We start from the raw sequence: 71709 nt of genomic DNA on the forward strand, positions 1-71709 counted from the left end.
AGCAGAACAATGGTGGAGAACACAACCCATGTGGAATAAGAGCAGACCTTTGCTCAAACTAACGAAGTGATGCAGTTTTTTATTTGAAAAACAAACAAAACAGTCAAGCTATTACAATCATATATGTAATGAAAACCTGGAGATTTAGGGGCAGCTATGAAAGCAAACGGATCGCAGTCTGCCATGTTGCTTCTAACAAATGAGCTCAGTGACAGGGCCTCAGCCTTTTGCCGTCACATGGGGAAAAAAAAATAAAAATTGTATTGCATAATGACATCAAACCCTCGCTGACAGCTGAATTGCCCTATCTGTCTCACTTAAGTAACCCAGCTGGAGTAGTGAATGATCAGCTGAGGAATCGTTCCTCAAAGGCGAAATAATTTTGCTTCTTGAGAACATATCAGTCTCTTTCTTGTGAGAACGCCACTGGACTGCTGATCAGCGTTACGGCCACTGATACAGTGAAACGTCCTTCACACTCGGCTGAACGTTTCTTTGGGGCTTCACGTTTCTACCCGGAGAGCTGAAAGAGCAAAGCTGGTGCAGCCGCCTGCGAATCACATGGACAAAATCCTAGAGTACCTGTAGGAACAGGAAGAGTGTTGAACTGCTGCCACCTACTGGCCAAATATGGAATAAGTGTAGTCTGAGGTTTTGCTAGAAGGCATGGTGGGTTAACTGGTAAAGAATCACTATTTCATTTATTTACATGCAGATATTTTATGCACTTGCTTTTAACTTTCAATAATTTTTTTATGCTTGTTTGTATTTCTTATACCTTTTTGCTTCTGTTGCTTACCTGTCTACATTATTTTAAGCAACCCTCTGGATTAAATTAATCTTTTGAAAAGGAAATTTTAATACATTATACTAACATGATCAACAGGTGATTGAATGGTACACTTTGTTTTTAAAAAATTTGACATTTTTCTCAATTTTCACACTGCAGATTAAAGTTAATATGAAGATAATTGTACAGGGCTGAGTGATTTGGAACAAAGGTTTTGATTAATTTCCTAGTTTTGATTCAAACTCCTATATATAGATGCAGACTGGAACAATGTGTGGTTTTATTAATCAGTTTTTATAAATTATGGGAGACAAGAATAATGAAACCAAAGAAACAGGACAGAGAGTCAAAGCAGGGCTTCTGTTTTTGTGGAAAAACAATAAGGATATTATTATTTCATGAAAAGTGTTTAGCTGAATATACCTCCTGCTGTGTATCATCAGGAATCTGCTGTTTGAGTCCATAACACATGATTTCAAAACATTTTGCATAATTTCTGTGGAAACCGTTACAAATTCTGAAGTGAAGATCTGGTTGTTTTTTTTAAGCCCTTTCCAATTTAAATTGTGATTAATTGGTCATTTAACTAAAGTACTTCCTTTTCTCCCTTTGTATTTTTGGAAATTAATATACACACACAATTAGAGAAATTGGAATATTATTTAAAAGGCATTTCTTTCAGTAACTCTATCACCGTTGAATAGATTAATTACACAGAGGCTGATGTGTTAACACCTTTATTTCTCTCAGTAATGATGATTTTCCAACAGTTAGTGGAAACATGACATTTAAAATTTAAATATTACATCAGACCAATTTTTAAAAAATATGTATTTTTAAAAAACAGGAATACGAGTTTAGTGAAAAGCTTGTTTAATACCTACTGAAAGATAGTTATTTTCAAAAGCTACTTTTAATCTGGCAAACTAGACTCATTCTAATTTATGGAATATGACCGTTTACATCCACTAGACATAACGTTATGTCTGCTGACAGCTGCGGTTAGTGACTGTTGTTGGGCGGAGAATATACGGCTGCATAGCTGTAATGTCAGAAGGTGGTATAGCATTGCATTTCAGCAAGACTGACACGTGCCGAGGGTTCGAATAGCACAAGTACAAGGTGCTATTGTCCAGGTTTCAATCCGTCTGAGCATTTTTGGAAGGTGCCGAACATGTCCAAATGACAGAGGGCCCACCTCGTAACTTCCACGACTCCCAGCATCTGCTGCTAACATCTTGTTCCCAGATACCACAGCACAACTTCAGAGGTCTATCTGCATCCAGACCTCATCCATTCAGGGCTGGTTTGGCACCAAAAGGTTGACCTTCTGAGACAGTTGGTCACATAGCTAGGAATATGTCCATGTTCTCCATCTCTCAAGGCCTTTATGAATATATTAGGGGTGAACAATATATTCAAAGTGTTCTGAACTTAACATTTTACATACCAGTGTAATTTTTAGCCTGTTGGACGGCGTCTCACAACAACAAAGTCTCATTCCAGACACAGTGGCGTTGCCCAAAATGCTAAAGGCTACAGAGGGATGGAAGCACAGATGAGAAACATGGTTGATTGTCTAGTGATGGGTCATGCTAAAAAAAACAGACTCCCATGAAGTGAGAGTTGGCTTCAATTTTTTTTTCCTCGTTTGCTGCTCAGCTCTCACTCTCAGTAGCTCCGCCCTGCTCAGAACGGTTTGATTGGGAGCATGATGGCTTGTCTTTTTTTTATTTTTTAAAAACATTCTTTGGTTCTGTTTTTGTTTAGTAGATTTTCTAGCAATATTTTTGTTCATTTGTTTTTTGTTCTTGTTTTTTTTTTCTGAAAATTAAAAGTTTGATTAGAATACCCCACAAATTATTTTGTTTTAAATTCCTGCTGTTGTAACAGAACAAATACATCAAATTAGGAAAGTATAAGGCTTCTCATAAAAAAAAGCAAATGCAAAAGTATTTTATTAACATAGAAAACATTCATAGCTCGTGAGGTGAAATACAAGGCTATCGATGGTGGGGAATTAACAGCCGTTTGGGAGACGAGCCAAAAGAGCCGGCTCTCGGAAAAGACCCGCAATTCCCATCCTTAATAACGTGATCAGAATTTCTTTTAAACCAACATCGCCATCAAAGATTTTCTAACATCGTGCTGCTCTGTAGCTCTTAAAGTTTAAAGTTTGCTTGACGCAGAATTTGACATCTTTATGGCATCTATTTATTATACAATATTATATGTGCAGCATTATGGATGCTCAAAAAACTGACTGCTTATACAGATGCACACACTACAGCTGGAGGTTTTAATTTCACATGGTGTAAAACACGTGTGTCAAACTCGAGGCCCGGGGGCCAAATTTGGCCCGTCGTAGCTTTTTATGCGGCCCTCTAGACTCCAAATCACATCGATTGGTCCCTCCAGTTTTTCACAAATCTGCAAAAGTCATACAAAACCAACAGATCCCCACATTTCTTTTCTGATTTTTTAGTGCAATTTTCTTCTTACAATTGGCCAAAATACTTTGGGTTTAAGTGACTCCTGCCTCAGACTTACTTGACGTCAAGCTATGACCGATCTGGTGAATAATAAAAAGTTACATTTGGCATCGTACATTAGCGCAAATATCATTAAAAAATCCTTACAAGTATTTTTAAAGTAGCACCACAAAAATATGTGATTTTGATTGCAAAAAAACAAAACAAAACAAACAAACAAAAAAAACATATGGCCCAAAAATATTCACATAATCCTGGATGGACTGACCAGTGTGAAAAGATGTCCAATAGTATCTCATTTAAAGAGAAGCTTTTTGAATGGTGAAACAAACAGGTATTTATTGATATTTTTACAGTTCAGTGGGCTTCATCAATACATGCTACCGGCCCTTTAAGAACATTCCGATTTTTTTTATATTTGATATATTTCTGATCAAATGAGTTCGACACCCCTGGTATAAAACTGAAACGGACATGTATCTGTGTTTTGACGTCCCAAACTTTAAATACATCTTCTAAACACAACCCAGATTTTATGTCTCTTCATTTAAACAACACGAACCCCAAAATGCGTCCTTACTTGTTTTATGAGCCCACAAACATCTCAATCCTTTACTTTCTAACATTTCTAAACATAGAAGTGAAAAATGAATCGATGGCAAAAATGTGGTGACTGAATTGGTCCAGCTCACCCACATCCTGTATCGTTTTCTCACTTTCAGAAACTGAAATGACTTATTTAATAGCTGCGTTTACTAACAAAAAAATGTTTTATTTTTTTTGAAAATTACTAAAAATGTTCTCTCCCCCCCCCCCCCCCCCCCCCCCCCCCCCCATCAACATGCAAGCTCGCGTGGTGAGAGCAGAGCGTTTGCATAGATATTACGCAGCTGCGGGAGAGATATGCGATAAAAGCGCATAATATGCGGAACAACAGCGTGTTGGAACATCCTCGGCTCTTCACTTCCTAGTGTGGCGTCGGACTCTCTCCGTTCAACACATGCAGTCCGGGCCCGGAGGTAGAAAGATCCAATCTGTCCGCTGCTCTCACTGCGGGATTACAGGAGAGGTGGCGCGATTTGGGGAACTGAAAAGTTTGGATTATGTTAAGTTTTTCACCGCGTCACTGGACGGAGAGGCTTTGATTAGGTTTTTCCTTCACCTGGAAGCATAAAGTCTGCGCTGCGGCCGCACACCGGGCCTACCTGTGCGGTCTTGTCCGCACCTCAAGGAGGGGAGGGCGCGACGCCAGTAGGCATACCTTTTGCCTTATAAGTTTCTCTCTCTCTCTCTTTTTCTTCCTTCCTTTCTTTTTACTCTGCTGCACCCCATTTCTCTCTCTCTCTCTCTCCCTCCTCGCTCTTCACAAGCCGGCGGATAAGGGATCTAAACGCCGAAATGTCGACAAACGAAAGGGCAACCCGAGCTCTTAAAGAGATTCTGCAAAAGCCGGGAAATGACGTCTGCGCAGACTGCGGCGCGCTGGGTAGGTGGAAGGAAATCAGCGTTGCCTGTTCCAGTTAAGTGTTTGATGAATGCCAAGGCATTTAGGGCGCATAGGAAGGTCGCAGCCTGCCAACTAGTTTAGTTTGAAATCTTGCACATTGGTGTCTGATTTGAAAATGTGTGACAAAGAATGCTAGGATTTCAGGAGAATGGGACTTTAACTAGACCTCAGGTGAAGTTGCAGTGGCCTCCTTCTGCTTGGTGTGTGCAACGTGGAGCATCCAGGAAAAAAAGAAAGAAAAAGCCATGAGAGTTGAACAAGACTTCACATGCTTGAGTGTAGGGCAGTGTAGGACTTGCACAGAACACACCCTTTTTTTTTCAGCCAAGACCAAAAAAAAAGTACGATCTGCCTTTTATTTATTTATTTTTCTCCCATGCAGCAAAGAAAATCTGGACATTTAATGCTAAAATCCACTGGAGAAATATAAGTTCACTAATCACACAGGTCAACAGACAAAAACTATTGTCTGTGGTTTTTCCACCTGTTTCAGGGTCATTTTGATGAGCTGAATCCAAAAATCACTTTGGTTTTGCTCAATCAGGTCAACTTTCAGAACTATGGAGCAACATGAGCATCAAAATACATGACTTGTTCTCGCATCTGGATCGGTTTCCTGAGAATCTGGGATCAACAGGTGATGAGCGGGGACAGAACGGCGACACACGGACAGAAAAGAGACGGAGAATTTTACACAATGTTCGATTCACGTATCCTTACTCTTATCAGTGTTTGTTATTCAACTTACAGAATTCCAAGTTTGTAACATTTAGTTAATGCGCTCTGTTAAAAAAACATATTTTCTTCTCCTACAACCTCTTTTGGATGAGAAATATTAGTGAACTGATGATGTCACAACGATGTCATCAATTAAATTTCTCTGAATCAAATTGGAACAAAATCCAGGCCTGATTGAGAACACTGGATGTCATTTTCGTATTCAACACTGTAAAAATAATCCTAATTCAGTTGAAAAAACATAGACAACTTAAAAAATAATATTTTTATGTAACCCAGTGTAATCATTGGCTGGAACACCAACAGTCCATTGAACTAGGCCTGTCACGATAATAAATTTTGCTGAACGATTAATTGTCTCAAAAATTATCGCGATAAACGATAATATTGTTTGAAGACCTTTTTACACTGATTTAATGGAAATGATGTAATAATGCATGCGATTTCTTGCCAAAGATAGATACACATTATTTTCTAAAGAACACTTTTGAAAATAAGTGGAATTTATTTTGCTTATCAGTTTAAACTGATAAAAATAAACAAAACAACCAAAAACAAAAATAAAATGGATTCTCAGTCTCCATTAACAAAAAATGAACTTGAATAAAAACTAAACAACATAAAGCTAGAGTGGAAATAAATACTGCATTCAACCAAGAGTGCAGATTATGAAGTCTGTATATCATGTTGCCCTTCAGTAATAATTAGATTTAAATAGAGAAAATGGGCACATCGACTACATGATGCAATAGTTTACTCTACACGGTTTTTTTGCCCCGATTTTCCCCTTACGACAATCGTACAACGGACAATCGTCCTTTGTAAGATGTAACTGGTCATCCTGCAGTGTGTGGTGTGTTACGGTAGATCGTTGTTGCCGCTCCGATCCAAATCAGGGGTTTTCCCCGACTGGGAGCGCAGCCTGTTGAATGTGACAGGTAACCAATCTCTGATTGCGGACATTGGAGTCCAGCGGACATTGGAGATGATATGTGGAAACAACATTAATGTTTATTCAACATGCAAAGAATATAGACATGACAAGGAGAGCAGTTGGAGCGAAATTGCTACCGTAGTTGATAAACCCGGTAACTTTTCAGCTGTTCTTCATTAATGTGACGTAAACACTGTAGGTTCTAATGATTTTCATTCAGTCAGGACTTTACGCTGACACTAGCCACATGCATTGCAGGTAGATTGTAGTAAAGCATTGATTAATGCCTGGTTTTAAAATTAGTTAACTGAACTTGTAGCCATTATTTTGTGCCCATTGTTGGACACCACATGGCAGGAACGAACCCGATCGAACCGTTATACCTAGGATTTCTGTCGGCTAATGTTTGGCCTGTCAGGTTTGAAAATGGGCCGACAATCGGCCGACAGCTCTAAGATCCTGTCGTCTGCGCTGGGCATTTCACTAAGGAAATGAGGAAGGGAGGAGTCAGTGGAGAGCACTGGAGTTAAGCCTTTTTTTTCATTCAGTGTCATTAACAGAAAGAGGAAAAGGCCGGAAGAGACGATAATGCCGATAATTAAAATGAGGTCGATAGTTTTAATTCATAGTACGATTAATTGATTTATTGTTTATCGCGACAGGCCTAATTTGAAGTAAGTTATAGATCCATTAAATACAGAGAAATCTGATGGAACATGATCACTAAAAATATTCCTAATTCAGCAAGAAAGTACCTTACTGTAATAAATGCACTCAGTACTTGGTTGGGGCTCCTGTTGCATGAATTTTTGCATCAGTGCATCCGTAGCGTCGAGGCATCCTCATCCTGCTAATGTGCTAGAGAAGATTATCTGCATAGCATCCTTCTGCAGTTATTCCCTGTTATTCTACAAAGCATTTTCCTTCCACTCAACTTTCCATAAATTTGTTTGGATGGTAGGTCGGGTGATCGGCCATCTTGTTTTGCAAAGCGGTAACCGGGTGACAGTAAAATGTGACATTTCTCTATTTAAAAATTCTTGATTTTTTTTTTTCTTTTTTCTCGAGAACCTGGACTTGTCAGCCGTCGTTGAGTGTAATCAATAATCGTCAGTTTCTTCAAGGTTCTGTTTATTTGTCATGGTTCAGGCGTACGCGGACATTTTTACCACACTAGCTTAAAAACAGCTTTAAGAAGGAGATCTAAAATAACTAACATCACACGTACGAACACATACTGCTCTGTCAAACACGGCCAATATTTTAAGGTGCCAACATAGGGATAACTGTAGACATAAAATATAAAAACATCTCACTCTCAGCATGCAGCGCCAACGTGTTGTAAACAAAGATAAACATAAACTGGAGAAATATCTCTTTCGAATCACTGTTGGATCAAAACGTGGGGAAATGAGTTGTGCTTTTTGAATTGGAATAATGAAATGAAATAGTTGGTGCTTTATTGATCCAAGTTGAAGTTTTATTGACCTTAAAGGTGTACACTTCTCTTCTAGCAACAAAGCCAAAATTAAAACGAGCTCAACAGTCATGTTCAGTTTTTTTTTTTTTAGTTCTATACTAGCTTCTCAACAATAAGCACACCAATTAGCAAAGCAAAAAGTTAGTAAAGCCGTGCCGTGGTGAGGATTTATATCTCTGCCAGATTGTCATTTCATCTCAGTCTGTGTCTTTGAACAATCTTAAGGAAGTGTAAAGGTGTTGGCTGGTCTGATCTTAACGGCCTCCCGGTTATGCTTCGGCTCACGCCCTTCCTTCTTCTTTGTCCTTGAGTAACTAAAGATGGTCACTCTGTGTGCTTTTTGGGAGCATCCAGGAACTTTGATTTGGGAGGCAGTCGGGGATCGGTATATACCAACCGGCCACATCCAAACTCCAATCTGCTTGTGACTTATTTGGAAAATTGAAAGAATGTTCTTCCGGCTCAGACATCAATCATTTCTCCTGATAAGGTCAGGGCGGTCTTTCACACACAAAGAGTCGTGTTTACCGGCAAGCTGTCAAGATGGGGGTTTCTCGGGGAGGAAGACAAAGCAATGAAAAGATAACTCTAAATCTTTTAGCTTAGAGGAACAGAAAAGACAAATGAACCTGGAAGATTTCCTGCTTTGTGTGGCATTGTTCCAGGTGAGCCTTACGGTAAGAGTTAAAGGGTTTATTGAGTTTAAGTATTTTATCCTCACCTAGCAGCCACTTTGATTTGCTGTCTGGCCAGGCACGTCATTCCAAAATGCTTTTTTGAAGCGATAACACGGGTGATCAGGATTGAAGTTCTACTAACACAACTTTTAGAAATGGTGGAGTACTTATTTTATTCTTGTTGTCCAGCAGCCCGGAACAGGAACATTTAGTTTACGCTTCACTCAACTCAGAACAGGAATAAAACCTATAAGTTAGAACAAAAAGGCCCAGAGAAACTCTTATTAGGTTAAAATTGTGAATTACTCTTGTTGTTGTTTTGATTTTATTTTGCTTTTCTTCCGTTATTTATTTTGCTTTGTTTTGTTTGTATTCCCTCTAATTCATGTAAAGCACTTTGAAATGCCTTGTTGCTGAAACTGTGCTATATAAAATTACCTTACCGAAATAGATTTTTTTTCCCTCCTTTTCCTAGTAAATTAATTCATATTGAGTTCATGTGATCCTTCATGTTTTAACATTAAATGTGGTGCATTGCGTCTAGATTTTCTTTCATTGAATTGAAACATATCTAAAACATCAAACGCTGATTTTCTGGAAAAATACACATAAGCAATAGGACTGGAAGTACAGTGCATCCGGAAAGTATTCAAAACGCCTCAGTTTTCCCACATTTTATGTTCCAACCTCATTCCAAATTATGTTAGTCTAATTCTACGCACAAATACTCCATTATGAAAATGTGGGGGGGAAAAAAAGTTTTTGAGTGTTTTGCAATTTCATTAAGAAGAGGGTAGTGAGTAGCGCGTACGTAAATATGATTGGCAGCGCTAAGACCCACCTCCTGGCTCTGATTGGTTGTTTCTGGTTAGCACTGGCAGAAGGCGGAGGAGCTCAATTGTGTTCACAGATTATCTGTTTCACACCAAACTGTCACAACATGGTGACAGTTTTAATATGTTTATAAAAGTTACATACTGCAGCTTTAAGTCCGATTGAATGAAAATGTCTGACGGGCGCCAACCTGATGGAGGCTGAGAAGTACCGCAAAGAAGAATGAACCAAATTGTCTAAATGAAACTGTGACATCATTTTCAAAAAGGCTGTAATTATTGCCAAAGGTGGCTCAACAAGGTAGTAAGCAAAGGTTGTAAACATTTACCCAAATGTGATTTTTTATTTGTTTATTTATTTTTGGTTTTCTCTTTTTAACCAGTTTGCAAACTGCTCTAGATTTTTTTTTCTTACATTGTCATGGGGTATTAGTGTGTCGAATGTTGAGAAAATAGATTAACTTAACAGTATTTGAAGTGAGGCTATAGCATTACAAAACTGAGGAACATTGAGTACTTTTCAGAGATACTGTATCTCTTTACCATATCATTTAGCGATGGTAACACTTACATCTTACACTCGAGCTTTAAATTTGAATATCTAGAATCTCCTTTTGTACGTATAGCACAGGGACTCTATTCTGGTCTTTCAGTTTTGATCTTTTTTTTTTTTTGACTTTCTAACCTGCGGCAGATCCGGGTTGGGGCTCCTGCTCCCTTGGTGTGTTCATCTGTCTGGACTGCTCTGGAATCCATCGCAACATCCCCGAAATCTCCAAAGTCAAGTCCCTGAGACTGTCCCACTGGGAGGACCAGGAGGTTCAGGTGAGAGGTCAAAACCATCAACTCCCAGGATCTCATCTGTTACAATGTAGTTTTTTTAAAAAGAGGAAATAAAGCAAGTGGGAAAGTAAATAAGGAGGCAAATTTATAGAGGAAGAACAAAACATGTATATATTTATGCTAAAAAAAAAATCTGCAGTTTTTCAATTTTGTAATGTGCCGTTTATTTTGACTGGCCCAACAAAGTATTAGCTCTGCTGCTCCATTTAAAAAAAATATATTTCCAGTAAATGCTACAACGTTCTAATCATGACTGCTTCCAGTATAAATATGTTCACAAAACTGCACTTAGGGCCTAATTTGATATTCTCCAAATTTCCCAGCTGAGTCTGGATTTTCTTGTTTTTTTTATGAAGGCTTGCAGTTTCCTGTGTGGGGAGCCATTTTTACAGATTTACAAAAAAATGTAACTGGTTATCAGTAGTTGTACTTTTATCTGCTGTACAAAGATGTGATAACACAGTGAGTTAACAGAAAGGGGAGAAAGCTACTCAGCTGAGATGGAAGGCTAAAAGCTAGCTTGACAGTCGTGCTAGCTAATTTGAACAGCTTAAAGATCAAAGGGAAAAACAGCATAACTATATACAATGTTATATTAGCAGATAATGGAGATTAAGCTTATCAACGTTGCCTTAGCTGAACGATGTACAGGTTGCTGTACCAAAGTTATTCTGCCTTTTAATAATCTATTATATTCAACGGATGCTAGCATTTTAAATGTCTAAAATTAGCTAAAACTTGGGTCTGTCTGGCTAGTTGTTAGCTTTGCTCTTCCCTCAGGATTTTTCACTTTTGTTTGCTGGTTTTATTACTTATTTATCAGGGACAGTGTGTAAACACATTATTCTTCACAGAATTTTGTCAATTGGAGAATTACACCAGATTAAGCTAAAAGCTACTTTTCATCAGTAGGTTGTATGGCGGGTCATAACAACAATAAAATGCATTCATCATGTGTTTATTCCATCTATAGCTATTCACACCAAGCATTTTTATCAATTTATAACCATTTAGACAATTCTTCAATCTACAATTTAAATTAATTTGATCAATTTACATTGCAAATAGTCAAGGTTTAATGTTGAGTATGCTAATTTCCTAGTATTTGCGTTCTGACCTTTTGGGAGAAATCAGGCCGATAGAGGCATAATTTTAGAATATCTACTTCATTGCATTAGGAACTTAACTTCACTCATACAAATCCAACAGATAATTTTAATCACTTCAGCTTCCTTGTAAGGATGCATATGGTGAGAGGGAAAGAAAGTTGCTGGTTACTTCTTGTGTGATTTTGCTTTTTAGTTCTTTTCAATCTGGTTGTTTCAAGTTCACACTCGGGTAGCGTTGTGTAGTCAATGTACAGGCATATTTTACTTACATGTTGCAATTTTTCAGGTTCCCACTTGTCAGATTTTCTATTAGAACTGCCCAGCAGGAAGAGAGAAGGCGTTTTGGAACTAGTTTTACACAAAAAGACAAAAATATGTAGCAGTTAAGATTTTGGCAAAGGGACAGCATGCCATGCAACTTAGATATTAAAGCTTTGTGTTGACTAATCAAAACATACAGCTTCTGAATGTTCACACTAAAGTAAATGAAGTAAAAAAGATAAATTAAATCCTACTTTTTTGCACTCTTATGGTAATTTTATGGTTATTTGTTATGTCAAACAAAAAACAACCCTTTTGGTATGGTAAATAAAAAAAACTTTAATGGACTAACAAAACCCACAGGACAATTATTATTTTCAGATTAAACCAGGACATCAGAAACATGTTAACTGTGGCAGTATTATTGTAAAAGGATTTTTTAAAGCTTTACATAATGTTATAATGTTATTCCCTCATCAAAAACATACTTGGAGTTTTGCCTTAATTTTTCCATGCGTGTCTGACAATCTCTTTAGTCTCCCATGGCAACCATTCAGCTGTGCAAAACCCCTGGTTAGACCTAGCCCCACCTTCAAGATGAAGCTCCGCCTTCAAAGCTTCCGCATTACGGAGCAGCCCTGCCCTGGGACTTTCCCACTTGGCTCCTTCAGACTAGCCAGCTGCAATTAGCAAACAGCTTTTGGAACAGCACATCCGCTGAGTTCATTATAGGAGCTATTTCTCAGAGCAATGCTGGTAAAGATTTTGTTAAACGGGTTAACAAAGGAGCCATGTTGTGATGACTTCCTGGAGGCAGAGTTTCAGAAAGAACATGAGTTTTTAAAGAGACAGAGGTTCAATTTCAAGATGTTAAATATCAAATTCAACTTTCTTTTTTTGGCCACAGTGGCCTTCATTTGACAGTAAATTGACAGGAAAGAGGGTAATGAGAGAGGGGGGGAAACATGCGGCAAAGGTCGCCAGGCTGGGAATCAAACCTGCGACCTCCGCGTCGAGGACTAAGGCCTCCATATGTGGGTTGTGCTTAACCACAGCACCCCCAAGTCAACTTTCTTTTCAGTCATGTTTGATGCATATAGCATTTTTTAAACTAAAGGTAACTGATTGTGATATAAAATGGCAACATTTGGTCAGAAAACGCATAATACCGCCCTTTTAAAATCAGTTTCTAAGAAAATATATGTGGAAATTTTAAAAGGATGATTTCTATGCTTGTAGAAATGTGCTTTAAGATGGAATATATTCCAAAACATCTGAATTTATTTTTGCCTAATGTGTCCTAATGTTATTGTTCTGTTCATTCATGTTCTGGGGCGTCATTCGTACTTTAATAGTGTCTTTTTTTTTTTTTTATATGTGTTGTGTGTGTGTGAGATAGTTCATGGCTGAAAATGGAAATGAGCTAATGAAGGCAAAATATGAGGCGGATGTTCCTGTCTACTACTACAAACCAACCCACAAGGACTGTCAGTGAGTAACCACAGCTCCACATGCCAACGATCAGTAACGTTATACAAAATGGAGGTGATCTTTGAATGTGTGGCTTATCACATGGATGGTCTTGTTTCTCCACAGTGCCTTACAAAAGTTTTGGTTTAAAAAAAAAATGTACCAAAAAAAAAAAATCGCTCGCACATGTCTTCACTCCTCTTTAAAAACATAAAGTTTCATTTCATTTCTTTTAATTTGACAACTCTAACTAAAATGCAGAGGAAATGTTATCAATAAACGTGTCTGTGCTTTGGTGTACGACTGCGCTCATATTTGTGAGTTTTATTGAGAGGTCAACTTGACCTCTAAAAGACCTTTAAGGTTAATATGACAAGGAAAGTATTACATAACCTCAGCCCATTTGCCGTTTGATCAGTTAGCTTTCTGAAGTGTGTGTCTTTCCGTTTTGTTCGTGTTTGCTCAGGGTGCTGAGAGAGCAGTGGATCAGAGCGAAGTACGAGAGGAAAGAGTTCTCGAAACCTGGGAAGAGCTTGACGTACGAATCAGGTGAGCGCGCACAAACCCTCACACGAACTGTACAAAAACAAAAAAGCCCTGGCCCTCGAATAATCACGTTTTGCTTGCATCCTGCAGAAACGAGAGAGGGCACGTTGATGAAAAGGGGGCGGGACAACGGGCAGTTTCTGAACAGGCGATTCGTCCTTTCTGAACGAGAGGGCAATCTGAAGTACTACACCAAATATGACGTAAGCAGCAGCTCATGAGAATCCAGTTCGGTATAATGACGGAAAAACCTTAAAGCACATTCTGCTCTAGTCTACACCCACTACACAAATACCCCTAAATATAAAAGATTTTAAAGATAAGAAGTGTATTCGCAAATGATTTCGGTATGATTTAGGGTTTGGTCTCTCATATTCACATATTCAGTTCAACTGAATTCCAGGTTAACTGAACTGAACTGACGGCAAAGACAGCAAAATGAGTATTTACCTTCTCCATTGTGTTTGTGCAAGTTCAGACAAGTTTGAAATGTTCACCATCCAAAATAATTATTCTCAGAAGCTGGAAACAAATACTGTGTATAAAGGTCACAAAAACAACAAAAAAAACCAGCTAATGTTTCCATAACAATAAGGACTTTGTGTGTTCCAGCGTATCATATATAGTTATCTGATGTCTATTATTACAAACAGCCTTTTATGATCTGAATGTTTGACAAACTGATATCACTGCAGTAATGGCTATAATCAATCAACTGTCATAGATTGAAAAACCGTGATGCTCTGCACACATAAGTGTTTAATTGTTAAGCACATCCATGTAGCCAATTTCTGCGTTTTGCACAGCCAGTTTATAAAAACATAAAAAGTAGAACAACGGTGGCCTCTGATTTTCTAAACCAGTGGTTGTAAAACTTGGTTATAAGGAACTGGGTTATTGGTTGAAGGATACAGTTTAATTGTGTTCCTTCTTACTTACGTAGAATAGCTTGAATGGACAAATATTAGAGATGCATTTTGTTTAACTTGTCTTTTTAATAGCATTGAATCTTGTCACTGAGTAGATCAGTAAGGAAATCTCACTGGTTTTCAAAATAGGATTTGAAACAGAGCAGCCTAAATAATCACCAGCAGTTGTTTCTGTTTCATTAGCCGCATCTCCACCGACCATAAAAGCGCTAGGATGCTTTTCGGCTTTCCGGCTGTATTGAAACCGCCGTGTTTCGCAAAACTGAAATGAAAACACTTTTTTTCCGCATCACACGAGTCGCGTGATCAACAACCGGATGTTACTACTGCTGGAAAAGACAAAGAGGTCAACAAGAAGTGGCAGGAGGAGGATGACGCCGCATGATTTAAAAAAAAAAAAAAACTTATCATTTGAACAAACGTATTTATGTTTGATTTTAATTGAGTTTCTTTGTTAAAGGAAGCACCACAACTGCAAAATTGTATTTTTAAATTTTTTTTACACTAGTATAATGTAAAAGTACACGCAAATTTGTTTGGGAAGTTCTAAAAGTTTTGTCTGAAAAAGCAGCAATGCTTTAAAACGTTTTTTTTTTTTTTTTTGCTTGTTACTAAACAGTTCAGCTCCAGAGTTGACTGATCTATATTTAGCTTGAGCTGGGCCTGGTCAGGGTGCCACAGTTGGGCGCCATGGCAGTAGACAAGAGGGATTTGAGTAATTATATGATGGTCAGTTTGCAGCGACATTCGTCTGCCATTTGCAACCAGCTGAGTACGCCTCGACTGAACCTCCACTTTCACTGCCTTCTGCCTCTCGCTTAGTCGCACTTAAATAAAGCAACACTCAGCAAACTATACTTAGAGTTTTAATAACCCTCTGCTGATTCGTTTAGGCTAAGGAGCCCAAAGCAGTGATTAAGGTGGACACCATCAATGCGACATTCCAGCCAGAAAAGATCGGAAATCCCAACGGCCTGCAGATCACCTACCTTAAAGACTACAGCACCCGGAATATCTTTGTGTATCATGACAGTGGCAAGGTGAGAATCACACACACTTAGTGTATTTCTGTTTAGTAATGACTGGAAAACAGAAGCCTGACTTGAACAAATCTTTCAGTGTCTCGCAGTTCGATTCAGAAACAATTTTTAACTCGGAAACCAGTTTTTTCTATTCAGATGGTCTAGAGATTCTGTTTAAATCGTGTGACTGACGAGAGGAAAAGACGATGTAAAAAAAAAAAAAATTATATATATAACATTTATTTTATTAAGGAATTTTACACTGGTCCATACTGTTTCAAAATCTTATTTTTCTTTATATTTTGGGGAAAATAGGTTTGTGTGTAAAATTCTGTAGCTTAAATTATCAGCAGTAAGTTAGCTTTGCTGCCCAGCTTCTTCTTAAACAAACAAAATCAAATTAAAGAGATTTATACAAAATGTCATTTTACAAAAGAAAAAAAACAACCATAAAACTTTTGAGCATTTTGAATCGATTCAGAAATGCCAGGACTAGGAATTGTGGTTCTCTGTGGAATCACATTTTTCTCTCCACCTCTATTAAACAACGTAAAGTATAATTTAAATTATTTGTCGTCTGTCTAGATAGATATGATGAATATGCTTTCTAACTATCTCGCCGGTACTGTTGAGGAAGAGCCGATCATTTGTGCCAGTCTTTGCTTCCCGGTGGAATCCATTATCGGATGACATTCAAGCATCACATGCATCATTCTCTGTCATCCAGAAACACAGTGGAATATATTGAGCAGCCCCGTGTTTCTGTGTAATTTATTTGCTGCCGTCTGTCACCCGGGACTGAGGAGTTTGCAGTAAAATCAGATCAGTGTCATTGCATTAGCGGCGATCTGCAGAGTTGCTTAGCTGATTTTCTACTTCAGGGAGTGTTATAGTGGAATAAAGTGGCATACCAAGCTTTCCGTCAACCCTTTGCCCCCCTTTTTTAATCTGTGAGGTAGTGAGTTTGTGACGGCTTCAATTGTAACTGCAGTTTCAAATATCAAAACCACTTAAGCTTGCCGGAAACGTTTACATATATATATGTATATTAGTTCTAATTAATTTTAATCAACTTGCACTGATTGTGTTAATCAGACTTTTTTGTGCTTGTTGTCTTTGTTAATAAACAGTTAGGAGTGTCACCATAAATTTTGCTCTACGATAAATTGCCCCATAAGTTATCAGGATAAACGACAATATTGTTGTTTTGAGACCATTTTCAAGTAATATAATAGTGATGGCAAAGTAATGCAGGGACACATTCTTAAATATAAATAAGCATTAAGTTCTAATGAACGTTTGACAATGGAACTGGGAGATGTTTGAAATCTGCAAAATAAATAAACAAAACAGAAACGACAAAGACATTGAATTATGAAGTCTCTGTAAACAAAATTGTCTTTCATAAAAAAGGACTAGTGGAGACCAAAGCAGCAGACTGAAGACGGGTTTTGGTAGGAAGAGAAGGAGAGAGAAAACAGAAGAATGATCAATTATGTAATTTATTGTCTCTTAAATAAGTGATATATCAGTGATATAAGAGACAATCTACTAAGAAATAAAATAAAAAAATTGCTCATTGTTGGCAAATTCAGCCTAAGTACCCTGAATTTTATGCAAATTCTCCATAAAAAAACTGCCAAAATGTTGAGGTGAGTTAAAATTAGCGGCGCATCATTAAATCTCCAGTGAATAAATCGCCCAATTTCCTTAATTGCATGAAAACCCCAATCTTCACCTCCACAAAGGCATGGTGCCACAAAATTTCCACAAAATATTCTCACGTTTTGCTACAATTACAATAATAAAATGTATTCCATTGGAATTTAAGTCATACACCAATATAAAGTAGTGCATAACTGTAAAGTGAAGGGGGGGGGGAAATAATTTTTAGTTTTTCAAACTTCCCTTTTTAATTTGACACCTTTTAGTTTAAAACCTGGTGTAGTTGTGTTTACAGGTGGCTTAATTATTTAACAGAGTCTATATGTGTGTAACTTTGCCTAGGAGTCAATCTTAAGAAATCAGATGTTTGGTAAAGAAAATGATTGAACAATCGGCATCATGAAAACCAAGGAACACAGGGGGAAAAAAGTCGTGGAGAAACTTGGCCGTGTCGAGTTATTGAACAAAATTCCTGGCTTTAAACATTTCACAGAGACGCTTTTCAATCCGTTTTCTGAAAATCACAAGAGTGTGGCACAACTGGAAATATACAGAGATATTCAGGGGTTGGACAATGAAACTGACCGGCAAACCAAGACGAACTTTAATCATATATCTGGTTTTTGGCCCAAATGTTAAATACTATGTGTAAATGAATGCCTTAAAATTTTGATTCTTGGCTTACTGTTAATGTTTTCACTTCTCTGTTTGTTTGTTTCTTTTTTCAGGAAATTGTTGACTGGTTTAATTCAATCCGTGCCGTTCAGCTTCAGTATCTAAGAGTGGCCTTTCCCGGCGCAACTGATGCTGAGGTAGACGCGTTAACCTTTCCTAAAAATAATTGCTCACGGTTGACCATACTGAGAAACTTTGTGATTCTTTTTCAGCTCGTACCCAAACTTACTCGAAACTTTGTCAAAGAAGGATACATGGAAAAAACCGGCCCCAGGGTAAGTAAATCTGCTGCTGCTTGCCTGTACATGTGCACAGCTGTAACTCCTCCACCACGACTTATTTATTTTACTTTTCTGATTTACCCAGCACAACAAAAGCCTCTCACTATTCCCCCCCAAAAAATAGAAATCGATTTTTCTCATTTAATTTTCTCAAATTAGATTTTTCTTTAAAAAAATTGTTCTCTAAATTTTTTGATTTTTTCCATGATTTTTTTGTTAATTATAGAAAGCAACCTGTACTATACTCCACAAGCAATCAGCATTCGTTTTTATTCTTACTTGTGGTCTATTTCTTATCTCTGTTACTGCAAGTAAACTGGAGAGTTCAGTTAAATTGTGTCCAATTGGTTATGCAGCCTTAGTGTGTCCGACTGATCCCGTCTTCCTTTAGGATCAGTGTTTAACAAGATAAACACATGTCTATGTCCCACTTTTATTCCAGCTCGTGGTCTCCTGTCCCTAATTGGGGGAAAAAAATAAAAAAAGAATAAACATGGCTAAAAGGTTAACTCGGCTGTCAATGCGACTGATTTTTACCTGTCTGACTGGATGGTAGACGGCTGAGCAGACCTGCCGTATTAACTTTCCTCTGTCTGAGGAAATGAAAGGCTCCCTTGTGAGAACTCTCTTAAATCTCATCTCTCAAGTACAAACGCGGAAGGCAGATACGCACCGTGCAAATAAACAAAGAGTCGTCTGTAAGGATTTGTGTAAACATGCAGACATGTACCAGTACCGGCACATGTCTGCGTTGGTTAAATCGGCCCAGACGTCTCGTGTTTTAGTTTAGTCAGAATTAGCAAAATTATTTCCAGGAATGCCACAGTGATACGTCAGAGATTTATTTGTTAATATCTACAAAATCAGAAGTTTGCATCCATTTCCTCGGTATTTGGCGACACTGACTTGTCAAACCTTTAGGGTTAGGGTCAGTCAGGTTTGTAGGCTCTCTCAAATATACCCACAAATTCTCTATAGGATTTTGAACATTGACTTTGTTGTCCTTAAACTCCTTTGTAACCACTTTGGTTGCAAGCTTGGGGTCATTGTCCATTAGCCTGTGTCCAAGCTTCTACTTACTGGCTGATGTCTCCAGATGTTGCTCCAATATTTCTACATCATGTTCTTTCCTCATCATCATGGCATCTATTTTCTGAAGCGCACCAGACCCTCCTCCAGCAAAACAATCCTAAAACCTGATACTGCCAACCTCCTTACTTCACAGTTAAGACGATGCAAGCATCCCGTTTTTTCCTCCAAACGTAACGATCGTCATTATGCCCAAACAGTTCCGCTTTAGTTTCATCAGACCACCGGACCAAAAATGAAGATATTTGTCACTGTGTTCATCTGTAAACTGCTTTCTGGATTTATTTATTTATTTTTAAATAAAGGCTTCTTCCTTTCGGCCCATTTCGATGCAGAACACATTTCAATGCAAATTATGTTTTACCAGCTTCAGTATCTTTACAAGGCCTTTGGCTTTGGTTCAATTTGTACATTTCGGGCCAAAACTCATTCAGAATGACGGCCGGACATTTCCCATCGCGTCTACACTTGTATATAATTGTTCAAACAAAGGAACGCAGCAACTTCTAGAAATTGTTCCGAAGGATGAATCAGACTTTTGCACCTCTACAATTCTCTTCCTGATGTCTCGACTTTCCCATCATGTCAAAGAAAAAGAAAATAAAAAAGAGCGCAGTGTGTTTTTTAGGTGTGGCCTTAAAATACAACCACAGGTGTGACTCTAATTAGCTCAAATGACTCAGTTAACCTATCAGAAGTTTCCAAAGTCATTTCCCCCCCATTGTTTAAATACATTGTGTATATGAACTTTTGCACTTTCAGACATTAATAAATGAACATCTGAAATACTTTCTCTTTTTATTGTAGCAAATAGAAATCATTTTGGTAACTCTAACTGGTAGAAAACAAGAGAAGTTTGGTCTGATTTAACTCCTGACAATCAGGAAAAATAAATATCTTTTTATTCTGTGTATGTATGTGGTGTAGGCAGATGAAATGACTCACTAACCTGCTGCTTTTTGAGTCGATTTAGTTGCATTTGAATGAATTCATGAGTTAGATGCATTTTGGCACAAGCCCACAGGAAAAATGCGAGAAAAACAATCAATCTCTCGATATTTAGAGATGTTTTCCGAAAGAACTCCAGTGGAAAGCCTTTACCGATATCACCAATCGTCGATTGACGGTTTGACAGAAAGAATTTAGAGTTCTAAATTCTTCTTTTCTCTTTTCTAAACCAGCCAGCACATTCTGGAAACGGACCGGAGCACGGCATGCTTCGGTTTAAAATGCACAGACAGTGCTATCGATGTGAGCACGATGCCTTACTGATTCTATTTCTGGTTTTGTTCCCCGTTCGCCTGCGTAGCAAACCGAAGGCTTCAAGAAGCGCTGGTTCACTCTGGATCAGAGACGGCTGATGTACTTCAAAGATCCACTGGTATGAGAGTCTGTTCACACACACGCCGGTTCATCTGCAGCCACACAGAGTCGTAAAAAGTGAATGGTTTCAATCTTTGACCTTTTTTTCATCTCGCAAAAGTAATCTCGGACGATTCTTTTATGTTTTATAACAGGACTTTAAGAACAACATTCAAAATTTTTAATATACTGAGTAGCGGTGAAGTCATGTTGCAGTGGCTAGAAAACAAGATTTGATGGTACTTTTCCATGATTTGAACCTGTTCAGTAACCAGGTTTCTGTAGTTTTCACAAGACTGAGTCAAAATCCCCCCCAAAAATATATATATATATTTTAATTCGGTTTTTGGAAAAATGTTCAGGAACCTGTAGTCAAAACTACGAGTGGGCAATAGGGATTAAGATTTTATCACTACATTTTGCTGAGCTATTGTGATAATAATAAAAGTGAAAATAAGAACTGTTTCATACATCTTTTTTTAGGTAACTGCGACTGTATGTCACAGCAAGCATAGACCCACAAACACAATAAATGCTCTTGAAAAACGTTCCCATTTGAAACATGCTTCTTTAGGACATCAGTCACGTAAAAAAGTGGGATTTTTGTCACCAACCTGAACACGCTAACTTTATTTAAGAACATTTTTGGGAGGGTTTAAAACCTCGTTAATTGGAATTTCTCTTGACAACAATAAATCAAAATTCTTTTCTGAAGAAATGTATCACGATAAGTGGTAAGCGATACGATAAATGCCCACACCTAGTCATAACAAGGTGTGGGCACAATTTTAAAGACGATACCAGTTAACATCAGTTAGTTTGTCTTATTTAAAGTGCACTAAAATATTTACACTAGAAACTAGACAAGGTTTGAAGTTTTGCAGCATATTTTTGCTTTAATCATAATGAAGGTGTGGTTATAAAATAAAACTGAAAATACTTTTCTACTATATTCACTCTCATTGTGTGAATATCCAACCAGGTATATAAAAATAAAATTGATTCATTAATAAAATAAGAAAAATAAACAGTAGTATGCTAAAAAATAGCATACTGGAGGTGACTAAAACAAAATGTTTTTTATGTTTGCCCCTTTCTTCTATTTTGCCTGTGTTTGAAGGATGCCTTCGCTAAAGGTGAGGTATTCCTGGGGAACAATGACAACCATTACAGTGCTTCTGCCGGCTTACCGCCTGGGACCCACTGCAACGGCGCTTGGCAATATGGCATCACTATAGAAACACCTGACCGCTCCTTCCTGTTTACGTGCGAGACGGAGAGTGACCAACTGGATTGGCTGAAGCACTTCAAGAATGTCATGAACACTCAGATGTCCCCTCAAGATTACACAAGTAAGGATTCAGACTTGTCTAATGCTTTTTTGAAAATGATTTTATTAGCTGCAAGGAGGTTTACATTGACTTTGGATTTTTGTTTGTGTTCAAAGTGGAGGCCCTGTTAAAGCACCGACACTGACAGACCAGAGGCCGTTTCTCCCCTCAACACCCACCATCAGTCTGACGGGCCCAACACTGACCCTGCTACTCACAAGCTGGCGCACGTCACATTATCCCAAATATGTGGACTTCTGGAGTAAAAGTGAGAACAAATGTACCAAAGCATTGTCTGATAGGGTTAACTGTGCTTTAATTTTGATACCACTTTTTTTTTTTTGACCCTTGTATCATGAAAGCTTTTTACCGTAGAACAAAGTTAGTTACGTGTCCCGAGTCAGTCACAAAGACATGTTTTCTATCTTTATTACTCGTGGCTTATAGCTAATGGTGTATAATAATAATAATAATAATAACATGCAACAATAAACTGTTGTGTGAAATGTTGACACTAGTAATTAATTGAATCCATATATGTATATTCTATCTAGCTATATCTCTCTCTATCCATCTGTCTATCTAGCTACAAAGCAAGCTAGTTATTTTTGTATCTAACTAGATACAAAACTAGCTATTCTTTTAGCTAGCTAGCTGACTATTTTTGTAGCTAGCTAGCTATTTTTCTGGCTAAATAGATATTTTTCTAACTAGCTAGCTTAAATTATGTAATGGTAAAAGATGCTTTTTTCCTATTGTGTTGGCTATTTCTCCCTAAGTGTTTATGTTTTGAATTTGTAATTTCTTTTTTACTGCTAGTAAAGTTTTAGGTATATGCATGGTTATGGGAAACACTATGGTCAAAGCTTTATGGATACCCAAATGTTGGAGCTTTTTTTTTAGCTGTTGTGGTTACAAGGCTTGGTATTCTGTACAGTAAATTACAAAAAAAAATTTATTTTTTGCAATGTTCCTATGGGTCAAAATGTTGTCATTTATTAGAGAAGAAAAAGAATCCTATTATTGACTTAGCAGAATTTTAATTTTCTAGTTGTAACATATACCTATATTTTTTGATTACTTCTCCCAAAAGATCAGATCGTCTGTTACTTTTTTTTATTCAAAAAGACATATGCATGCTTTTTATAGTATTCTTACAAAAAAAGTACATATGGAAGCCAATTTAAAAATCTATTTTGAGCAAGGTGCTGAAAACAACTCCAGCAGTTGTATGACTTAGCAGCACCTCCATGTGGTGCAACACTTTATCAAAACTAAAACATTTTTACAAATTTATTTATCCAACACCTGCGGTCGTGCTAAAAGGAAACCCTACCCTCTATTTATTTTATAGAGGGTAGGGTTGATCATAAAATTTAATTTTAGGATTTTATTTTACGATCGATCTGTTTTTTAAAGTTCAAAAACATTTAAAGCCTAATCTCAAGTTTACAAAATATATACAACTCTAGAAATTGATGAGGATATTTTTGCCATGGCTGTTACTGTTGCCTTTTCATTTTGTGATTTCTCTGTAATTTCAAAATGTACTCGTCTCAGTTTAATTTCCATTAGAAGTACTTTCTTGACTCACAATTGCTGACTTGCAAAAAATATTGACTAATAAAAACCTGATTTCTCAAAAAAAAAAAAAATCTGTGTATAAATCTGTGCTTTTAAATTCACCAAAAAACAGTTCAAGATTTAAAAAGTAACTGAACCACAAATTAACTTTTTTGCAAATAAACTGAATAAATTGGGCCGTACGTAACTTTTCTACAGAATGGTTTTTACATTTTTGTTTTTTACGTATTTGTCTGGCCTTGATGGTTCTTTATTGTTCTTGAACATTCTAACCAATTTCCTTTCAACTGATGATGACAATTTGGGTTAGCTGGCTGAAACTTTAACACAAATGTGTGTCCTAACATGACAAAGACACCAAACAACCCTGACTTTAAACCTACTGAAATAGTTTGAGCTATATTAATCCACACAAGTTGAGCCCACGCAAAGAAATCAACCAATTTAAATAACCTCTTCTTTATCTGTCAAGAACATTGGTCAAATGTTTATTTGAAATTATGCTTGAAACTTGTGAATGACTTCAGAAATGTCATGCTTTTCTCTGCAACTTGCTAAAAGACCTCAAATTTGACCAAACTTTAATATGTGCAGATGTGCATATCTGAACTTGTGTCGATTAGAGAGAAGTGAATACTGAATTCAAACTTCATCGCTTCATTAAAAGCCCCCCAAAATGACACCTTTGCAATTTAACAGACACTTCGATGGGAGTATATAAACTCTGGCATTATAAAGTAGTTGCTGACAGTTGCCCCTGCCAGCAGTTTGTGGTGTCTAAATCCACACCTCGGTGCTTTTGTGACATTAGGCTGAGGCCAGGGAGGAATGCCACATAAATCAATCGGCCTGTGCCAGTTTTTCACCCTGGTGAGAAAGAGGGAGGACGGATTTGAAAAGGGAGATAAGAGAACTGCAACCAAGAAAACTTCTAAGGGGAAGCTGGATTTTCGGAGCCGAGGAGAAACGGATGGTTCGTCTTCCACCACGGGAAACCAAGTAGATAAACGAGACCGGCAGGAAATCATCATGGCTTATATGGAAATGAAGGATTTTTACCACGATGTCTTGAATGGCAACATCAGTGAAGAAGCCTAGAGGGACAGAAGATAAGTTTTGATTCTGAATGGATGCAAGACAATTGCTCGCATAACCTAACTTGGTGCCTTCAAGACAAGTGAAACGAGTGGGAGCTATTAGAATTACAAATTATGTAAAAGTGGAGAAGGGATATTTTTTCTCCTCTGTTGTAGAAACTGCTCCCGAGATATTAGCAACTGGAGTCCTCTCAAAAACGGCTCAGTACTCGCCATCAAAGGCTGTAAGCACAGTTTGTCCATTGACGGGCTGAGACTTTCCTACTGCTCACAAAAATCTCATGTTGGTTCTACTTTAACCCAGACCCAGCGGGAGAGAACCCTGCTGTCTGGAAGTGAGAACATTGCTTTTTATTTTGAGGTGTCTTTGAAATCCCACGATTATGAGCATAAATAAATTGGAAGAAATTGGGCAACAAACACTGGAAGGAGCCAGAAATTTTCAGACTCAGGTCGTGTGAGTATTGAATTTAAATCTGCCCTGTACAGTACTGTCTTTTTACCATAAAACTTATTGTCATTATTTTCTGTTTCCTTGTTGGTCAGGTTTAACTAGTCTAGAAAACACCCTAAATTGTCAAGAGTATTTGAATTGCACTTGGATTGATTAGAAGATGTTCTCATAAAGTCAGACAGAGAGCCTGTCTGCTTTAATTCCTGATCTATACATCTGCAATGAACCGCACCCTCAATGCCACCATCACTTCTGAGCCTGGACCTGGTCTGACCCCAGGGGCTGAAGATGGAACCTCTCTGTTTGGCGGTAGTGCTGCTGGAGCCAGTGGAGGTCTGTGGGTGACGTCCCTGCTCGGTGCCATGCTTTTGGTCATGTGCGCCGTAGGACTGGCGGGCAACATTTACACGCTCGTCGTAACGCGCTCCGCCGCTTTGTGCCAGATGGGTTCCATGTACGTCTACATCGTCAACTTGGCCCTGGCCGACCTGCTCTACCTCTCCACCATCCCCTTTGTTGTCTGCACCTACTTTGTCCAGGACTGGCTGTTCGGCGAGGCTGGCTGCCGCATCCTCCTGAGTCTCGATCTCCTCACCATGCATGCCAGCGTCTTCATTTTGGTTGCAATGAGCTTAGAACGTTACCGTGCCGTTGCCAAGCCCTTCAGTGCCCACAGATCCTCGTCTCGGAACCGACGACTCACTGCAGGAGTTATTTGGGGGTTGGCATTCACTCTAATGCTTCCCATGATGGTGATGATACAGCTCAGGGAGGCCAAGGGCCTTGTGAAGAGAATCTGCTACCCTACCTGGACGCCTGAAGCTTTCAAGGCTTATCTTACAGTACTGTTTTTCACAAGTGTCTTAGTCCCTGGACTGATAATCGTTGGACTGTATGCTGGGCTAGCAAGGCGCTACTGGACAGTGCAGGCTAGCTTAGGGGGTAGCAGCCGCTCAGCCCAGAGGAAAGGACTCAAACAAAAAGTGCTAGCGATGATATTAAGTATCGTAGTAGCCTATTGGGTGTGCTTCCTACCGTTTTGGGGATGGCAAATAGCTAAACTTTTCTCCCCAGATTCCCTCAAACCTTTGTCTGCAGCTGCTCACAAATACGTCAATTTCTTTGTCACATGTCTTACCTATGGGAACAGCTGCATCAATCCATTTCTTTACACTCTCCTGACCCGAAACTACAAAGATTATTTGGCTCAGAAAGGTCCGTCTGGGGGATCTAGCAAGGCTGATCTTGGAACGGCTGTGACAACACCTCTTCAGGAACTCTAATGGATCACCGCACATTCAGGCAATGGAACGTCCTCGACTCATCGGCCATGATCCGACAATATGAAGCTGGACAAAGAGACATTGTTCAACTGCACATAGACACTTTGAAGGTGTGTTTACTCGCCATTGCTCCAGTTGGAGTTACCCAAGTAGTTTTGGTCACCAACTCAGTTTTCACAATTGTTCAAGACAAAAAAACTGGTGTAAAGTATGTAAAGAGGTCTGACTCTTACGGAGCCCCCTTAAAGATATGGGGGATTTTTTTGTGGCTTCCCATCCCTTCTAAGACATAAACAGAAACTTTCAGTATGAAGAAAAAAAGGGGAGAGGGGAGGATATATCCAAACTATTTGGACTATTTTTGAGTTATTTTCACAGGGTAATAACCTGATAATAATCTGAGAATTTTAATTGGTTTTTTTTGTTGTTGTTGGTAGTCTAAATGTCTAATAACGGGTCATTTTCATGTGCAGTCCTATCTCAACCTTACACAAGCAGAAAATGAACACGGTGTAATAAATCATTTTTCAAATAGTTTTTTGCACCAAAGAGTTAAGAATATATAAACATGTTTCCATTGAGGCTCCTTAAATGTGCATGTGCAATTTTAAATTGACATTTGTTACTGTATATAAAATGTACCAGGATGTATTAGCTAATTTATTGCGAGGGAACACAATATTTATTGCAAGGAAATGCAATACTTTTATGTGGTAATTTCCCATGTCCCTTAGGGGGCACCATAGACTCTCAAAAAGGTTACTGTGATTATTATCCTCCTTCTTTGAACAAAATATTTTGTGTGCATCTGGAGAAAACCTGCCATCAAGTTAAGCTACATTTGTAAATAATTTTGTCCTAAGATGCCTGTGATGGAAAATGCTGGTACATTTTTATATAGCCCAGCAGAAATGGATGTTTGGTGGCATAATGTCAAACTGTTGTTGCTCTGAAGGAAAAGAGCATTACAAATCCCACCATTGAATTTGTTTGATGCAGATATTTTAGTCCTGTTTTGATTCCAATCAGAGGGTTACAACTTTTTCCTTTTCATGTCTCTAAATTGGTTAAAGCTGTGTTAAGCAAAGTTCTTAACTTGTAAATGAGGTTTCCTGTCCTCACAGTGAATGTGGTTCAATCGTGTTACATTCCTCAGCGTCTCTACAGCGCTTCTTTAGAGTCCTGCTGCAAATTGTTTCTGACAGAGTGCTTCATCTAACACTTGTCCCTTCGTTCACATTACCAGGTTTCACACTTCCCCGTGAATATTCTCCCCAAATTATGTTTTTTTCTATAGAGGACCCAAAATGAAATGGAGCTCGATTGTCGATTTTCTGCCTTTTTTTTTTACTATTTTTTTTTATGTCGACAACTAATGTTGGTAGTTCTCTAATCAATATCAGCAGAGATTATACTACTGAGCAGGGTTTTTATTATGCATATCTTTCAGGGTTGTCAGCAAATTTATCTGCCTATACCTTGTAAATATGTCAGATATCCCTTGAACTTTGTGTACAATTGTGATTAGATGACCTGTAATAATCTTTTTAAAAATTATGAGTGTATATTTAAATTTTAGTGAATTATGAGTGTATACTTAAATTTTAGTATACAAAAGGAGAGTCAAACTTGTCCTTTTTCAGCTTTTATTGAAGAGACCAGGCGATTTATTGTAAGGGCAAAAGCGGTGACATAAGATATGATCTGGCGCCATCTGCAGACCTTTTCTCGTCATTGCAACACAGTTGTGTCTCTGCAAGCAATCAGAACACCGGCCGGGTTCAGTGACTCTGAAACGGACCGTTTCTCCCACCAGCAGATCAGAAGATGTCGAGAGGAGTTCATCCTCTACTTGATCTTCATGCCCACGATCCTTGCGTCGCCAGTGACGTCGAAGAACTTGTACTTGACGTCTCCCAGACGGTTGGGGAAGTTCATCATGCTGCCGTCGGGAAGTTTGATGTAAAACTGGTCCATGTTGAAGTTGATGTAAAACTGCCAAACGCAAGAAAAGAAGGGAAGCACATGCATTAGTTCTCAGTTGAAAATCTGACTTGTACAGCAGAAACACTAAAGAAGAAGAACATGTGTTACAGAATGACTAAAGCAGCATTTTCAATAGAATTATGGTCCAATAATAATGGAGATTGTGAGTTTTATGGCCCCATATTCTCCTTTATGATTACCTACAGAGCAGTGCTCCAAACTAGACCTTACACCCACTTGTAGAAATGTGCAATAAGAATTATAATGATTGGAAAAGATTTTTTCAATTATTTAATAATTGGGTAAACTGAGACGCAGGAATAGTTTTGGGTCATTACACCAACAACAAAAAAAGAAATGATGAAAGAAAAGTTCAGCTTCATCGTTTTACCTTTTCTTAATAAGCTTTATCATGGAGAAAAGAGTCTGGAAATACTGAATGTTTCTGTAATCATGTCTAAGGACTAATTTGTTTTGGTTCAAACTTTTTTATGTGTCATTTGTCTTATTCAGTCATCTGTTATCCTATAAGTTATTATATTAAGGTCTATTGTAGCTGATGAGGCTGAGACTTCATAAATTTTGTTCCATATAGAAGCAACAACTAGAAATCTGTTTTTGGATATGCACTGGAATTACAATTTACACAAATCAGTTCACTAAGTATTCAATAATATAGAATAAACAATGAATGGCCTTTATGTTCCGTTTAAATGTAGAAGTTTATTTTCTTCAACTTCATCTGAATTAACATGTGATCTTTGAGTTCTGTTGATGACTAGAAATTTTGCCTATTTGCTCTAGAAACTAGATCAAAAATACTTGGCAAGATTTTGCGTTTGTGCAGTTTGTGTGCGTCTCAGTCTAATGGCTCGCTTTGGACAGGAAAACTTGTATTGCCGTATCTTTTGCAAAAATTACTCCACAAACAGACCTTGCATTCCTCCCCACGCACAAAGGGGAAGTTCATGTCTCGTTCCTCTTGACCCCACTCCCCACCAGACTTGGAGTTGCAGATAATGGTGTTCTGGTCGAAGCGGGGGTTGAAGTGCATCGCGATGTTCTCGGGATCGTGACCGATGTTGAGTGCAAAGCTGCGGAACAGCAGGAACATGTAAGAAGAGGACAAAGAAACGGGAGGAAGCACGACGCCATGAACTTGTATTCCACCACGCTACTTACTCTTGATGAAAGTGTAACTGAAATCTGCATTTTAAAGGAGATAAAGTTATTGTTGTGCTTAAAAAATAGAATCATGTGCGTACCTAGAGCTGTCATCGTTGGGTCTGACTCGGACTTTAAACTCCTGCCCTTCCTTGAATGCCATGTCCTTGACTTTCTGTTAAAAGAGTTACAGTTGTGTGAATGTAGTTTACCAGGGCAAACACTGAATTCATACTTAACACAGATTCTAAAAAAGGTCATTAAAAAAAATTATATTTAGGGAAAAATTTTATTCTTCACACAAAAAAAAAGTTGCTTTGCAAGAGAAGTAGATGCATTCATAAGCAGTTTCATGTCACTACCAGTTAAATGATGAAATGATAATTTATATAGCATTTTTTGTGTGTGTGTGAGAGAGAAAGTCACGTTGTTAAATTCAGAATCAGTAATGAGAAGCTTTTCTTATCTTGGCAGTTGATGATCAACCAGAATTAAAACAATGCATGGTTGTAAAAGAGAGTCAAAAGAGGAAGGTGCTCTATTTATTCAAAGACGTGTGGACATCATGTTGACATAGCAAAATCATAAAATAACCCACCCCCGCTTCACACTCACACACCTAACACCAAAATGCTACAATCTGCAGCCTATATTACAGATATATAAATTCATATATTCTACCTCTGTGTATTTGTGTACAAAGACAAAAAATGGAAATGTTTCTTTCTTTTTTTCTTTAAAGCAAATGAGCCGTTTCTTATTCCAGGCTTGTACTTGAGAAAGTCACCCTGACTTTCCAGGGATTTTCCTTCAGTTCTGCGAAGTTGTTTATCTTGTCAATAAAGCTATAAATCCCATTCACATGTGTGCTTCCTATCTATGTGCTGAGCGCATAGTTTAAACATGAACTTCAACATTCTGCCCCCCTTATATCTATATCGCCACAGTTGTCTCACTTTTATACAACCCCCAAACTCCCAGGCAGATAAGTTTGGTTTATCATTGACTTGACACAGGCGGTGCTGGATAAATAGTTAGTGGACTGGATTTTATTGATCCCTGTGAGGAAGTTAATTATTTAGATCTCCTACAAGATTATATGTCTTTGCCTCCCCGGACACATTTTAAGTTATAACTTGTAAAAGTTGCAATGTGCTGCACTTTGCCAACGATATAATCGAGTAGCCATATTATCGTCATCAAGAACTAGCAGCTGATGCTGGCTGAGAAGCAATTGGTCGGTCCTCGTTAAATTTAATACATGATAAAAAATGACAATTGAGTCTTCCTATGTATTTTAGACAGGTCAATCATCTGAAAATGACTTCATGTTCCTCTTTCAGAATTTCACCTATACATATTAAAAAAATGCTTAAATCGTTCACCGCTAATTAAAGACTAAATGAATGTAAATCAACCTTTTAATATATCATAAAAACAAAGTTGAGTATTCAAAGTCAGTCATGTGGGAAAATGTTTATGCTATGGTCAATACTGTCCTTCGTCATTTTGACAGATTACACACACCTGACCACACAGAGAACATGTGGTCAGGTATATATATATATACAGTATATACTGTATATATATATATATATATATATATATATATATATATATATATATATATATATATATATATATATATATATATATATATATATGCAGTATATACTGTGTGTATATATATACTGTGTATTTATTCAAAGACGTGTGGACATCATGCTGTGTATATATACAGTATATATACACAGTATATATATATATATATATATATATATATATATATATATGCAGTATATACTGTGTGTATATATATACTGTGTATATATATATATATGTGTGTATATATATATATATTTCTTTCTTTCTTTTTTGCCGACCTCTGAAAAATTTCAAAACTCAAGAGAAAAAGTTAAATTTACTCGGTTTTACGATAACACAAATTTTAATTATCGAATATGTCGATATATTTAATATTAAATATTAATTAAACTAAATGAAACGCATATAAATATAATTACTTTAAGAATTGGTGGGTAAAAATAGATTCTGACAGATTTTCTTTCGACCAAGTTAGTCAAAAGTGACGGACAATGAAAAGGCCTCGAGTCACTTCTGGCCATGAATGAAGCTGTTCACGCTACTCACCATCTTGGCGGTCTTCAGAGGTTTGTCCCTCGAGTGAAAACGTCCCGCTCGCTGCCTAACGCTTTATGTTGTCCTCGTGACGTTGCGGGGGAAGGAAGGAGCCAATCGGATGTGGAGCAGTGGTTACATTTACTATTACCGTGGAAGTTCAAAGAGTATGAATGTTTGAGGCACGTGCCAGGTTTTATGGGATGCATTCTCCCAGGGTTACCAACTCTCAGTCCTCTGAAGTTAGATTTTTTTATTTGTTTATGAATATTTCATAATTTATTATTCTCACCATAAATTATAAATTATTAAACTAATAAAATAGTAAATTATGACATTATAAATTAATAAAAAATAAATTAATAAAATACTGGTGATACTGGTTAATTATACCACGACGGATACATCTCCTATGAAGCTAAAAAATAAAAAAAGATAAAAACAGTACTAAACAATACCTGTAAGGTGAAGTATATCTTGATAAGTAATCTATAGAAAAAATAAAATGTGATTAGCCGATCATTTAGCTAACTTGTCAAGCTGTCAACTTAAAATCAATTTCTTATCATGTTGGTTTTGTTCATATTTCAGGGACCTATAATAAAAAATATGTGAGCGCAATAACCCTGATGACACACAACGCTTTTATGACTTGCACCATCTGGACCCCGGTCTCACTCCAAGCTTCACTCGGAAGTGGACAACCGTGACTGGCCTTAGAACAATTTCTGCAGCAGTAAAAGATAATAAAATGTAATATTTTATTGTCAGCGCGAAGCATTTGAATTGCACTGAGACCGAATCGTCCTTTAAAACCGGACAACAACCACAATAATTTACATGATTTAATTTATTTAGTTCTTGTTTATTGTCAGTATGGTACATCATCGTACAATATTGTACCATGTAGTGCTGTCTACGTGTCATGGACGTGAGTTTTAGGGATATATAATTTTAGTTTCGAGGTGACGTCCACTCAAGTGGGTGCGGTTTGTGTCTCATGATGCATTCATGGCCTTCATTTGCAATGACAGATTTCACACAGTATTTTCTAGATACTGAATGATTAATGTTCCCAAAACGAAACATTTTTTAAGACATTTCCTCGCCTAGTTCTTTGTATTTCTAAAGGAGTTGTTGTGACATTTTTAACGTAAAGCATGCTAACTCTATTTGAAGAATCTTCCATTTTGAATTAAGTTGGAAGTTGCGTTCTTTGATAGTTATTTCAATATCAATACCATACATTTAGTCTTTAATTGATTTGAAAATAATTAAAGTAATATCTTCAAGTGACAATTAAATTGGGATTCATGTCACAAGGCGTTTATTCGTAGATATAAGCACATATTCATACGTTTAACTTTTTATCAAAGAAGTGTAGGAGAAAATTTCTTCTTTCCGTGTTCCTCGAATGCAACATAGCCTACTTGTTTCATGACGTAACGTTATGTAGCCAATCCCTTGCCTTTGCTTTCGTTGTGGGCGGGACAAACATTGTGAGCCCAGAAATCGAAGCCAAATAGAGTAAACAACAAAGTTAGCTGATCTGCTAGCTTTTATTTACTGGTATGTTTTGAACTCATCGCCACATTAACGACCCATTTCTGCAAATGCAAAATTAAAAGTATAAGAGCACTGACACGTGAAGGTTTATGTTCGTCTGTTTTAATCAAGTATAGAGTTGTTTTCTCACTTCCAAGTTCGGCTTTTGGTTAGCGTTAGCTAGGTCTATATGGTACTCAGCCTAACTTTTGTGTTTACTATTTGCTAACTTTTACTATTCATATCCAGTCAGGAACAGTTAAGGAACAGTGTAAGATTATTTAATTCTGATTATTTTTTCTTAACGCTGTTTGCTTTTAGATATGGCATCAGCGGCGACATGTCCAGGCTCAACACCTCCAGAGTCCATAGTGCCAGCTTGTATGTTCGCACCGGACCGGGGATGTGCTGATGATCCGTCGTGTGGAGAAGACTTTGAGGACGGCGAAGGGACAAATGGGCAGGCTGTGGATTACCTAGACTTGAGCAAAAAGGTGAGCCCCGTTATAATATTCGGGGAAAAAAAATAATTGAAGAAGCTGATGGCTTAAAAACAAATTGCAGAGCAGTGATATTAAATCTTCACAGTGTAGATGTTCCAAAAAACATGAGTCGAAAGTGCAGACTTTCAAGACATCTGTTCAAACATTAACTGTTGATATTGAATGAAATCATTAGGGAACAAGATGACCTTTGAACCTAAAGACTAAAATGTTTCATGTGGTTTGCTGATGAGATGTTTCTGTCGCTCTCTCTCATTTTTCAGCTGGTTCTTGTGAGCCCAACAGGAGAACAGTACGATTCATTACTGCGGCAGCTAAGAGAGCGGATAGAAGAGGGATGTGGCGAGACCATCTATGTGGTCGGGATGGGCTCAGGTAGTACGGATGATTTTATGAAGTTTGGGTTTAAGCAAATAAGAACCACAGTTTCCTAACAAATATTAGTATCTGTTAGAGCAAACATACAGCTGGTATCAGTCAATAAAAACAAAAACATTATGCAGATTCTTCTGCTGGTTATTGTAATTTTTTTTGTTCCTTTTCTTTCTACATTTTCTCTGTGGACTTTGGTTGCATTTTAACCTATTTAAAATCCAGCTAATTTTTAGCTAACTCTAGGTGGTGTATTTAAACATTTGACCAAATCCTTCTTTGAAAAGAGTTTAAAATGTGATTTGAACAACTCTCCATTAAGAAATTACAAGAAAAGGTGAACACATGCAATGATTCGGGACCCGGAGTCGAACCCAGGACAACCCAGTTAACCTACGCACATGGTGTGTGTTCTCTACCAACTGAGGCGCCCAGCGCCCCATTTTTATCAAATTAAAAAAAATTAACTCTAGTTAAAACTGTAGGTTTGATCATTTATGGACTAAAAGTGGTATTAGATGTGTAGACTTAGACTGACTTTATTGTCATTTTGCATGTACAGGGTGTATACAGAACGAAATTTTGTTGCATACGGCTCAGGACAATGTTTTGAGCTTTCAATGTTGTGAGGTTACACAGGTTACGTATTAGATGTGTAGGTTGAAAAAAGAAAAAAAAAATCTCATATTTTGGTATCTGACCTCTGGTATCTGACTTCAGAGTCCATGAATGTAAAATTCTCTAATACCCGGTGACTGTAAGTGGGGCATCTCTACTACTTTTCTCAAATGTGAGCGTAAAATGCAGAACATGTTGTCGGGGATTTACATAAATCCGCAAGTAAAAGTTATCTATCTGCAAACATGGCAAAAGTAACCCTACATGTTAAATCCTATCTGTTTGTTGTTTGGCTTTCGTTCTAAAACTGCCTCTGTTCCACACACACACACACCCACCCCCACACACACACACACAAACACGAGAGCCTTTTGTTGGCAGCCAGACTTCTTTTTGCCCGTTGCAGCAGCATGCCTGACCTATGTGGCATTCTGGACGGAGTGAAGAGCGGGGCCTGCAGTGTGTATGTAAAAGGGTGTCGTTTGTCAGAGCTTTGCAGAGCGACTACCACACATTTCGGTGTTTATTCTGCCCAGGTTACCAGCTGACCTGAGGAAATGTCTTCATTTCTCAGGGTAACGCAGCTTTTCTTGTCTGTAAGTGGACAGCAGTACGTCGCAGCTGCATAAAGCACGATGGAAGTTGATCCGACTCGTTCTTGGAAAAATATTCTACTGAAGTGAATGCACCTCTTTAGTATTTATACGTTCAGAAACACACAATTTCACTAAGTGTTTTTAGTCGAGTTTATTGTGCAAGTAAAGTAGTACACTTGAAATAAGACAAAACTAACTTACAAGTAGCTTCACAGTTAGATTTAGGAGTTTGGTTTAAGCAAACAATTTCTTGATATTGATAAAAATGTACTAGTTGCTCTGAAAGATAATTTCACTTATTACAGGACTTTTTCCCCTTGTATTTTTCCACAAATATTAAGGAATTCTTGACTTACAACAAGTTCTGTCATAGTGAAGAATTACTTGTAAGTTATTTTTGACTTGTTAAAGTCTACTGAGATATTTTCACAAGAAAGTAGACTAAAATACTTGGTAATACTTTGTTTTTGCAGTGTTTAAAAAAATACTGTATGGTTTTCTTTGTTTGTTTGAAGGTAATACGCTATAATTAAGTCGTTTCAGGGAGTTGTTTAGGGTCACGGTAATTGAAGTTTTTCAAATTTCTATACTGACATCCCCATAAATCTTTTGTTCCACTATTTTATACGTTTTACGTCTTTCAGTTGGGCTTTGCCCTCTCTCACAGGACTGCCGCTGCTTCAGTCCCGCTGTCCAGTAAGCGCCGTCTCGTCGTTTTTCTGTGCAGATGGAGGCGATTACGGTCTGGATGAGAAGGACATGGAGGCGTCGGTGGCCACGGTGCGGTCGCTGTGTGAGCAGGTCGAGGCTGACCTGATCCTGCTGAGGGAGAGGACGGAAAGCGGCGGGAAGATTCGAGACTACCTCATCCGCCGGCGAGTCGGGGAGCAGGATTTCCTGGAAGTGAGGTATGAATTATTCTGGGTTCTAGGAACGGGCCTAGTAATGTAAACCGGCGATGAAGTCGAGGAGGATTTGTCCAGACATTGTACAGTTTGTTCTGAATGTGTTACTTTTTTTCATCTGCTACTGCAGATGAAAAGCTTTTGTGAAATATTCATGACTTTGACACAGTTTCCTCCTCGGCCGGAGCATTTTTGTGCTCAGTTTGGATGTTCTTTGTGTGCTTTTGAGAGTTTTTGATGGGTTTCAGTGCATCTGTGGCAGGCCAGAGCCATGTAAACCATGTGAAGGAGGGTGCTGGGGCATCTGTGTGGAGCAGTGGCAGTCTCTCAGTGGAAGTTAACCTCTTACCTCTATGATAGTTGGGATGGGTGGAGTCATTTCTTCTCAAAAGCAAAACGTTGTTCAACTCAAACTAATGAACTGGTTTGACGACCTTCATTCAACCGAATATGAGGCGGTTAGGTTGTTACTGCTTTATTTTTTCAAGCCACATAAAAGAAAATAATACATATTATACCACTTGGTAGGTAAAAAAAATTAATAAAGAAAATATGCACCCACTTATACACAAATAAATACAGTAATATATTTTATTTAAGCATAAAGAAGAATGTATTTAGTTTGAAAAGGAGTGGGAAGAAGACAAACTTATTCACTCCTATGTTGACATTAGGGTTGAAAAACTCACCGCGACATAAATGTCGGCTCATAATCACATCAATCTTTACCAATAGTTATTGATTAGTTATTTTTGTTTTTTAAATATCTAAAATGTCACCAAAACTGGTTATGTGACTTGTCCTGTTTTTTCCACAGCTTCCTCTCAACCTGTTGTACTCCTTTACCTTCCTTCGTTCTACGCCGTTGTTTTTGTTTTGAAGCAGCAAAACCTGAAACCGCTGCTGCGCGATTTACCTGATAGGTTGTTGCTAGGTAACCAACCTGTCGGGTTGCCACCAGCCTTGCTTAATTCAAGGTTGTGCACCTATGCAGTCTTTCCTCTGCCTACATCCCCCAGAATTCTGTGCGGTTCTGAATCAGAATTCAGTGAATTGATTGTACATTCTATCAGATGTACTATCTATTGATATTGATCATGTCTTTATTGTGATATATATTGTTATTGAGTTATTGTCCAGCCTTAATTCACATTATTATGTTTGTAATAATAGGAATATTATGTCATTTTGCACTGACTACTGCTGTCACTCACTTAATGGAATACTCTACTAGATTTATTTTCAGATCTGTTTCGTCTCTTTCCTAAATGCCCACATTCAGCTAATAACTCTTCCCTTAGATTGGGTGATATTTGAACATTGAAAAGTATAATAACTTTTTTTTTTTTTTTTAACTTTTCATCTGATTATAGTGTGAGCACATTTCCACTGCAGTTGTACCAGCACATAAAACCTCTAACGGTAAATACGGCGGCACTAACAGATGAGGTTATTACAGCACAAAGCCTGTTAGTAATGTATGTGAGCCTGGTGTACCTGGCTGTCGGCTGGTTGTTCTTGTTTCATTTTGATTTTCATTTCTTTCTTCTTTTGTTTCCATTCTTGTGCCTGAAAGAGAAACTATATTGTTATTCAAGAAATTCATTGAATTTAGCCCTTAGATGCTGTGTTAAAGGAGATGGTGATGTGTGTTCATTCTCATCCACTCACTGTTACAATGTCTTTGGAAAAAAAAAGAATAAAGTCAGGCAAGGCCTTTTTGGAAGTCGGCTCAAGTTTATTTGTACAGCACATTTCAGCAACAGCACAGTTCAAAGTGCCTCACACTGTAAAAATATAATAATCATCAATTATGAAATCAGCAGTTAACATTACATTCTGTCAAATGCCATCATCAAAATCTTTAAGCTAATGTACATCAAATATGTCGATCAAATTTCCATTTATTACAAAAAATCAAAAGTTGTTTTTTTCTCTTTTTATCTTCTTTTAGGCAAACATTGGAAGACACTGTTGCAGTAATCAATTCGACTAAAGATGTATGAGTTTCTCTATATTTTACTGAGACAGTAATTTTCCTCTAATCCTGGAAATGTTCCTCAGATGATTGAAGGCCGACTTTGTAACTGTCTTTGTGTGTCTCTTAAGGTTCATCACTCCCCTCAGATTTTGGGTTTGATCACTAGATTCTATTTGTTCAGAGTCACCTGTTGACATTGTAATGTAGAGCTGTATATCATCTGTGAGTTCTGGCAACTAATCTTATTTCCTATTGTTATAACCTGAGCTAATGGGAGCTTGCAGATATTAAATTAGGAGGGGCCCCAGGATTGAACCTTGTGGTACACCACATGTGATTAATCCCCGTTCCTGTGAAAAGTTACCTGTGGGCACTAAAAGCTCCGTTCTTTAGGTAAGCTTGGAACCAATTGAGTACTGGACCAATAAATAAGTTAAGACTTCACATTTAGAGAGTTTTTAAATGATCAAATATGAATACAATATCCCAGTAGACATTATCCAGAACAGAAATTTTAATTACCTACCCTTGACGTTCTGTCGTCTTGTCTCTAGAGTTGCAGTTGTTGGCAATGTGGATGCTGGGAAGAGCACCCTGCTCGGTGTGTTGACCCATGGCGAGCTGGACAACGGCCGAGGCTTCGCCCGCCAGAAGCTCTTCAGGCACAAGCACGAAATGGAGAGCGGCAGGACCAGCAGCGTGGGCAACGACATCCTGGGCTTCGACCAGGAGGGTCAGGTGAGCCGTGGGAGTATGACAGTCCTGATGTTTGGGTCATTGGCATACTTTGGTTTTCAGCAAAAACATTAAGGAGAATGGTACAAAATCCATCTATTGTTCTGTTCGTCTACTGTGAGGCTCGTCTGCTATATTGGAATGTGGGCATACTACAAAAAGATTTACATTTGTACAGATTTGATGAAAAGACGAATTTGAAACTCCTCAGAGCGGTTGGCAATTGGTCGACATCAAGACTGAATGAACTGGTGGGAATTTCCTGAATTTACCGGTTGTGTTCTGCATGTGAGAAAAACCTTTTCTTTTTTCATTTGTTTGGGTGAAAGAAACAAATTGGAATTGGACAAATTGGAGTTGGAAACAAACAACTCCAATGGAGTTGGAAGACAGACTTCCATTCGTCCAAAAAAAATATCCATACCTAAGGGTGGCTGATATGTTCTAAATGTTTTATCTCCGTATTAGAATGGCGCATAAGAGATGTTCCCAAATGTACAAAAATATTGTCACGCCAATATTGGTTATGATGTGGTCTCCTACCAAAGTAAACTGAAGGCTGAAATTTAATCAAACGATTATTTAGCTATATATATATATATAAAGAGCACCTTTGTTCCAACATATTCAGTGTAAAGAAATAGATAAAAAAAAAAAAGTCAATGTCTGTATCTTCTGTGTCCCTCTGTTACTTTAGGTGGTCAACAAGCCAGACAGCCACGGCGGAGGCTTGGACTGGACCAAGATCTGCGAGAAATCCTCAAAGGTCATCACCTTTATTGACCTGGCTGGCCATGAGAAGTACTTGAAAACCACCGTGTTTGGGATGACGGGCCACCTGCCAGACTTCTGCATGCTTATGGTGACTCTTGTGTTTCTGTTTTTTAATCCTTTTTTAGCTTACAGTATGTTATTGTTTGAAAGAAAGTGGCAATGCATCTTACCTCTTTTTTTTTAATTGTTGTGGTTTCACATCTTTTCACAGGTGGGCAGTAACGCCGGCATAGTTGGCATGACGAAGGAGCATCTTGGCCTGGCGTTGGCCCTGAATGTGCCGGTGTTTGTAGTTGTTACAAAGATAGATATGTGTCCAGCTAACATCTTGCAAGGTAAGGAGATGGCGCAGGATGCATACATGATAAAGCTGGAGATGCAAGTTCCATTTTATGCACTTTTTGGTTAGATTCAGTGTTAAGAAAATGTCATTTTTATTGGTAAACGTGGTTGGCTTTTGTTGGAACCATCAACAAATAAACAAAAACACTAAACCTTGGGAAAAAGAGGACAAATACATTTTCTGCTGTAGGATGTTGATATTTGTGGGAAATTTATATTTTTAAAAAAGCACACTTACAAGCCAATGACAAAAAAAATAGATAAAATATATGTTAATGATACTTTTGGTGTAAATGTTGTGGAATTTCAAGTAAGTTATTTCATTAAAAATGGCTATATACATTTGCTATAGTTAAAGCTGTATTTAAAAACATTAGCTTGAGCCATTGTGGAAGTTGCGAAGAGCCACTTGCGGCCCCGGAGCCGCAGGTTGCAGATCCCTGATCTATACCTACGTTTTAAATTCTTCTCGGCTTTTAAATGATTTCATAGTTTCATAATTAATGGTAATCAGCAGGTCCAAAAATTACTCTGGAAGTAAACCAGTAAAACCAGCAAAACCAGGGGAGGTTTCAACGTAACACCAAAGAAGGTTGTGTGAGAAAAATTACGGAATAGAAGTGCCAGGATTCCTGACCTGAAATGTCACAATGGATAACATGTTAACATGCATCATTAAACCGCTTCCTTCTTCCTGGTCATGAAGTCTGTTATTTTCAGTCTGTGATGTTTACGCACTTTGTAAAAACACTTGTTTTTATTTTCTTTTTTTGTTGCGACAGAGACACTAAAATTACTACAAAGATTATTAAAGTCCCCAGGCTGCAGGAAAATACCGGTTCTGGTCCAGAACAAGGATGACGTCGTTGTCACCGCCTCCAACTTTAGTTCAGAGAGGTAAGCTTCCAGAGGAGTAATGATAATTACCCCTCATTATTTGTTGTGTTTGTTTATTTGTTTTGGATTTTTAAAATGTCTTCCAGTTCAAATGTCAAATGTTTGTTAGAAATTAAGCTTTATTGAACATTGAGAGGCTGCACTTGCATTATTATTGTATTACCATTATGTTACTTAAAAGTGGTCCCAAACCAACAATGTCATTGTTTATTGTAATAATAACTTCTGGGATGATTTATTGTACAGCAAAACGTACAAAACGTACGGTGACTGATCTACGTGCGCGGTTGACGATACTCACCCCACTGTTGCTAACTGAGCGACTTTGTCATTATGCTGGGTGACTTTGCAGACAAAAAAAAAATCGGTATCGGCCAAAATCGGAATCAGTAGGTCAGACTTTTCAAATATTGGTGACCGGCTTGAAAACTGCAGTCGGTGCGCCTCTAAAAACAATGTAAACAAGAGCGGCGGTTGGCTCGACTTTAGTTTTCAAACCTTAACTCTCTGTAGTTTTTGAGACCAGAATGTTTTCTTAAATGTTAAGAGTTAAAAGTTGTTTTTTTTTGTAAAAGAGACAGAATCAAACTTTTCATTCAGCCAGCCGACTAGCAGTACACAGGAGCACGAGTGCTATGCTGCCATCTACGCTAGCAGGAGAAAACGCCTTGAACTGGGTAACCAGAACATGCCGTTTGCTAACTGATGTTGGTTGTTTAGCTTCCATTGGAAAGCAATCTCTTGCCCGTCTTCTTCAACATTATAATAAATTCAGAAATTTTACTTGTCATTCTTTGAAACTGAAATGAAACGAGAATGCTTCATGATCCACGACCAATTCAAATCGGGGAGTTCTTGAAGGGGGGGCGGCCATTTACACAAATCCATTTAGATGTAGCCAACTCTTCTAGAAACTCACTTGAGTTCCTCAGCTATGTAATTTAAAGGGTCGGTATTACACAAAATATTGAGTTTTTTGAGTTTTACATCATGTTATAATGTTGCTCCCTCATCAAAAAGTTATCTGGAGTGCTGCTTTGATTCTTTCATGCATGTTTGAGGAATTCTTTAATCTCCCGTGGCAACCACTCAGCTGTGCAAAACGACTGTGTGACCTTAGTCACTCCTTATGGCTCCAATTTCCAAGCTTCTGCCTCACAGAAGTGTGATTCCCCCCACTCAGCTCCTTCAGACTAGCCAGCTGCAATTAGCAAACACCTGATGGAACTGAACATCTGCTGAGCTACGTATAGGAGCTACGTCTTAGAGCAACGCTGGCAAAAATGTTGTTAATAGAGGAGCCATGTTATGAAGGCGGAGTTTCAGAAAGAGACAGAAGCCCAATTTCTAGACGTTAAATTACCTAGAAACGTTTCGGGCGAGAGGCGGGGTACACAGAGACAGACAGGACAAACAACCATGCACACACACTCACACACAAATTCGGGAGAATTTAGAGAGACCAATTAACCTAAAAGTCATGTCTTTGGACTGTGGGAGGAAGCCCACAGGGAGAACATGCAAACTCTGTGCAGAAAGATCCCGGCCGGGAATCGAACCCAGGACCTTCTTGCTGCAAGGCAACAGCTCTACCCGCTGCGCCACTTTTATAACAACTTAAGCTAACATAGCTGTATGATTATGCTATAAAATATGTGCCTGGCAAACAACTCCTTAAGTATTTTTCAATATCAACAGTGCTGCCAAATTAAATATATAGATTTTTTGCCCCCGTGCTCACCACTGAGCTTCTCTCATGTTTTTAAGGATGTGTCCCATTTTCCAAATCTCCAACGTGACGGGGGAGAACATGGACCTGCTGAAGATGTTCCTGAACCTGCTCTCCCCGAGGACCACTTTCAACAACGACGAGCCCGCAGAGTTCCAAATTGACGACACGTACTCTGTGCCGGTAAGGAATTGGTTGCACACTCGGCTGCCCGCTCTGAGAGGTTTTTAAAAGTTCAAAAAGTGATTTACAGCGAGGGGCCAGCGAGAGGTTCAAACATTAAAGTTGAACCAATTTAGAAACTCTGTTTTGACACTCCGTTGCCACAGGTGATTGCCAATGTCAGTTCTGATGTATGCCACCCACAGTGTCATGTAGAAAACAAATAAAACTGAATTGCATGAATGCACTCTCTGTGTGTGTGGGTGTGTGTGTGTGCGCAGGGTATCTTGTCTCTTTTTTTTTTTACCATCTAAGCAGAATTTTAAAGAAAGAACATTCTGCTTGGGTGGACACTCATAGCTAAAATAAAGATTATAGCGTTACATGCTTCTAGAGAAAAAAAATCTATGTGAAGAAAGTGAAGCATCCTCACTAGTAGAATCAATGATTTCCAATAAGTATGAAACAATGAAAAAAAAGTACTTCATTTCCACATTCCAAAGCAAGTTAAAATATAAGATGAGATTCATAGTTTTGGTGAAAGAAAGACGCCACCATTTTTTTTTTTTTATTAAGGCATCGACGAATCAACAACAAGTATCCAAGTTTTGCTCTTATACATACTGTGCTTATTATATCTGTCTATTTTTAAGTTGTTTCCAGTGGCAACCGCGACTTGAAGATGCTGCGTTGTCGTGTTTTCACCTACAGATGAAGCAAGAAGTTTACATACACTAAATAAAAAAACTCGCGCACCTTTTCTCTTGGGTGTCTGAAGTGGGATCAGATGAAATCTTGTTTTAGGTCAGCAAGAATTACCAAAATTATTTATATTTTCCTAATATCTAAATAATGAGAGAAAATGTCAGAGATCTAAGAGAAAAGGAGATCGGGCTTTCTCTGTTGCTGCTCCTACTTTCTGGAATACTCTACCTTTTCAGATTAGATCTGCCCACAGCCCGGATCATTCAAAATCGCTTCTTAAAACTCATTTCTATTCTTTAGCATTCAATTGAGACCTGATACTGTAGCTCTTCTGTCTTTTTTTAATACTTATTATTACTTATATTATTTTAACAATATATATGGATTGTTTTTTCCCTTTCTTATAATATTTATCTTTTCTTTTCATCAAAATATTTTATTATCGTTTTGTGCAGCACTTTGGTGCAGTTTTGAACCTGTTTTTAAAGTGCTATATAAATAAATTCGACATTTATTACTTAATGTCTACAAAATTGGAAACTTTCACTTCCTCAGTATTTGGTAGCATTGTCTTTGATTGGTACGTCAAAAAGTATCATGTCTTAATTATTGTATGTAAACATCTATTTTCAACTGTATAAAGTAAAAGTTTCATGAAATCTTTAGCTATTTGAGCAAATCTCTGTTCAGTGCAGAATTATCCATATCAGGTTTGATGGCCCTAGATTTTGGGGTTTATGGATGAAAAATTGCTGAGACTTTATTAAAAAAAGTGCTAAATACTCCTTTAGTTCAGCACCAACGAAGCTCTGAAGCAGTTAGCCAATCACAGTAGTGATGAGGTCTAGCTCTGCTCCTGGTCTCATGTCGATCTTCTTTGGCAGGGTGTGGGTACGGTGGTTTCTGGTACTACGCTGCGCGGATTGATACGACTCAATGACACGTTACTCTTAGGCCCAGACCCGCTCGGTATCTTCATCCCCATCACGGTGAAGTCCATCCACCGCAAAAGGATGCCCGTCAGGGAGGTCCACGGTGGACAGACTGCATCCTTCGCTCTGAAGAAGGTCAGTAGGGAAACATTTAGACCTTTATCGAGGGGTGTGTATGAAATTTCACCTCTGAAAAAGTCATTTTGTAACAATTCTTAAACTAGGTTTTAGAGTTTTTGCAGTTGTTCTGCACCAAAAATCATCTTTTCATTTTATCTTTAGTGATGTTTTGTTTCCACCCTCCATTCATGTCTTCAGATTAAAAGGTCGTCAATCAGGAAAGGAATGGTGATGGTCTCTCCAAAGATAATGCCTCAGGCTACATGGGAGTTTGAGGCTGAGATCTTGGTGCTTCACCATCCAACCACAATATCTCCAAGGTACCAGGCCATGGGTGAGTTGAACTATTATGGACACAAGCCTTTTCTCTTGTATAAAACCTACTTGTCCAAGTAAACGTGTTGTTGACTTTCCATCTCGTAGTCCACTGTGGCAGCATCAGACAGACCGCCACTATCCTGACCATGAATAAAGACTGCCTCAGGACAGGGGACAAGGCTTCAGTCCATTTTCGCTTCATTAAGACACCCGAGTATCTGCACTGTGATCAGAAGCTCGTGTTCAGGGAAGGTCGCACCAAAGCCGTTGGCACCATCACCAAGGTAAAGGGCCTCATGGCTGTTTGTTTCAGTTTACACCAGTAAACAAAGTAGTCCCTGCTCGTTAATATTAGCTATGTGTTTAGCAAATAGGACTAACTAACCAGCCATGTTATCAGCTCCTCCAGTCGGTGAGCACACAAGCTGCCAAAGCCCAGCAGGCCAAGTCTCAGGTCAGTAGGAAGTCTTCTAGAGAGGGAACGACAGGGAGCGAAGACACAGGGTCAACAGCACGACCGCTTAGTCCAACTATGGCATCGGTAAGTCATCAGTCCCCGGCTTCAGCTGGGTGTTTTTGTAGAAGGCTTTAACCAGAATACGGGCCAGACGGTCTCAAACTATTTTACTTGCAAACGTTTCTCAATAAGAAAGTTAGCAAAGTATGTTTTTTGTTTTTGTTTTGTCTTAAAGGAAAACCTTCATATTAAAAGTAGGACTGATCGCAACAGATTTTTCTGGTGGATTTTCCGAAATTCTTTGAAACGCATTGTCGAAGAATTTCCAGAAATCAAAAACACTTGGTTTCTTCTAACCTCAAGCCATGATTGTGGTACTTAAATTTAGACCAACAAGAAATTATAAATAATTTCAAGTTGCCTGCTAAACTGATTTTCAAAACAAAAACTGATGCTTTTATGAACAAGTAGGCCTGTCGTAATAAATCAATTATTCGCTCAATAGATTAAAATAAGCTCAATAAATTCCATTTGAATGATTTGTCGTTTTTTTGTCGTTCGGTATTCATTTGGGGTCATTGACCACAGGGGCCCAAAAATAGCTAACATCCTCAAATACTCGAGAGCCCCTCTAAAAATCCTTTTACCGGTCTACTTTAATGTTTCAAACACCAAATTTACCCCAACGTGTGCTGTGGAAATTGGGGAAGCTGACATTCGTCCTCCTGTCTGTTCTTGAGGGTACAACCAATCAGACCCCAGGAAAATAAATGCTGCTCCTGGATTGGTAATTGGATTTTCCAATTGCCAGCCAAAATCATGACAAGTATCATTGCGCTTATTTTAGCTTCCCAATCTACATTTTCTTTTGAATATTTCAGACTGCTGTGAAATAAATCTGAAAATACACAGATTTCCAACAAGTCATTTGGAGTTATGTTCCACCGAAAAATACCCGAATGTGTGAATCTGTGATTACTGAACCTCCAAAAGATGGGGGTCCACTGAATCCTGAAAACAGTCGTCCTTTTTTCTCAGTGACCACTTCCACTCGGAAGAATATTGCTGCTGCTGTTAGTTTATTTGCCTTGAACTTTGTCTTTCAAGAAACATAAATTGACTGTTGCTAGCTTTTCAAAATTGCACTTGAAGCTTTTTTTTGTGTGTTTTGACCTTTTCAAATCTTTCCTGCTAATTTGTTGTGCTTTCCTCTTTCTTCTACACTCCCTTCCCTCCCTCCCTTCTTGGTTGGCATACATGTTTTGTTTTGACCTTCATTGGCCATCATTGTACTCTACATCTGTCTTCACATACCCTCCCTTATCATTACTGTGATTTAATTTCATTTTTTCCCTCCCCTCATTTCTGCCACTCATTTTCTGTGCTTTAACTGCATCGTTGTCCTGTTCCTCTCACCCTCGCTGTCTTAACATGCTGCGTTAGACAGTGGCAGAGGAAGATGCTCTATGTAAAGATGACAACAAAGAAAACAAGGTAAAGACGGGGGCGGGCTCTGAAAGCAGTGACTTAACGTGGCACAGAGAAAGCTGAAAAAGTGAACAAATCAACAAAAAATGGAAGTAAATACAGCATCAGGCAATTCTCAGAAATATTGAGAGACCACAAAGATGAAGGCAGAATAATATTCTTACATAAAAAAAACAATAAACGTTACTGTTTTTCATATAGTGTTTTTCGTATAGTGTTGGTTCAATAAAAATGTTGAAGAATAGTGACTGTTTTTTAATCATTTTTGTTTCAATGAGAACCATAAAAACAAGTCATTTGTGATAAACACACCTTTTTTAATTGATAAATTAGATTTGCGTAGAAGTCTTCAATTGAACTTTAACCTCCGTTTGGGAGCCAAAGGAGGCATTTCTACGTTACAACACTAAGGTTTTAATTTCTGCTATTAAAGCTGCAGTACGTAACGTTTATTTAATGTTACGTACTGCATACAAATATGTAAAAAAAAAAAAGAAGAAAGTTTTTTTGTTTTTTTTTACATATTTGTCAAAACTACAACATGAGAGATAATTTGTGGAAAAAATCAAGCTCCTCTGCCTTCTTGCTGTGGTCCTACTGCTATTTGCAGAAATACTGTGCTCCGTCAGAATACATACTTATATATATATATATATATATATATATATATATATATATATATATATATATATATATATATATATATATATATATATATATATATACACTACGGAAAGATACTGCATCTTTCAGTAGTTTGTTTGTGGTAACCGGGTAGATGCTACTACCTGACCTGAATATCTGGACTCTGCAAATGAATAACAGTAGCAAAATTGAATTAGTTCTTTTGTACATAGCTATAGCTATAAACTGTAATATTGCCTTTTTGTCTGTTACCTTTCCTTTTGAAAAGTAAAATCAAATATTTAACCTGAGCTTTAATTAAGTTGATACTTGCCTTTTTTTTTTTTTTTAAAACAGCTACCATTAGCCACATGAGCATGCCTAGTAGATTCCTCAAAGGAGCATATCTGTGAGCAACAAAGCACTGCTGTGTCTATGTTAAAGGTAAAAGTGTGACACAACTAGACAGTACACCTTTTATGTCAATCAAACTGCCAACAGAACCCAGAGGACCGCCATCCTGTCTCTGCGTAGCTGGATTATTAGTGAGCCTTCAGTCAGCAGTAGCTTAGAGAGTAATCAGTTTTGACTGACAACGGGTCCCCCGAGTGAGACGCTTCGTCTTTATCCGTACCAAGGAAGCTTCCTCTTTAAGACACTGTGTCTTATATATTATATATATAAGAAACATATATATCAGATAGCAAATGGCTGCTACACCTCACACACAGCATCTGAAGTTAACAAATTCTTTTCCATAGGCAGATTCCTCCCTGGAGAAGTGGAGAAATGGCCACAGACTGCGTACAGGAGTTTTTTTCCCCCTCCCCCCTTCCCTAGACGCACACCTGTTTCTGTATCTAAACACACACTTGTGCTGTCTTTCTCACGTTGCGTTCGCAAACTCACGCACAGTAACAGGTGGAGAGAAACTTGACATCAGAAAGCTTGGCTACTCTTGACTCCAGCTGATGTTGCAGGTTGTTGTAGAGGAAGCATGTCGTTCAAGAACAAGGTTTTACATATCAGTTTATTGAAAATCCCAGCAGTTTGATAACTTTGCGTAGGCATAAAACAGAGAACTTAAAACGTCATTCTAAACAAATAAATAATTCTTCCTAAAGTAATGTATTGACTATTACAGTTACAATTATGCAATGACATTCATTTATTGCTATTTTGACATTTATACCTAGATAGACAAAACACCATTACTGGATCTTGTAGCTTGTTAAACAGAACATTTGACTTTAAAAAAAAAAGAAATTATGTAGTTGTCTAAAAAAAAAACTGTTTTTGATTTTAAATAGATTCTAATTTAAGCCGACATCTTTACTTTTAATATGCAGCACTCGATACTTATTTTTGGTATAAAAATGAATCCTAACTCCAACTGCAATCGTTAGCATGAGCAGAACCTACATCAACCGACATCAGCAGGTTAAATGTTGAAACTTTCTGGACTTCAGACACCCTGAATCAATCTAATCCCATACGTTTTTCTTGGCGTTATAATTTTCTCCCAAACTTTTTTTTTTTGAGACGTGGTCTCAACTTCCCAGAATTGCATTCTCTCATTAAAACCAACCAGCTTCACCTGATTCCTCCTAACGTCCAGCGTGGTGTTGATGTCTGTCTGCAGCTGAAATCGGGAGGCGGAGGACGTCGGCGAGGGGGTCAGAGACATCGAGGGAAAGGTCAAAATACCGCAACCATGTCTTCAGCAATGCCCACAGGAGCAGCAGGCTCATCCTAAAGGCTGAAGATTTCCTGCCTCATCATCCGGTTCTCTTAAAAACATTGGCTCCCTATCTGTTGTTTCTACAGTAGAAGGTGTAATTCTCAATAGGCTGTGGAAGGTGGTATCAAGTTACAAACATGTTTGCATTTGTGCATTGCAACGTTCGCCATATTAGTAGTTTGTCAGAACTTCCACTAGAGGCATCGTCTTGTTTTCTTGCCCAGCCTCCAGTCTGCAAAACTTTTCTTTTCTATTACTGTAAGCTGCCCTTATTGTTCCGTTTGGATGGAACAAAGGTAGAATCAAACAAGTACATTTGGGCACAACATTTTCCGTTGTTTGGAAGTCATTTTTGGGTTTGCCGTTGCCTTGATGGTGTGTGGATGGCTGGCCGTAGGTCTCTGACTCAATAAATGCTTTATTTATTGAGGATAGGGTGATAGTTCACCCTACCATTGATGGGAGCCGGTTTTAAAAATCCCTGCTTAAAATGTTCTTGGTGTGTTGAAAATGGTGTTGATTTTTGGCAATATTTTGGAAATTGAATAGAAGATACCTGAAAATTGTAGCTTTTGTTGCATTTCAAATCACATACCACGTTTGTAAATGGAGAAATTTCTCTCCATTTAAAAAGAAAAATCCATCTTGCTTGATCTCTAGGTTTGATCTCTAACAGAAAAACCACTTTATCTGCTTTATCATTTCCTCAGTTTCTTTAGCAGTTTAATACGTTTAGTCCTTACAACTACACAAATTTTTTCAACTCTTATTTTTAAAGAAATGTTAGCTAGATTCAAACTGACTGTTAGTTTTTTGTTTTTCTCTAGTTTTTTATTTGATTATATTCTTTAAGATGTTTTTGGCACTAGTGGTCTCTATTGAACAGTAAATAGACAGGAAGCTGGGTAGTTGGAGAAGGGGAAGACCAGAAATCGAACCCAGGATAACCATGTTGAGAACTGCAGCCATCCAGCTATTATTGATCTATGATGATAACTCGTAGGTCCAGAAGTCTCACTGTAACGATGCAACAACGCACATCAAATGCCAAGGAAGAACATATTTAAGTCACTAAATTGTAGCTGCTCTTTTTTATTTTGGAGTCCACACAAATGAGCAAGCAGCAGCCATTTTCTGACTTCAGAAGTAGGATTTGTTAAATGCAAGATTAAATGTTTCTCTTCAGTAACAGGATTTTAGTTTTATTGTTCATATTTTCCTTTGCAGATTTTAAATCATAGACAAACCTTATTTTTTGTGTGTAGAAGCCATGAAGACTCTCACTAGTTAAGTTAATTTTAGTGTCTTTGTGTCTACACATTTTGCCATTTTCTTCACATTGTTTGAAAAACAGTAAATGTTGTGCAACCAGAACATTTTACATGCTACCCATATTTGATGGTGGATTGCATGAAATGAGCTTTCAGATCTTTTTTTGTCTATTTATATTCAAAAATGATGGTTGTGTAAATGGGGAAAAAAAGCAGTTTAATTTAAGTGGTGCCATTTTTATGTAAACCCTTTTAAATAAATTTGCTATAGCAAACTGACTGTTTCATATTGTTAAATCAGTTATGTGATTTAATCTTTGAACAGTAAATCCAAACGATATTCATATTCCTAATGGTTAAAAAAATTATTTCTGTACTCTCATCAAGAAAATGAAGAACTAAAAAGCCTATTACATTGATGTACTTTTAAAAAATATATGTTTACTGAGTTTTCATTGTTAATATTTGTAGTTATGATCTTTAAAATAAAACTAATTGCTCTTAAAACACCTGAGCAAAGTTGAAACTGTGTAATACTGAATATCCTTTGACTGGGACTTGGACGTTCTCAATCGTCTTTTTCAAGGAATACCGCGATATTAAAAATTACGGTTTCTAAACCACTAAAATTGTCCGTCATACCGTTCCTATGATATGACGGAACAAGCGGTTTTTTTTTTTTTTAATTTCTGGTCAGAGATAACGTGCAGATCAAATTACTCCAGTCTGCAGCACCACGAGCCCTGCCCTCGCGCTTCTCCTGCTAGCTGCTAGCTTTGCAAATCCCGCCGAATCGTCCCGCGCGCGCGCCCTGTCTCAGAGAATAAAGTCCACTATATGAAATTACCGTTAAGAAGACAAATGGCAACTTGGAGGGATAAAGTTGTCCTACGTGCAAAACTGCTGACGGATAGTGGCAGCCAGAGAGAGGAGGGAACACAACTCACTTGCTAAATTCAACAAGGTAAGCTAAAGTTTATGCTGTGTCGAAATGAACGAACTGCCATTAGCGTCTAGCATTAATTAAACAAATATCACCATGTTACACTCACTTGTCTGCATGAGTGTTTTGGAGTTGTTACGTTGAGTATTTGATTAATTTTAAGAACTGAGTGTTTCGGGAGCTTTACCTGAAGAGTTCTTTAACTGAACGCGCATTTCCTGTACACGCGCTCATAGTTGTGATTTCTGTCCGTTGTATACCGTAAAACCGTGATATATTTTTTATGCCTGGTTATCATACCATCCCGATGCCCATCGGTGAAGAAAATGTATCAATTTAGTTTGTAGTTGCCTCTTGTCCAAAGAAGTGATCTCGCTGTTCTAGATTAGCGCAGTAATAGATAATGGAAGAAAAGAAGCAACTTCTTCTAACAATCCTGAAATCATGGCAGCACACTGTGTCACAGGGCAAAATAAAAAAGTAGGCTTCCAAAGAGCGACATTTTGCTTCAGTGGCCTGGAAACTCCCCAGATCTTAATGATGTCGAGATGTTCTCAAAACAGATGGAGAAGCTGAAGCATGAAGCCCTGTTGAGATTAAAATGAATCATCATATCTGAGGATCTGGGTCCAAAGTAATATCCAGCATTCCAGAGTTTACTCTGTTATAGTTAAGCTGTAGATACGAAATTCTAATATATATTTGGTGTAATTGGAGATAAAGTGTCTTGAAACTTATCTTATTGTTTGTTAATATAGAAATCTCAAAATGTTTAAAGAAAAAAAAAATTGACCCACCCATCAAAGTCTATGGCCATCACTTTTATTTAAGTAATCAAATGCCCACAAAATTATGAATTGTGCACGACTGAATAACTTTTAATTTTATTTTTGACATTAATGCATTCTGGGTAAATTGAAATCCTAACAAACCTTTAAAATCAAAAACAAGAAAAGCCAAGACATATTAAATATGTGCTGGCAAATGTTTCATGTTCTCCGCCAAACAAAGGAGGATAGAGTAATATTTATGAACCAGAACGCTGTGACTGTTATTCATATTCGACTCCTAATGAATATCCTTCCTCTTTGTTTAACCCAAATTACACGGAGTCCCACAGGAAACTGGGGGCATGCCAATCAAGGCTATCAGGCATCCAAATCTACCTCTGCAAGATCAAGCGTCTGCACAGTTATGGAATAATTTTCCAAAGCAGCACACTGATCAAAGAGAGTAAAATTAGCTACTGATATCTGTTTTCACTCAGATTATTTGCCTGAGAGTGAATGTGCAGTCTGAATTCTTCTCTGCAATGTTCCTTAGGTGGTTAATTTGTATTGCGAACATGATCTGCAGTACCTTTTGTTTTTGTCTTGGTATACCACATACTGCAATAATGCACACAATTTTGAAGGAAAATGAAAGCAGTATACATATTTTGTCAAAGTTATGCACAAATAAAGTGTGGACACATTGAAACCACCCTGTCCGTCCCTTAAGATCAGCACCTTGTAGAATCTTTCTCTGCAGTTAGCAAAGGCTTTTTTTGGGAATACAGCGGCATGAAAGTGTTTTCCCTCTTCCAGATTTCCTCTTTTTTTGCAAGTTTGTTGCACTCCGGTGTCTCAGTACATCAAACCAATTTAAATAGCTGTCAAAGATGACAAAAGTATTTTTTTGCATTATTATTTATGGATATTTCTGTCACTAAGAGAGACCCAAATGGCTCAAAAACGTCTCGAGACTTTTAAAATCATTATTCCAGATCAACATCTTTTGAAGTTCCCCGTTAAAAGTTGGCAGATTAGCTTTTTTAAAAAAATGTTATCTCAATCTCAGTATATATATATATAAAAAAAATCAGTTACCAGGCAAAGTTTTCACAGCATTTGGGTTTTTTTCCTCTTATGGCATTCTGGTTTTTTTTTCTCTCTGTGAAAAATCCATGAAGCTGCCTAATCCCTAAGCATCTTTGTGTATCTAATATTCATGCACAGTCATTCTCAGCAGACTGCAACACTCTGGAATAACCCTGCATACATCAACATATTTTGTTTTGCTTCATCTCCAACTCTGCTAATATGGTTATTCTTTGCTGTATAGGACTCCACTTTATGGGACTGTCTTGGGCTTTCAGTTTGAACTTATCTGTTTCTACACCCATACTTTTTATCTAGCGCAGCAAATACAACATTTTACATCTACTCTCAGTTAAACTTTTAAATAACAAGCACCACCTCAGAAAATACTACAGATTCCAAGTACCATAACGATGGGCATTTCAATACAAACATTGCATTTTTGTAGAGAAGAATTTCAACCTGAAAACCCAGGATAGTTCACCAGAAGGCTCCAGAGAGCACATCTCTACTGTTTCAATGTCCAGTGATATGATCTATACTCCTGTCACGATAAATTTTGAAAATACTGAAATTCTGGAGACCAATTCTAGATAGCACAGGAATCCAAATAACCTATGTAGATTGGACAACTATTTGATATAGATTATTTGGATTTCTGTGCTGTCTATAATTCATCTTCAGTATTCCAATGTGCTGACCTATATCGCCTAAATTTTCCCATCATGTCCTCTTTGTCCTGGCTCCCTCTTGTCCTGTCCTGTCTTTCCTGTGCTATTGTTACTACTTTCCCTCGTGGTCGCCAGCTTTCTACCTCCCATTTTTCCATCCTTGCGTCCTTCGATTGTTACATTTTTGCCTGCATCACGTCTCTCCTTCTATGAGGTTTTACTACCTTTTGTTCTTTTTAATGCTTCCTATAGTTTCCCTTTTTTTATGTGACCTCAAAAGTTAGCTCTACCCTCTGTGGAACTATTTGCCGTAAATCCGGTGAACTTTAGCTCACTGAGCGTAAAGAACAGAGAGGTCTGTAAACTTTCGTATTGATGTTTTTCTGGATAAGAAGGATTCACTGTGCATCCATGTCTGTATCCGGTAGCTGTTTGTTTTCTGCGTGCTCCTCTAAGCCTGGAGCTGTTTCTGTTTTGGTGTTTTGTGTATTGATAGTCAGGGTGAAGGAATCTCGAAGCGGTCTGTAACTAGTGAGTAGGCAGAAAGTGGGAGAACTTTTTCTGTTTTATACGTCAGTCTTTGTGCTCTCTGGTTTTTAGCGCCCTACCTTTTAATGAGTTGATACTGTTCCCAATCGCTTCCCAAATGTACATGGAAGTGAAGGAAACACTTTAGTTTATTCACTTGGAAGAGTGTGTGAATTATGGTTTTGGCAGCATAATGCGTCAAATCATAAATAATTAGTTAAAAATCTAAAGTTAGTTTAAATTACGTCATTATGTTGGTTGCCTTGTGCTAGCATATTGCTAAAAGCTAACATCAAACTTTCTTCAGAGTATGACTAAAAGAAACATACCACAATTTGAGATTCGCGGATTAAGTATTTTGTGTGGAAAAACACCTTATTTCGCTGTCACAGATTATGTGAACATATTGGCTATCAGGAGAGTATTTTACCATGCCTTTATTCTGTCCTCTCTGAACATCCAGGTGTGGAAACGATCACTCAGTGTGGCAGTCTCAAAGCTAAGTATTGGTCTGAGTTGTGTGCTGTGGGCCATCAAAGTGTACGTTGTAAGTAGCTTTAGCAAAAAGCCTTGCAATAGATTTTTCTCCAAGGAACGTTTTATTTTCTTTCTTTTTTTAAAAAAAGGTTTTTGAGTATGTAATGCTTCATTTTGACAAAAAAAAACAAACAAACCAACAATAATTAATTTGCCTTTAAGATTTACAACACATCACAGCCCAAGCCTCTTTTTAGGCTTTGTTCTTTTTAGAAGGCGTCTTCCCATTATCATTAATGGGCTCTTGATTTAATGTATTCTGCTATGACTTTTGGCTCTCATTTGAAAAAAAAAAAAAAAAAAAAAAAGCAGCTTTCAGCGACTGTTTGTATGACAAACACAACAATCTGCCGGGGATGAGCAACAGGGACGGGGTGCGGGTAAACCAACTGTTGTTTATGTTGAGCAGAGAGGAAGCACAAACAGGCTGACGGGCAGATGGAGGGGAAGACAGGCTGGCAACGAAATGGGCAGAACCAAGAGTGTATTGATTTGAAAACTGCGTGGGAGTGGAGAGAGACAATGAGGCAATGAATGAGCCAGAAAAAGAGAACAATGGAGCACAATATGGTTGCAGATTTGAGGTTGGAGAAGATATCGACGAGAGTGGAAAAAGAAAGAAAACTCAGATTAAAACTTAGATTAAAAATTTTGGGTTTGTTTTATGTACAACTACAGATTTTGCTCGGTGGCAACACAAAACTACGCAACAAATCCGTTTAGAGTGGGACTGTTTTAGAAACGATAAAATTAATATCTGATTAGTGGTTTCAGTTTGTCCTTTCATAAGTGATAAAATGTGTAAATCCAGTCTCCCTCTAACGAGCTTTTGTCAGGACTTGCCTGCTTTATATTATTGTGAAGAAACGGCATGTGTTTTCTGATAGTTTCTGTTTCGCCCGCACTGACAGACTAGGCTTAATGCATAGAAACAACCTAAAAAATAATAAAAGCAAACCAATTAATTAGGTGAGATTGAATTAAAAAAAGAAATGTTCACAATAAATCTGGGTTTTGCAGAAATTGATCTTTTGTGACTTCAATTTCATTTTCACTGTTTCTCTGCCACTGCTTTGAGCTTCGATTTCAAATTATTAAGGCAGCTCTTCTTTTCCAACATGAATCCCTGATGTGACAATTGCAGCACAAAGCATGAAATAATATATTAAAAAAAAAAAAACGGTGTTTATTCTTGATCAATTCCCCACCAAACTTGGGCCGCAGACACAAATTGTCTGTGTGTAGAGCTGCTTGCTCATCTCAGTCTTATGAGCAGTTAAAAAGGTGAAAAGGTCACCGACAGGCTTAGTTAGATCAGATCTATCAGGAGGAAGGGGTCACAATTTTGGTAAACTGCCATGTTACGAAATCTCCAACACGTTTGACCCAAGCCTTACAGCTTGAGAAGCAATTCTATCAAATGCTAGGTAAGCTCCTGAAACTAAAGAAAAGAATACAAAATCTCTATGAGAAAGTAAAAAAAAAAAAAAAGAATCAACATTAAAGGAGTATTTCAAACTCCGGAGATAATTTCTAAAATGGAATTAAACAAACAGGTTTTTACAGAAGAGGATTAGGACCACTGGGGGAAAAAACAGACTTTTTCCCCCACAGAATTTTGACATTTGATTTCAGAAGGTTAAAGCCAGAATTCTGATTTTAAAAAAGAAAAAGCAAATTCTGCGGCCCTAATCCTCTTCCGTAGATTTTTAAGTAAAACCGCCCATCTTAAAGTCTGTAAACCAGGCCTCCCCTTAATACATTTCGCCTTGCCTTGTTGAGCTGTGTCATTCAGCAGACTTTGAAAGATGAAAGATGCTCTCCTGCATTTTGAAAGGAGAATTCTGTCCAGGGTAAATGTCATTTTGATGTTGCGGTGAATGAATACGACTTAAACCGGTGAGAGAGTCGGCATGTAATCCAGTGAAATCATTTGAAGTCTCATTTTGTACGCTGGGCTTTCTTTATATACAAATTCATCTTGTATCTTGTTGTATTCTGTGTTTCGGGGGCGGTGGTGTAAAAGGACGTCTTGTAAATGTGGGATTGTGGTTTTAAACATCTGGGAGACGTTTCCTTTAATGTCAAGCAGGTGTATAATTTCAGTCAATGTAGCTAAACCTGCTGATTTGGAGGAATAGCCAAATGAAAGGCGATAAAACCACTCAGCACAAAACCAGAGGGAGTCACATTCGCACAGTCAAGGACAAAGACTCTGTTCTCATACGAGGAAGGATTTTATAACCTCTCATTGAGCTCTTCTTTTTTCGCGTTAAGAGGATTTGTCAGAAATTCTATTCGGGCAGACTTGAAGAGTTTGTACCCTCTTGTGAATTTCATTATTTAGAGTTCTTAGTCAACTACGGTTGAAATCATTTTTGTAAGCGTTTTCCTTTTACACACAGAACTGGTAGAAGTTACCAAGGTTACAAAAAAATAAAATACAAACATTTACCTCAGAGCCTCTACAAAATCAAACCCTAAAAATCCCATTTATTTGAGAACTATTTACATATCAAACATTTGATTAGAAGGTTAAAAGACCTGGCTTGTCTAAGTTGAATAATTGATGCTCATCAGCGCTCCTGGCTTGACGGTTACCACAGGTTTGAAGTTAGCTGCCGATTAGATAATCAGTCTTGCTGAAATAAACGCTCCCCAACTGCAGCTACAAGGTTTGCAATTCCCTATTTCAGAATGAAGCACAAACATTTCCCATCAGGTAATTAGTCCAGTCCAGTAGGACTCAGCATTACGAAATGAAATCCTAACAACGAATGAGTTAGGAAAATACTCAACAATCCTGTTCACACAATTGCTAACATTAAAGCCACTGTTGCTGATCTTTATCGAGAAGTAAGTCCCAATATACTTTTTTGGGGGTAAATTACTGTCATCCCCAGTGTTAAGGAAAGTACATTCTATGATAGTGCAGGATCCAGTTTCACCAGCAGGTGTCATTGTTGTGTAAGTATTTATTAATGTTCAGCTCCATGAGAAATCCACCCAGTCACGCATTGTGAGGGTTTGGGGATTTATTGGACTGTGAAGCCACCAGTCTGGCATCTCCCCATGGATTACGACAGATACTGAACATAGAGTTTTGTAACTGTACGTGCAGTAAGCAAGGAAAAAAGGCCCACAGATACAGAACAGGGAAAAGGAGTGTTTTAGGTTTCTTCAACTTAGTCATGTTGCTGCCCGTTTCTGACTGTAGATCAAACAGAACTATACCAGTCAGACATAAGATTATAATCACCTGCCTAATTGTGTGTTGGTTCCCCACCTGCCAGCAACCCCACCCACACCCATTGCAAGTGAGCAGTACCAGACCCCTGAAGATGTGTTGCAGTATCTGGTATCAGTGTCAATGTCACCCCCAAGCTAATGCTAAGTTAAGTGATTTTTGCCTCTTAAACTTAAAGACAGTTCTGTCAAGACTTTACAAGAATGTGGACATTAAAAAACTGGAGCAGATCTACAGAATCGTTCCTGTGTGCCTTACAAACCTCAATCGTCACCTCATCTCAGACCGTTACGTCAGTGGTCCCTTTTTCTGATTCCGCATTAAGAACCCATCCTCAACTGTACTTCATTACTATGGAGTTGCAAACTTGAACTAAGAACGTTTTGGCTGTCCTATAGGACTGTTTTGAGGACAACAAGTGAACTCTTTGAACACTCAGGAATTGCCACCTAAGTTCTGTCTGACATCAACCTTGGCACAGACATCGTCACTGCAAAAAAATAAATAAAAAGGAAAAAAAAATCAAAGTATTCCCCAGCTATAAGCCCTGGTTCACAAGAGATGTGCGACAGCTGCTCAGCGCATGAAACTCAGCACTGAGGTCAGGAGATAAGGAGAGGTACAGGACTGCAAGAATCAATTTACATTGAGGCATCACAGATGCAAAAAGGCAATAAAAGCAGTGTATTGAGGACAACCTCAACACAACTGCCCTGTGGAAGATGTGAAAAACATCATTTTCTCTCCTCATTTGGGTCAACACGTTTTGCTTGCTTTGAAAGCAGCTCTAGCCCCAACAGTAAACCAGATCCAGACCCTGAATCCAGCTATAGAGGACTCTCAACCAATCATTCCCCTGACCCAGCAGGTTAAAAGAGAAGTTCTCAAAAGAAATTGCAGTAAAGCTGCTGGGTCTGATGGCATATCAGACAGGATAGCTACCTAAGGACGTGCCTTTAGGTCTTTAGATAGCCTGAAGGTATGGCCTGACCAGCTTGCCTCAGTATTCTACAGCATTTTCAACCTGTGCTTACAGCAAGCCACTTCACCCTCTTGTCTTACGGTGCGTTCCTGTTATCTCTGAAGTCTGAGCTGGGTTTGAAGTTTGAAGTCAAGTAAACAGCGTTCCAGTTCACATAGTCGGAGAAGAAGGATTTCAATGTGGTGATGCCGAAGTAGCCATTGTTCACAGAATCTCTTACGATTTGGAAATCCGTCTTCAGGGGAGCATCTCAGTTGAATTTTCCAAATCAGAGATCGGAATCTCTGAGTTCCGACTACTTTAAAACTACCCCCATTATCCCCATACCCAAAACCACAGTGGTCACCAGCATGAACAACTACCGGCCAGTTGATCTCTCCCCAACAGCCATGACATTCTGTGCGAGTCTGACACTCCCCCATATACTGACCTTCAACCAGCACCAATTTGCACACAAAAGAAAAAAGAACTAGAGATGATGTCAATTTATGTTTGTACACCAAACAGCCTGCACTTCTCTGGAAACACCCAACAGCTTTGTCTGAAGGTCTAGGACCCTCACTCTGCCACTCAGTAACCGACTCTAACGTCAGAAAACCAATCCTCCTCCAATTTAACGCTCAGCAGCAGGGTCGCCCAAGGCTGTCTCACCTAAAATCAAGAAATCATAATAGACATAAGGAAAAACAACAAAACCCACCACAAAGTGCATTAATGAAGAGGAGGTGGTGATTGATTTCTAAATGACAGAGTTAATTCGTAATTTGTTAGATTTCTAATGAATTTATAATTTGATCTTTAACAGTTATTTAGGGCTTACTGAGTGGCTCTCATCATCAATATAGTGCATATTGTGAGCATAACATTAGATAAAAGCTATGTGCAAACTGTACATGTTAATTTATTTTATGTTTGGAAATTGCTGACTGGAAAAATGGTCAGGAGTCATTAACGATCATATTAACTCTTTATTTTATGGTGGCAGTACTTAATCCTACCGAAGTGTGTTGGTAGATAATGCAGCACAGTTGGACAATTGAAGCTCAAGCCACTGTCTTGATTTTATGCCCCTTCAAACGGCTTTTGTAGCTGTGTCTTACGACTCACTTCAGGAGGAAACGGCAGCTAATCTCTCCTCTACCAGCAGTTACCAATTACGTTTCGGTAGAATGGTCACGACCCCTGAAAATCTCATCAAACCGTCAAAACTTTAGTGAGCGCCAAGTCATCAGCTTCCCAGCGACTTGGTAAGTTACGTTTTAGCTAAACAACACTCAAACTGTTATGAGAATTTTTTGTAGATTGTTTTTGATCCAAAGAAGATGAACAATCCAGAAGGAGTTGGTCAAAGCTAAGATCCATATTTAATTAATAATAAATAGTCTGATTTGGAGGAGAATGGAATAAAGGCGTGAACTTTATAATCTGGGTGACCTGAAAAGATTTGGTGAAGAACAGACATATTGTCCAACCAAGATATTCTTGGCTAATAGATATTTTTCAAAAGCATGAGTGCTGTTGCAAAAGAAGGTCTTTTTTCATGTATGTCTATTGCATTCTCCACACACTATCTAGTTTTAAGTTCTTACAATGAGTCACCTTTATGAATTTATCTTTTTCTCCTTCAGGAGTGTTTAGAAGAACTTTTCTCTTGTAAATTGTCCTAGTTTTCTCACAGAAGTTGTTAGAATATTTCTACGTATTAAGATTTGATATTGTAAAATAACAGAGGAAAAATAACAGTTATTTCTTTCTACAGTTAGACCAAACCCTAGTCCTACTCGTGGCAGATATTGGTCTAAAGCAGTTGCTTACGTTGACCAACTTATTTTCCTTTTGACTGAAAGTGAGATTGATTGTAGATCGGCTCAACCGGATTGCTTTTTTTATTATTAATATTTTTATTAGGAGGAAAGGAGACATTACAAGAGACATTTAAACTACACAGTATGCCACATAGTACACAGCTTCTCCATGACATTGACAGAAAAGAGGAAACACAAGGGGTAGCGAGTATTTCTCTCTTCCTAACATAACTGAGCAGGACAAAATATGTGCACACCTAATGAAAAGATGATAAATTAAAAAGGAGGAAAAAATCTCCGGTTTTTGAAAAGTTTTTGCAGATTACTCAATTGCCACTTCCCTTTAAGAAGTACATCAGAAAAATATAAAAGAACAGCATCTAAGAACTCATTTTATTGACCTTATTGTGGAGAGGATAGTTTTTATTCTAGGGGTCGATGGTTTGAGAGAGCAGTGGCTTTAAAATAGGGCTTTGCTGTTGTTGATAGAAGAGACAACATTATTTGAATGGCCATTTTAAACTTCTAGCATCTCATAAAATTAATTGGCATGCTTAGCATCAGCCTCAGAAAAAGGTCAGCAGGTTTTAACAGGGAAATGTTTTGTGCTCTGTTTAGCCTTCATGTTATTTGCTGAAAGTCTTGACCTCCTTACCATTTGAATGAACCATATTTAAGGTATGTAGTAGAGAAAAAAAGTATTTTAAAAAGCTTCTTATAAATCTGTGAGTCCTATGAATTTTATGTATTTTTTTCCACAATCCCAGGTTTTTAATGATATATAAACCTTTTAGAAAAGAGTTCTAGTATTGAAAGAGTACAGTTTCTTCTCTTCCTGACTATAAATGCTGACTGTGAACTTAGTTCACTTCTTCTGCCCTCGGGGCTCTCAGGAGATGCCCTACGATAGACGAGTTGTAGTCGGTCTGATTCAAGAAAAATGAAAAAAAAAAAAAAAAAGTCTTTCCGACACAATTTCAGACACGGGTGTCAATAATGCCTCCAGGGGCCCTGATGGCGTTACGCTTTGAAAGCATCAGCTACAGTCCATAGAACTGGTGTCTTATCTTTTAGTCCCAACAACATGTGACGTTTTAGTTTAGCTCAATCATTACATTAAATGCTGCAAAAGTCATCATTGTGCAAAAGACAAAAAAACCCCAATCAGATCAACATTGTTAAAAATGCCTCGCTTCTTTCTCTTTCTCCAGCCATAACAGGATTGTGCAGCAACGACCATTTGGGAGTTTGAAAGAGATTCAGAAGGAATGGATAACTGTTGCGTTTATTTTTTCCTAATCCAGAGGCAATATCAGAAACACTATGATGTGTTTGAAATCCTCTCAGAAAATGCACCTAAATTGAAATATTTTATTCTGTGGTATAAATCTTCACATTATATAATTTAAACTTTTTTTAAAAAATTGATTTGCTGAAATACTTTTTGACAATTTCCTAATTTCATTGACTTGTCCCTGTGCTCCTTTTTTCCTGAACAGATCAGAGTTGCCTCCCGTCACTTTGAGAGAGCATCAGTAATTCTGCACCAAATTCTGAGGTGTGAATTTGATGCAGAATGCATTATTAAAAAGACTTCTCTGACATCAATCAGCATTCTTTATCGCGTAATGTGCCCCCGCCTGACAATTGAGTCGGGGTTTTGTAAAGGAAGCGAGTCAGCATCTCGAGACAAAAAGCTCGTTATTCTGTTTGTGTGTTCGGTTCCCTAATCCCTAATTCCACTAAGTTGATGCCGCATTCACACAGAGTTTTTCCACGGCATCAAAAAGCCCTGACTGTGCTGTCAGCTGCTTTCGGCAGAGCATCAGATTTGAAGGATGTGCTTTGTTCGCGGTGTATTTGATGTAAATTTGAGACACGACACTGACACGGAACAATATCAATAAATTCTGTTTCATCTTCATCTATGAATATGAATACTGGGTGTTGTCTCTCTGTGTTGTTTAAGTTACATGATGTAAAGGTTTGTGTTGCATACGGACATGAAAGGATGAAGTAATGGGGGTGATATGTATATATATATGTTTAGTATCAGCAGACAAAAGTAAAACCTAGAAAAGTTATATTTTTTGCTGAATCAAGTCTATTAAATGGTATTATTAAAACTCCCAAAATATGAGCTCCTAATGTTGCATCCATCCATCCATCCATCCATCCATCCATCCATCCATCCATGAATGAATGAATGAATGAATGAATGAATGAATGAATGAATGAATGAAAGACAAATCTAAAGTCTGTTTTCTCATTCTAAAGCATAGATCCACTAATGGAAGGTCACAGTTGTCACAGTCAGATCTTTGGGAATGACACGGTACAGGTTTAGTTGGACTTTGGTTTCTTTTTGTTTTTTGGTCCTTGTGTTTAAATCTCATATTGTCTCTCATTGTTGGCTCCCTGCATTTGGTAAACCTGGAGTTTTGTGGATTCTTAGAGAAACATGATCAGCTTATAGCAGACAACCCCCCCCCCCCTTTTTTTTTGGAATTATTTTTAATAAACTTTTTGAAGGAATTGTTTGTTTCAAGAACATCATGAGTGCTAAACTTTAGACTTACCAGGCAGATATGTTTTAGTTGTACTGCGCAAGGCATGCTGAAGCTTAAAATAAAGTTTTCTTGGCTCCTGAGGGCCACAAGCTGTCTCCTGCCTACCCAACTATGGGTACTGCTGTCTTCATCACTCTCAATTTTATTAGATTAATTGCATTATATTAAAATTGCTAACTTTGGACATTATTGTAATAAAAATGTTCTTTCAACATCTGTGTTTAAACGTTGTTTCACAAACACTGCACCACTAAACCCTGTTGATGCTTATTCTACACATATTAAGAATCATATTATTTTGCCACGATCTAGCGGACAAACCGATACCAATTTTTTTCTCTTAAGTTTTTTTTTTAAATGCACTCAAATTAGAAGCTGTTTAACAGCAAAAACAGAAATAATTTATTTTTGCTTGGTAACTGTGAATAAATTCAGGCAGTAAAGGGTTAAATGCTCAATTTGTCTATTCTTTCAAAGTATTTTCTGTTTTTAGCCCTTGTTTAAACGGTTCTAATTTCTCCAATATCAAACAGGCCCAGGAGTCATGCTCCCTGGAAATGGAGAGATGACCTCCCAAAGAGACAACTGATGCATAGATGATTTTCACCAGAGCTGTGTGAAGGCCCCAGACGTCGGTGGGAGGTAATCAATAATCAGGAAGCAAAATCCTACCAGAAACAAACTTCTTCAGAACCGTGGTACATTTATAGAAAAAAAAGCTCTTGCAAATATTCGGATGTTGCTCTATGACAGTTTATGCAAATTATGCAAATGAAATCATGACCTTTCATCTGGGCTCACTCGGGAACCAGAATTCAAACATTAATCCAACAACTGCTTTAGCTGTGAGGTGCACATCCTGACGACGTCCGATTATTAGCCGCTTGTCAAAAAGTCTGAAAATTAGATTTTTAAACGGTCTCTCAAACTTTCACGTGGCAACCGTGCTTCAATTTTAGCCTCTATTTTTCTTCTTGAAGCGCTCGGACAAACTGTCACTTTCTCGTCAAAGTGGACATGAGGACAGAGGCGCTGTCTTTGGCTGACTGAAGCGCACACTGAACGTGTCGCCGGCATCTGCTTGCCGTCGCCACATTTCCAGTTTCTGTGTCACTTTTTTTTTTTTTAGAATGTCCCGTTTCTGGAGAGGCCATAAATAAATGGAGATGCTCGGCGCCCCTTTGGGGAGACTCTTTTCATTTCCTCCTAATATGACACTAATATGTCTGCAGCCTGAGGTGTCGGTAGGGATCATTAAAGAGCGCGGACGCTTCAGTCATGTAGAAATGGACCGAACGGATTGCTTAACTATTAAGTAATTGGAGAGAATTATCTCTGCATGACTATTTGCTTCAAAGAGACGGGTGCATGACTTAATTATTAAGTCAGAACGAAGAAGCTAAGAAGTAGACAGGAAGTCTTCATGAAAGCATAACTCTCTGTCCAAAGCTTTCAAAGCAACACAGATAAATAATAATCTCTTTGCTTCATTTGGTGGTATGCTTTAAGTCATTTGTTCAGGTTAAATCAGAATTACTTTTAATGGCTGCAAACAGTCTGTGGGAGTTTGTCTCCCATTAAGCAATATTCTCTTTCCTTATATGTGTGAATTGTCCTTTCTTTAGTTGAACTACATCTGCAATGTTTTGTTCCACCCTGATTATTATTGTTTCACATATGAGCAACAATTTTACAGAAACAAATTGCCTTGTTAAAATTTCAACATTGTGTTTAGATCACCCAACTAATGCTTATTTTCCGTGTGCGTTTTAGTGTGACTCAAGGTAGCACCTTGTGTTTTTCAGACATCAATAACCTTGTTTTCACTTTTTGATTAAAAACTGCTCAGTGCGTTATTAGATTGCAGTGGTTAGCAATTTGGTACCATGCCAAGAAAGTCAATTCCTGTGTGGGGCTTTGCCTAGGATACAAAAGCTGGTCTTTTTCAGCTATTTTTGACAGTAAACCAGGGGTGACAAACTCATTTTCATTTTTGGGCCATATCGAGCTCATGAATGTCGTCAAAGGGCCGGTGGTGCTGGAAGGTACAGATAAAACCCATTAAGAAACTGTTTAAAATAATAATAATTAGCTGTCTCTCGCTGGACACGATTATGCTTTGATCTAAAACATTGCATTGTTGCTCCGCCTATATATTTGTACCATTGTCCCACTGTTCCGTAACACCCTTTATTTTTAAATTTTTTTAACTGCCTGGTATTGATAGACACTCGACAAGAAAATAGCACACCTCTGAATAGATCCAACACAGTTTGATCACCACATAAATTAGTTTCCTATGGATTTTTTCAGACATGTTAAAAAAATAATAATCTCAGAATAAGTGTCTGAGATCTGACCTTTCAGGTACACCATAAGTGTTCCAGTGTGACACTGCAACAGAGTCATCACAACTCTGACTTAAACCTTACAGCAAAAGCCCCAAAAAACCCAAACTGAATCTAACACCATGATTATCTCCAGAAGGTGAGTTGATCTTTTACGATTAAAAAACCCCAAACAAAACAAAGTAATGTTTTTGTCACGACACAGCAGAACACTGTGAATTCCACACCATTGTTCTCAGTATGAACAAACATCTCACATTTCCTTCATTTGTTCACATTTGTACCCATGTTGCATGATTTTCTTGATGGCAACATACATGGTAGAGGTGTACGATTTTTGGTATTGATCTAGTACGAAGTAAATATATCGCCAATATCCATACTAATACCGACACTCATTCTTATGTTAGTATGACAAATAATGAGTATCAAAATCTCCAAAGTTTCTGACTTTTTGTGGGTTGTCGTTGGAATTACTTTGCAAGAACCTCGGACAGAATTTAGGTAGTTTATAATGGTCTACAGAATACTTTAATGACATATTTATGTGATAAATAGAAACAATAAAAGTATATTGTTTCCTAAATACAGTGAAAGCAAAACGAGAAAAAACCCTTTTTTACAGTAGAGTTGTGTAACTACAATACAAAAATTTAATTTCAAGAAGGAATCTGAAACTAAAGTATTGATTTTATCACGTTAGCATCGATCCGATACAGATACAGGCACCGACTTGGTATCGAGGTCATCAATATTTTAGATCAGACCGCCCACCGCTTATACATAGTAAGATAGGAAACTGTGTGACAGCAGCTTCAGGTTAAATCTCCTGCAGGAAGGGGAATCTTGAAGAAAAGCATCCCAACATCAGGATGCTACTGCTGCTTCGGACACTGCAGTGGACGGTTTTCTCTCTGATTACTGCTCACCTTCACCAACCTTTCTGTTTAGGTAGACCTCTTGATAGGCTTACAGTTTCTATTTCCAAAACTTGGAATACGGTTCTGTCAACTATCCCTGTTTCAAACTTCTCTACAACTTAATCTCTGACCATTTTTGGTATATTTCTAGTTCTGATGCTCTGTGTTTACAGATCAGCTTAGTTTGTACATAAATTATATTACATAAAGGGATAGAGAAAATCTTAATGTGGTATTTATCATCCTGAAAATTCCCACCAACCCGGAATAGATGAACATATCTCTTATTGCAGGATGACGTGACGAGCGCCTGCTGTATTCTCATCTTTGTTTCTGTTCGCATGTTCTCAAAGGCTTTTTTTTTTAGTATAGAGCATGAAACCCATAGAGGAACCAATGCAAACCGTCATGGCATTATGCAAATGGTTACTCAGTAAAATTTGTTAGCACATCAGATATCAATTTTTTGCATGTTTCCAAAAGAAGAAATGCAATAAGTAAAATTATTGTGAGCTCTACTGCTCAATGTCATCAAAGACTATGAAAACTGTGGAAGCCTTCACATCATAACTGTGTGTATGTTATCGGCTTTCTACTGCAGACGAGTTTTAATGTAGCTTATTTTCACACTTCCCTTCTGAAAATAAAACACACATTGGTACTAAATAAATGAAACACAGTGTGTGCAACAGGCAGCTGGGGTCCAAATGGGTTTGCCATTTGGATGATGTGGATGTTTTTGTTAACAAACAACCACATCATCTGAAGCCTCAAAATATAAGACCTGCATACTTGAGTTTTCTAGGGCGAAAATGGATCCGTCAACATATCAGGCAAAATCATGATTCTCACATTACCTTTGATAAGCAATCCAGTATTAAAGTAGCATTTGGATTAACTCCCTTCTTGGTACGCTATGATTGTTTTTGTCAACAGTGCATTGCACATGTACAGAAGTTTGAAATGTGAGGAAAATCATGTAACAAATCAAGAAAAGTATTCCCAGACTGAGCCAGGCTAAAACTATTCATTTAAAATACAAATTTAATTCTAATTGTTCCAAAGTCTAGAAACAGAAAAACGTCTCAGGTGAAGTCTGTGGAAATTTGTAGTGTAGTATATAAAAGCTACAGCAAGGTCCAACAACAGCAAGAAAAGAGCTAGCTAGTTAGCAAGACACGTTGGCTAACTAGGAAGCTAATGAAGTACAGTTCCTCTACTGCACAGCTTGAACTTCAAAAGTTGACTCCAGGCCTAGATTAATCCAAAAATGTATAGCAAGATCCAATAACACCAAGAAAAGAGCTAGCTAGCTAGCTGTTGGTTAGCTAGGAAGCTAACTAATATTACACTTCAAAAGTTGTCTCCAGGCCGAGGTTAACTAATTATCAGGTAGTTATTAAAGTAGTACCGCTAAAAGAACACCACCATAAAGTCAACTCCTGGGAAGAAACTCCTTCACGGGTGACTGCATATTAAATGGGAAAGAGATGATGTAGCAGATTTAAACAAAAGAGACAATATTAATGTGATGCTTCTTTCACCCAACAGTAGAACATTAGAGAAGGCTTATAAATCACAGACGGTTGAGTTCAGCTGCATCCGCCCATTTTGTGATAGGGATAAAGCACAGTTAAGCACATAGCAAGGCAACCAAACAGATGCACACACTTAAGTTTCCTTTTTAGTTAAAGTTTCTTCTTTTCATGAAATACAGGACACTAACCTAAAAGCAAAACTGTCACAACAAACAGACCTATAAAAGGAAAGACTAACTTAGCTGAGTAAGAAGTTGTCCTATAGTTTAAACATAGGTATTAGTGTATTGCTTTCAATCAGGCAACCAAGTATAAAATAGAAAGTTCAAATTATTAGTTATCAAAAGGAGTTTGACACGCCCCCAAGGCAGATTGAAGTTGGCATATGGTTGCATAACAGGCCCTTTTCATACATGAAAAGTAAGAAAAAAATAAACAAAAATACAAAAGAACAAAACATTCAATGATGCTATGACATTTAACTTCAGCTCTCGAACAGTAGGTTTCTACAATTTGGTTTTTGTTACAATCCTTACTATCCAGCTCTATTGAGATATAATCTCCAATCCAGCCTTGCTCGTCACAGTTTCAGTCACTTAATACATTTTACATATTGCATTAACTATAAATATTGCTTCTCAAGCCGGTTGTTTGGTCCGGACCGAAGTTCACTTGAGTGTTTTCACACCTGCACAAAACGTCTGAACCAACGGGGGAAACGTACGTTTAACCGTACTCATTTTGCGTCAATTTCTTTTTTTGGAAAGCGATTCAGTGCAAATTATTTGGCACAATAAATTTGATCTTTCAAAATCTTCACAAGAAGTGCCACACTTTTAAGTTTCGAGTGCCCAGTGTTTTTGAGATACTGGTGACAACTTTACTTTATAACTGGCTGTCATAAACAAAAGGCATGCATCCACATCAAATTGGATATCACACCGAGAACTAATTTCTTCCTTCTTGCGTATCCCCAGTCTGTATTGAGTATGTCTCAAACATTGATTCATCTCTATTGCCATTATTTCCGCTCCTGTGCATCTCTCCCAGACCTCTGCAATCACTCTCAGTCTTTCTCTCCTGCTCATGTTTAATAAGTCCACCAAGAGCTGGTCTCTGCAGGGGACTGTGAATTATTGATGCTAGGCCCATAAAGAAATGGGAGAGAAACAGCAGGAAGGATAATGGTAACACTGGGAGACAGGGAAGAGAACATTTCTCTAAAATGGGTAATGATAATTAACATATTATGGGATGAGAAAAGAAAACGAGAGCGAGGAGGAAAAAATGACTAGAGATAGAAAAATAAATTCAACATATGGTATAAAAGATGGACAAGGAAGGTCAACTTGTATTAAACTAATGTCCAGACTGGACTGAGGAAGCAAGTAGTTAGTAGTGAAACTACCTGTATCACACAACCTTATGGAGAGAGAGAAAAAAAAGATTTTCAGATACGTTTACTTTGTTTTTAGCTATTGAAAGCTTATAACTTATTCTTTATAAAGAAAATGATAAAGAATAACAAATTGTAGCAAATTTGTAAAGTAAAATGTCCAATAGAGCTATTATTGTGAAGACCAAGATCAGTGTTTAACCCTGAAGATGTCACATTGTCATGAAATTGTTAAAAATATATTTTGAAAGAAGACTAAAACGTGCAAACATTCAGTTCAAGAGCAAGTCCCAATGCTCATCATTCCTACTGACTCTGACAACAATTTCTCAGATTGTTTTTTTTTGTTATTTGACAGAATAGTTTATTATGGATTCACCAGTCCATGTGTAAATTTCTAGGTTTATTACTTTGTTGACATCAACCTGTCACAACTTAATGTATTTAGAGAGATATAGCTAGACGTCTCTCTAGCTAGCAAGCTGTCTGTCTCTCTAGCTAACCCCTCCCCTCATGCTGCAGCACATCTTTGTGCAGCTTTCTCCAAAGATGAAGTTGAGTTGATGATTTTATATTATTAAAAACCAATATAAAAGGTCTTCCCTATATAATTTGAAAGTGTCTTCAAGTAAGAAAACTTCAAGGTAACGGTAAAACTATCATGAGAATGTCAGCAATTAACGTCTATAATCAATAAGTTTTGGTTGCTAAATGTAAACATGGGCACTTTTCATCTGGAAATGACATCATTATAAGAGTCATACCCGAAGGCGAGGAAAAATCGCTGATTTGGCCTCAACACTTACTCTGCTGTTTTTACGGAAGAAATCCTCAAATAATTAAAAGTCAAAATTGTATTATGTGTACATAATAGAAAAACAGCCCTCATACGTGTCAACGTGAGTCAGCAGTGGGAGCAAACAGAATCAATAGCCAACGGCGAATAACAGATCGAAGCACCAAGCAGGGGCAGAATGAGGTTTAGGGCAGTTAGTGAGCTGGAAACTAACTCGGTGCGTGGGAAGAAATGTCTGACATCAGGTTTTTGTCTGGAGGCCACAGAAAAACTAAAGCTACAGCAGGTGCTGCCACTTTACCCAATCAAGCTGCTTATTGTAGGTGAGGTTTTCAACAGCAGCTGTCATGCTTAGGAGAAAGATGCCTGTAATATGGTCCATTTCTGTGGCCAACAAAATGGAAAGCAATAGCTCATAGACAGCTGAACATATTCTACATGATATAACAAAAGTGCAGTTATAGAATTTTTAAAAATCATATTTAATATACAATTCCAAAAGTGCCTCAACTAACATAGATTTGTCTGACAATTTAAAAAACTGCTTTTGCTTCTATATCAGCACGCAGTCAAAACAACAAAACATGAAGTGGTTCACAGTACTATCAGTAGCGCCTGCACTCATGGGTCCAGGGATCTGCTGGGCACATATGGACACAAACGTTCTCTAATGTAACTTATTGTCTTTTAAAGTCTTTAAAGTCGACAAAGAGGGAGCAAATATGACAAAAGCAGAAGGGGTTCAGAACATAACACAGGGGGACACCAAATGGCTATGTACTGTTAAGCAGCCATACGTAATTATCGATCAAGAGAATTGTGAATGTAACCACTTCAAATAATCTGCTTATAATCCACTTTAAGTAAATGTTTTTTTTTTGACTCCACTAAATATCTACCAACAAGAGGAAGATCAGATGCCATATTCTCTCATTTTATAAGAATGACCCAAATGACAATCAGAACCATGTTTAGTGGGAACTGGGTGTGCTTTTCAACCCTCCAAAAACAAC

At 37.9% G+C, this 71709-nt stretch overlaps 4 protein-coding genes across 7 annotated transcripts; 3 read left to right on the forward strand and 1 right to left on the reverse strand.

Moving 5' to 3' along the window:
- Positions 1–4204: 4204 nt before the first annotated feature.
- LOC102226681 (arf-GAP with dual PH domain-containing protein 1-like) lies at positions 4205–23689 on the forward strand. Of its 2 annotated transcripts, XM_023334407.1 has the most exons (12): positions 4205–4533; positions 4653–4801; positions 10146–10276; positions 13064–13155; positions 13601–13683; positions 13771–13883; positions 15503–15649; positions 18025–18108; positions 18184–18246; positions 20651–20722; positions 21824–22055; positions 22151–23689. In XM_023334407.1, exons 2-12 carry the CDS (start codon positions 4681–4683, stop codon positions 22177–22179), a joined length of 1167 nt encoding a protein of 388 aa, XP_023190175.1. In that variant the 5' UTR covers positions 4205–4533; positions 4653–4680; the 3' UTR covers positions 22180–23689. The 2 variants fall into 2 exon arrangements, with proteins under 2 accessions (XP_023190175.1, XP_005809665.1); XM_005809608.2 differs by having other exon boundaries at positions 4211–4768.
- Positions 23690–25390: 1701 nt separating this feature from the next.
- On the forward strand, positions 25391–26452 carry LOC102226422 (urotensin-2 receptor-like). Its single transcript, XM_005809607.1, has one exon. It carries the CDS (start codon positions 25391–25393, stop codon positions 26450–26452), a length of 1062 nt encoding a protein of 353 aa, XP_005809664.1.
- Positions 26453–28081: 1629 nt separating this feature from the next.
- lgals2 (galectin 2) lies at positions 28082–31858 on the reverse strand. Its single transcript, XM_023333335.1, has 4 exons — positions 31754–31858; positions 29704–29777; positions 29373–29532; positions 28082–28447 (listed from the first exon to the last, which is right to left on the reverse strand). Exons 1-4 carry the CDS (start codon positions 31754–31756, stop codon positions 28301–28303), a joined length of 384 nt encoding a protein of 127 aa, XP_023189103.1. The 5' UTR covers positions 31757–31858; the 3' UTR covers positions 28082–28300.
- Positions 31859–33226: 1368 nt separating this feature from the next.
- LOC102226169 (GTP-binding protein 1-like) lies at positions 33227–50831 on the forward strand. 3 transcript variants are annotated; one of them, XR_002752785.1, is made up of 16 exons: positions 33227–33310; positions 33608–33780; positions 34053–34164; positions 36103–36283; positions 38816–38999; positions 39694–39858; positions 39982–40105; positions 40895–41009; positions 42777–42921; positions 44490–44672; positions 44856–44991; positions 45081–45259; positions 45376–45516; positions 46876–46926; positions 47902–47988; positions 49187–49272. XR_002752785.1 is itself a non-coding variant. In XM_023334082.1 (15 exons), exons 2-15 carry the CDS (start codon positions 33610–33612, stop codon positions 49298–49300), a joined length of 2001 nt encoding a protein of 666 aa, XP_023189850.1. In that variant the 5' UTR covers positions 33227–33310; positions 33608–33609; the 3' UTR covers positions 49301–50831. The 3 variants fall into 3 exon arrangements, 2 of the variants coding, with proteins under 2 accessions (XP_023189850.1, XP_023189851.1); XM_023334082.1 differs by lacking the exon at positions 47902–47988 and having other exon boundaries at positions 49187–50831; XM_023334083.1 differs by lacking the exons at positions 46876–46926; positions 47902–47988 and having other exon boundaries at positions 49187–50831.
- Positions 50832–71709: the final 20878 nt, after the last annotated feature.

The sequence above is a fragment of the Xiphophorus maculatus genome, chromosome 5, assembly GCF_002775205.1.
Source record: "Xiphophorus maculatus strain JP 163 A chromosome 5, X_maculatus-5.0-male, whole genome shotgun sequence".
Taxonomy (NCBI): Eukaryota; Metazoa; Chordata; class Actinopteri; order Cyprinodontiformes; family Poeciliidae; genus Xiphophorus; species Xiphophorus maculatus.

Bases quoted from the DNA above. Each gene is read 5' to 3' on its own strand.
- LOC102226681 (XM_023334407.1), top strand. From the start codon at position 4,681: ATGTCGACAAACGAAAGGGCAACCCGAGCTCTTAAAGAGATTCTGCAA. The intron at 13,684-13,770 runs GTGAGCGCGCAC...TGCATCCTGCAG, and splicing joins GAGCTTGACGTACGAATCAG to AAACGAGAGAGGGCACGTTG. The intron at 20,723-21,823 runs GTATGAGAGTCT...CTGTGTTTGAAG, and splicing joins TGTACTTCAAAGATCCACTG to GATGCCTTCGCTAAAGGTGA.
- LOC102226422 (XM_005809607.1), top strand. From the start codon at position 25,391: ATGAACCGCACCCTCAATGCCACCATCACTTCTGAGCCTGGACCTGGT.
- lgals2 (XM_023333335.1), bottom strand. The intron at 29,533-29,703 runs GTACGCACATGA...GCTGTTCCGCAG, and splicing joins CCCAACGATGACAGCTCTAG to CTTTGCACTCAACATCGGTC. The intron at 28,448-29,372 runs GTCTGTTTGTGG...TGCGTTTGGCAG, and splicing joins TGCGTGGGGAGGAATGCAAG to TTTTACATCAACTTCAACAT.
- LOC102226169 (XM_023334082.1), top strand. From the start codon at position 33,610: ATGGCATCAGCGGCGACATGTCCAGGCTCAACACCTCCAGAGTCCATA. The intron at 44,992-45,080 runs GTGAGTTGAACT...TCCATCTCGTAG, and splicing joins TCCAAGGTACCAGGCCATGG to TCCACTGTGGCAGCATCAGA. The intron at 45,260-45,375 runs GTAAAGGGCCTC...CCATGTTATCAG, and splicing joins CCGTTGGCACCATCACCAAG to CTCCTCCAGTCGGTGAGCAC.